Source organism: Hemitrygon akajei, chromosome 5 (genome assembly GCF_048418815.1).
Source record: "Hemitrygon akajei chromosome 5, sHemAka1.3, whole genome shotgun sequence".
In the NCBI taxonomy this organism is placed as follows: domain Eukaryota; kingdom Metazoa; phylum Chordata; class Chondrichthyes; order Myliobatiformes; family Dasyatidae; genus Hemitrygon; species Hemitrygon akajei.
In genome coordinates, this window is record NC_133128.1 from 113392646 (window position 1) to 113453835 (window position 61190).

A 61190-nucleotide genomic window follows, 5' to 3' on the forward strand; every position below is an offset into this window, starting at 1 on the left:
GGAGAGTGGACCATGAGAGAAAAGGAAGGTGCCAGAAAGAAGTTGTTTTTTAAATTTTATTTAGTTTATTTAGAGATAACAGTGCAGAACAGACCCTCCAGCTCTTCAAACCGAGCCAACAGCATCCACCAATTTAATCCTAGTCTAATCACGGGACAATTTGCAATGACCAATTAACTCACTAACTGCAGACTGTGGGAGGAAACCCACGAGTTCATGGGTAGGATGGACAAACTCCTTACAGATGGCGCCGGAACTGAACGCTGATCTCTGACACCCCGAGCTGTAACAGCGTTGCGCTATCCGCTACGCTACTGTAATGGACAGGTGAGGAGAAGAGGAGTAAGGACCCTCATTAGTCAGGGGATTGAGTTCAAGAGCTGCGAGGTAGCTCTACACAACTCTAGTTAGACCACACGTGGAGTACACAAAATGGCGGAGGATCTCAACACGTCTGGCAGCGTCTTTGGGGGGAAATAAGCAGTCAATGTTTTGGGCTGAAACCCTTCATCAGGAGTATTGTGTTCAGTTCTGGTTGTCTCACTATAGGAAGGGTGTGGAATCTTTACAGATACTGCAGGGGAGATTTACCAAGATGCTGCCTGGACTGGAGGACGTGTCTTAAGAGGACAGGTTGAGTGAGCTAGGGGTTTCTAGCTCACTCTAGGAGCTAGGAATGGAGAAGGATGAGAACTGGCTTGCTAGAGGTGCATAAGATTATAAGATTGTAAGAAGCACAGAGTAGACAGCCAGCACCTTTTTCTTTAGGGTGAAAAAAGGTAATATGAAGGAACACATTTTTAAGTTGATTGAAGTAAACTATAGGGAGATATCAGAATATTTTTTTAATATATACAGAGAGTGCTAGGTGTATGGAATGCCCTGCTAGGGATGGTGGCAAATGCAGAGAGACTGGGGGCAGTTAAGAGACTCTTAGACAGGCATATGGATAAAAGAAAAATGGAGGACAATATGGGTAGGAAGGGTTCGATTGATCTTAAGAGAAGGTTAAATATTCAGCACATCTTTGGCCGAAGGGTCTGTACTGTGCTGTGCTATTCTAATGGTCTACTGTATGTAACTCCATCTGCCACTTCTCATTAGACATGGGCTAGAAAGTTCAAAGTAAATTTATTATTAAAGTGCATATGTCACCATATACCACCCCGAGATTCAGTTTTTTTTGCGAGCATTCACAGTAAATACAGAAACACAATAGTGTCAATGAAAGACCACCCCAACAAGATGGACAAACAACCAATATGCAAAACAAAATTCAACAACCTGTGCAAATACAAAATAATAATAATTCTGAACACAACATACAGAAGACCAGAAATGTGCTGAATTAAAAGATTATAGAACATGAACAGGGTATAGATTGTCCTAATAGTAACATCTACAATTGGTATCAGCCCAAAGTCACTACACAATCGCATTAAGCAATTAGGCCTACACAGTAATATTTATGCAAATCTTCAGAAAGCCATGTAAAGGGGGTTTCTTCTTTTTCTTTGTTACTGCGTATGTTAATCAAAATGGCTTCTTTGTTTTGTTAAAAGTAGGAATGCTTCTTTGTTGCGAGAGAGTGAAGGAAGCTTGTTTGGGTTAAAATTTACTGATAACGAGAATTGTATTCCTTTGTAAACCAATTGGGATTAATGTTGTTCTTTCTTCTGAGTCTGTAAGCTATTGTTGGCGGGCTTTTGGGGAGATCGGCGCAAGGGGGTGAGAGAGAGAGGACGCGATGCTGTAAACTGGGCAAGGAACGGACCCCAAGCAGGGGTCCAAGGCCAGGAGGTACCTCGAGGAGAGGAGACGAAGATAGATGTGCTTGGTTGACCACTTCGGATGGTCCCGAGCTGCGAGTCGAGGAGTTCGGAGGGGATCAAATGGTGGCCAGAAGACTTCAGTAATTGAGCTCCAACGGTTGTGCACGAAGTGGTTTGGACTTTGATAAGCTTGGCGCCTTTTCGTTATTTTCTTTTCCTTCATGTATACTGTATCGTTATTAATTACTTAGTTATAGTAATCTTTATAAACTGTTATCACTTAATCGCATATGGTGTCCTGTTTGTTCTTTGGCGAGGCGGGGACATCACACAGCATCCACACCAGCTGATTACCCAGTTTGGCGGGGCCGAAGGCTGCTCCCCCTAGACGGAATGAGCTAAGCGAGCCTAAGGCGACCCGGGGGGTTACAGCCACAATACTAAACACCACTAGAATAGCACTGCAGCTGATTCATATCACTTCATACCGCCAAATCATATCGTTTTCTCGTGGACTGCTATAAATAAAAGCCTGATCCAGTTTTAGAGCCAGAGTCCCACAAGTTATATCACGACCGATCCATAATAACCGTCCAGATACAATAACAGAGGATAAACAAGCAAGAACAGCTTACTTAATAGATGCAGCCATTCCAAACACACAAATACAAAAACCAACAAGTGAAAAACACCAGAAAGATGCTGAATTAAAAGAGGAAAATGGAAGACTATGGAACATGAACAAGGTATGCATTGTCCCGATAGTAATACTGTATCTACAACTGGTATCAGCCCAAAGTCACTACACAACAGCGTTAAACTATTAGGGATACACAGTAATATTTATGCAAATCTTCAGAAAGCCACAATACTAAACACCACTAGAATAGTCCGAAAGTTCCTAGCAACTGAGAAATGAATGTGCTTGACTATGCTCGTACCTCAGGTTTTACAAGCTTCAGGTGAAAAAAATAAAAATAATAATAATACATAAATAAGCAAAAAAATATCAACAGTATGAGATGAAAAGACTTTGAAAGCGAGTCCATAGGTTGTGTTCAGTTCAGTGTTGGTGTGAATGAAGTTAACCCCTCTGGCTCCATTGCCTGATGGTTCAGGGATAATAACTGCTCCTGAAGCTGGTGGTGTGAGCCAAAAGGTCCTGTACCTCCCTCCTAATGGCGGGAGTGAGAAGAGAGCATGGCCTGGATGATGGGAGTCCTTGATGGTGCTTTCCAATGACAGCACTCCGTGTAGATGTGCTCAATGGTGGAGGGGGCTTTACCCATGATAGACTAGGCTCATCCACTACTTTTTATAGGTTGTTCCATGCAAGGGCATTGGTGTTTCCATACCAGGCTGTGACGTAACTAGAATATATACTCTCCACTGAAAATCTATACACCTCTGTCAACGTTTACAAAATCTTTGCAAACTTCTAAGAAAGTACTTTCTTTGTAATGACATTTCAGGTGAGGTCCTCTGAAATGATAACACTGAGGAATTGAAAGTTGCTGACCGTCTCCACCTCTGATCCCCCCAATGAGGACTGCTCAATCACCTCCAGTATCCTCCTCCTGAGGTCAATAATCAGCTGTTTGACATTGAGTGCTATGTTGCTGTTATGGCACCACTCAGCCAACCCCCCTCCGATATGCTGATTTGTCACCACTTTCGATTCTGCCAATGACAGTGGTGTCATCAGCAAAATTAAGTATGGCATTGGAGCTGTGCTTAACCACACAGTATAACGATACAATGTTCTATTGTAACCCACAAGGGACTTCCGTTGTTGGTACCCCTCCAGTGATTTGAAGTAGGTCATCATAACAGAAGAGGTTCATTCAGTAACTTTGGTGATTAAGGCCAAAATCAAAGTTGAGTTTATTGTCATCTGCACAAGCCCATGTATGCACAGATGCAATGAAAAACTTACTTGCAGCAGCATCATGTAAATAATATTCACAAGAAAAACATAAGAAATAAAGAGCGAAACCCGTTTTAGTGCAAAGTGATCAGAGTTGCAAAACTGTAGAGATTAGGGTTCTGCCGGTTGGTTCAAGAACTGAATGGTTGAAGGGATGTTCTTGAACTGGGTGGTTTTTCTACCTCCTGCCTGATGGTAGCCATGGGAAAAATTGATCTGACCCTGTTGGTGAAGTTTTTTTGATGGTGGATATTGCCTTCTTGAGGCAGTGCCTGTTGTAGATACTACTGATGGTGGGGAGGCATGTGCCCAGACCTATTGGGCTGAGTCGACTCCTCTCAGCAGCTTCTTATGCCCCTGGGCATTTAAATTGTCATTACAGACCACGATGCCACCAGGCAGGACACTTTCAACACTGCAACTGTAGAAGTCTGTCAGAGTGTGGGGACAAGAAGTTGCTGGTAGTGGGAGTTGGGAGTTGGGGAAAAGTAGGTGTGTGAATTAAGAGTATATTTTGGGAACTGAGACAGACGGAGACCGTTGGGAGTGTGGGTGGGGAGAAGGCAGGGAGTTGGTAGGGTTCAGCATGCAGATGGGGATAAGGCAGGCAGCTTTGAGGGTGCAGGCTAAGGGCCAGAGAACTGGGATGCAAGTGAGAAAGTGGAGTGGGGGGCGGGGGGGATGGGGCTATGAGAAGTATCACTAGCGATACATGGTGGCGTTTGTGGGCAGCTCACAAAGCTACTAGATACACATTTTATGAATTGTTATCTCTGCAATCTGCAGCCTGTAATTTTCCTTTAAGAAATGCACTTTTGAACCATCTAAATGTTTGTCCGTCTTTGCTTATGAACGTTCTATTGTATTTCTTCATTTGCTGTAAACACCTGCAAGAAAACAAATCTGAAGTTAGTATTTGGAGACATACACGAACTTTGATAATAAATATACTTTGACTTGACTTTAAATAGCAATATATTAGAATCAGAATGAGGTTTATTATCACTGACACACCGTATGTTGTGAAATTGGTTGTTTCGTGGCAGCTGTACAGTGCAATATATTAAAAGTACTATAAATTACCAAAGAATATATTAAAATAGTGCAAATAGAGAGCAAAAAAGTGAACTAGTGCTCATGGGTTCATGGACTGTTCAGAAATCTGACGGCAAAGGGGCAGAAACTGTTCCTAAAATGCTGAATGTGTGCCTTTGGGCCAGAGAGCAAATCACTGTACAGTGCATTGAACTAGAATGATTCTAGTTTACTGTCATCTAACTGTACAACCAAACAAAACAAAGCTCTTCTGGACCACACAACACTTATCTCACAGAGCACATAAACAAAATAATATACTATAAACAAGTTAATAAAGTAGCCAGCTAGTGGTGTATTGGCGTCCGCATTGGACTTTGAGGGTTCGAATCTGGCCGGCTCCTTGCACGCTTTCCATCCATGCTGGGATGAGCTTCGACAGCAACTCGGCCTCGTAAAAAAAGTCAAGTGCTAAGGAAACGACCAGGTTACCACTCAGTGCACCACAAGGCATGGAGAGGAACAACAAGTTAATAAATCATAATTCGAAATGCATGTAGTAACACGCAGCACAGGAGAACGGTAAACAATACAGTAAACCGCTCGCTATCCTGGTGACGAGACCTTGGTGGAGGCAGGGTATTCATTAGTCTCACAGCCCGAGGGAAGAAGCTGCTACCCAGTCTGGCAGACTTAGTCCTGGTGTTCCTGTACCTCCTTCCTGACGGTAGAGTGTCAGAGAGATTGTGGGATGGGTTGTAGGGATTCTCAGTAATGTTCTTGGCCCTTCATCTGCAACACTTCCAGTAAATGTCACAAATATGGGAAAGGGTGACCCTCTCGGCTGGATTTTACTCTCCTCTGTAGGGTCCTGCTGTCCGATGCCTTGCAGCTTCTGTACCACACAGTGATGCAGCCGGGCAGGACACTCTCGATGGTGCTCCTGTAGAAAGTTGTTAGAATGGGGGAGGAGGACCTTGCACACCTGTCTCCTCAGAAAGTGTCGATGCTGCTGTGCCTTCTTGACTAGTGAGGCTGTGTTGTGGGTCCAGGTTAGATTGTCTGTTACGTGCTCTTCACCCTCTCCACAGCAGGGCCACTGATGAGCAATGGAGAGTGGTTGATCACTCCATCGTTATCCATCACTGAAGCAGCGTCCATCATCAATGATCCTCGCCACCCAGGCCACGCTCTTTTCTCACTGCCACCATCAGGTAGAAGGTACAGGTGCCTCAGGTCTTACACCCCCGTGTTCAAGACAGTTACCACCCCTCAAACATCAGGCTCTTGAACAAAAAGGGGATAACGGGTCTCGGCCCGAAACGTCGACATTGCTTCTCCTTATAGATGCTGCCTGGCCTGCTGTGTTCCACCAGCATTTTGTGCGTGTTGTTTTATAACAACACTCAGTCTGCTTCTGGTGTTCCCACAAACAATGGTCTCACTTTAAAGACTCTTTATCTTGTCATTTTACGTTTTTGTTATTTATTGCTATTTATTTACAGTTGCATTTACAGATTTTTTTGTCCAGTGACCCTGTTTACAGTTACTGGTCTATAGATTTGCTGAGTACGCCAGCAGGAAGAGAATCTCAGGGTTGTATGTTGGTGACATGTACGTACTCTGATAATAAATTTTACTGCGAACTTTGAACTTTGACTTGTGCCTTCCTGAAGTCCACAATCATCTCTTTTGTCATATCCACGTTGAGACTTGGGTTGTTGTTCTCAGACCATTTGACAAACCTCTCTGTATGCCGAACCATCATTGATGCCAACGAGGCCAACCACTGCAGTATCATCAACAAAGCTGATGTTGCTGTTTAGGCTGAATCTGACAGTGCAGCGTGAAAAAGGTAAAACAATAACAATACAGAATAAATTATACTATATACAGTTGCAAGAAAAGGTTTGTGAATCCTTTACAATTAACTGCTTTTCTGCATTACTCATAAAATTTAGTCTGATCTTTATCCAAATCACAATAATAGACAAACACAATCTGCCTAAACTAATAACACACGAACAATTGTAATTTTCATTTCTTAACTGAACAGATCGTTTAATCATTCACAGTCCAGGCTGGAAAAAGTATGTGAAACCCTTGAATTTAATCAGGGTAGAACTTCCTTTAGCAGCAACAACCTCCTCCAAACATTATCTGTAGCTGCTGATGAGCCAGTATTTCTGGCAAACCTTGTATGAACAGCCCTCTTCAGGTCATGTCACAGCATCTCAACTGGGCTTAGGTCTGGACTCTGACTTGGCCATCCTCAAACACAAGTTTTCTTCTTTTTAAACCATTCTGTTGATTTTCTCATGTTTTGGATAATTGTCTTGTCCCATCATCTTCTATTAAGCTTCAGGTGACGGACCGCTACCCTGGCATTCTCCTGTAAAGTGTCTTGGTACAATTTTGAATTCATTCTTCCCTCAACAATTGCAAGCTGTCCAGACTGTGAGGCAGCCCCTAACCATGATGCTCTTTCCACCTTGCTTCACAGCTGGGATGAGGTTTTGCTGTTGGCATGTAATGTCTTTTTTTCCTCCAAACATAGTGGCATGCATTTCTGCCAAAAAGTTCAACTTCTATCTCATCTGTCCACAGAACATTGTCCTAAAAGTGTTATGGAACATCCAGATGGGTTTTTTTTGCAAACTTGAGACATGCAGCAACATTTTTTTTTGGAGGGCAGTGGTTTTCTCTGTGCTGTTCTTCCATTCCACTGAACACCATTCCCGTTCAGTGTTTTTGTTATTGTGGCCACATGGACAGAGACTTTAGCAAGTTCCAAGAGATTTCTACAGGTCTTTTGCTGTTACCCTTGGGTTGTTTTCCACTTCTTACAGTATTGCATGTTGTGCTCTTGGTGTGATCTTTGCAGGACGCCCACTCCTAGGGGGAGTAGCAACAGTACTGACTTTCCTCCATTTGTAGACAATTTCTCTGACTGTGGACTGATGAACAGTCAGGTCTTTAGAGATGCCTTTGGAGCCTTTTCCAGCTTCATGCAGATCCCCAACTCTTCTTCAATGGTACTCTGAAAGTTGTTTTTAATCGAGACATGGTGCACATAAACAGATCTTTCTTGAGAAAAGCAGGCTCTGTCAGTACCTGACTGTGTGTCTTTTTTAAAAATAGGGCAGGGCACCTCTACAACCCACACCTCCAATTTCACCTCACTGATTGGAAGACCTGACTCCAAATACCTTTTGTAGAAAGCATTACCCCAGAGGTTCACATACTTTTTTGAGCCTAGACTGTTTAAATGGTGTACTCAGTATCGACGAGAAGTGCAATTGTTTGCGTGTTATTAGTTTAGGTAGATTCTGTTTGTCAATTATTGGACTTAGATGAAAATTAGACCTCATTTTGTGAGTAATTAATGGAGAAAACTAGGTAATTGCAAAGGGTTCACAAACTTTTTCTTGCAACTGTATCTTTACCAGGTTACTCCTCAGCCTCCTTTGCTCCAGGGAAAACAGGCCCAGCCATAACTGAAGTTCTTCCGGTAACTAAAGACATCCAACCATCCTAGGAAATTTCTCTGCACTGGTTACAAATCAGGACTCTTGCCCCATCTTGTGGTCAGGCTCTGCAGAGCAGTCCCATTGTTGCACCAATACATTTTGACTGGGGAAATGCAGAGAATACAACCGCTTTGCCCACTGAACTCAACACTTTAACATGCTGTACAGATCAAGACAAGCTCGTGAGACCCAACTCAACATCAGAATTCTCAGAAACTGCATGAACACTGACCAGACAACAGTGAGCCCAAGTACAGCTCCAACAACATATTTAGGTTTGCTGATGACACCACTGTTATTGGTCAAATCAAAGGAAGTGACGAATCTGCATGTAGGAGGGGGAGAAAATCTGGTTGAATACCACCACACCAATAACCTCTAAATTAACACCAGTAAAACCAAAAAGCTGCTTATTGACTACCAGGAAGAAACCAAAAGCCCATGAGCCAGTCTGGAGGTGGAAAAGGTCAGATCCTTGTTATCATTTCAGTGGATCTGTCCTGGGACCACCCCTATGCACTCACCTGTAAGGACTCTACAACTCGTGTTGCCTGTATCTATTTATTTGTTTGCTTATTTCTTATTTGACTTTTGTATTTGCACAGTATGTATCATTTAGTACACAGATACAAAATTCCCTAGAAGTGGCATCACAGGTAGATACGAGTCGTAAGAAGAGCTTTTGGTACATTGGCCTTTATAAATCAAAGTATTGAGTATAAGAGTTGGAATGTAATGGTGATGTTGTATAAGGCATTGGTGAGGCTGAATTTGGAGTATTGTGTGCAGTTTTGGTCACCAAATTACAGGAAGGATATTAATAAGGTTGAAAGAGTGCAGAGAAGGTTTACAAGGATGTTGCCGGGACTTGAGAAACTGAGTTACAGAGAAAGGTTGAATAGGTTAGGACTTTATTCCCCGGAGCATGGAAGAATGAGGGGAGATTTGATAGAGGTATATAAAATTATGATGGGTATAGATAGAGTGAATGCAAGCAGGCTTTTTCCACTGAGGCTAGGATAGAGAAAAACCAGAGGACATGGGTTAAGGGTGAAGGGGAAAAGTTTAAAGGGAACATTGGGGGGGGGGGGTTCTTCACACAGAAAGTGGTGGGAGCGTGGAATGAGCTGCCAGATGAAGTGGTAAATGCGGGCTCACTTTTAACATTTAAGAAAAACTTGGACAGGTACATGGATGAGAGGTGTATGGAGGGATATGGTCCAGGTGCAGGTCAGTGGGACTAGGCAGAAAAATGGTTCGGCATGGCCAAGAAGGGCCAAAAGGCCTGTTTCTGTGCTGTACTTTCTGTGGTTCTATAGTTGTTTGTGAGTAGTAGTAACTTTTCATTGATTCTATTTGTATTTTTTGTTCTTGTGTTCGACTGCGAATGCCTGCAATAAACCTCAAAGTAGAATACACTGTTCTGTGACATACAAATGTTTTGATAATAAATTTACTTTGAAGTCACTTCAATTTTTTAACGATAAAAGAAAGATTAGCTTTATTTGTCAAATGTACATGGAACAGTACAATTAATTGCACCGCTTACATCAACAACAAACGAAGTTTGAGGAAGTGCTGGAGGAAGCCCACGAGTGTCGCCACGCCTCCTGCAACAACATAGTACTGTATGCTCACAACTCACAAATCCTAACTCACGCGTCTTTTGGGATGAGGAAGAAACCAGAGTTGGAGAGGGTCAGTCACTTTAAATTCCTTGGTGTTAGCATTCTGTTTCCGTGCTGTAATTGTTATATGATATGCCTTGGGACCAGTGTGTAAGTGGCATCACGAAGGCACAACAGCACCTCTATTTTCTTAGAAGTCTGCGCTGATTCCGCATGACATCTGAAACTTTGATAAACTTCTAGAGATGCACATTTGAGAATATCCTGACTGTTTGCACCACAAGCTGCAATGGAAACACCCCAAGAATGGAAAAACCTACGAGAGCACACAGCCCAGTCCATCACAGGCAAAGACACCCCACCCCACCACCGAGCACCTCTTCAAGGAGCGGCTGTCGCAAGAACCACCACCGGGTTGGGGAGTTGTTCTGACCCTACAACTATCAGGTTCCTGAAGCAATGTGGATAATTCTACTCACCTCAACTCTAAACAGTTTCCACAACTCATGGGACTTTCTGGGACTCAAGTTCTCTGCATTATTTATTTTATTTGCATATACGTACTTGAATATCAAATTTACTTCGAACTCTGAATTTTGGCGCTTCTGTAAGTTTTTTTTATTCTACCCATGCGTAAATGTAAATTTGCATAAGACAATAAACCTGACTTTGACTCTGCTTCCAGAACTCCGAACGATTAAATTGAATGTTTCCTTCTGCAATTCCCACATACCGCACGTTGCAAAGCCGCGAGGTAAGGTCCCGGGGCACGTGCTCCGGAGACCCAGTTCTCGCGAGATCTCGCCTGGCAGCGGAGAGAGTAGAAACGATCCAGCACCCATTCTCGCGAGATCTGACAGTGGGACGACAGACGGTATTACCACCGGCGATGATGGGCTGGCATCAGTGGATCCTTCAGGTACCCGTACTTAAGCTGTTTATTGTCGAACGGATTTTTTTCAGGGGAAGAAGTAATGATTGATGGAAGGCGGATAATAGCTGGGAGAAAGTTTCATTACAAAAGTATTTAAGCTTGTGTTTCTAAGGGGCCCTTAAATACGCCGTCGCCGCATAACGAAAGGATTTTGTACTACAACTCCCAGCAGGCAGTAGGGGGGTGGAATGAGCATGCGCAGATTGTGTCAGGCTGGTCCCAGAGTCGTCTTATTTATTATCACCGACATATGTTGGGAAGTTTGTTGGTTTTCGATAGCAATGTAGAGCCATACATAAAAAAATGTTACAATAAGAAATATAAAATAGAAATAAATAAATAGTGCTAAAAGCAAAATACGGAAGTGGTGTACGTGGCTGATTGTCTATTCAGAAATTTGATGGCGGAGGGGAAGAAGCTGTTCTTAGCATTGAATGTGTGTCTTCAGTCTCCTGTAACTCCACACTAATTGTGGTCATGTGAAGAGGGCATATATGCTCATATGCTATCTTTTTGAGGCACTGCATTTTGAAGATGTCTTTGGTGGGATGTCGGGGCTGACTGAGTACAACCCTCTCCGGTCTCTTACGACCATACCAGGCAGTGATGAACGAGCCAGAACACCATGGTACATCTGTAGAAATCTGTTGCTGTTTGGAGATATAACAAATCTCCTCAAACTCATAATCAAGAGAGTCTTAGATAGTTACATGGAGCTTAGAAAAATAGGGGGCTCTGCGGTAGGGAAATTCTAGGCAGTTTCTAGAGTAGGTTACATGGTCAGCACAACGTTGTGGGCCGAAGGGCCTGTAATGTGCTGTAGATTTTTCTGTGTTCTTTGTATAGTCACTGGTGTGCATTCTTCATGACTGCATCAATGTTGGGAATAGATCCCCTGAGATGTTGACGCCCAGAAACTTGAAGCTGCTCACTCTTTCCGTTGCTGATCCATCAATGAGAACTGCTGTGTATCCCCTTCCCGAAGGCCACAACAAATTCCTCGCCTGCTGACAGAGTGCCAGATTGTTGTTGTGACACCACTCAACCAGCTGATGAGTAACACACGCAACCTCTCTCTCCCCTGTATACCTCCTTGTCACCATCTTGAGGTTCTGCCAACTGCAGTTGTGTCATCAGCGAATTTATAAATGGCATTTGTGCCGTGCCTAGTCACGTAAATTAGCTTTATTTGCCACATGTACATTGAAACATAGCGTGAACTGCGTTGTTTGTGTCAGCGGCCAACAAAGTCCGACAATGTGCTGGGTCAGCCTGCAAGTGAGGCCATGTTTCCGGCCACAACTCACTGACCGTAACTGGCACAACTTCAGAATGTGGTAGGAAACCCACACAGTCACGGGAAGAACATACAAACTCTGGCAGGAATTGAACCCAGTTGTGATCACTGGTGCTGTAGAGCAGTGGGTTAAGCAAGCATTCTTGAGGTGTGCCTGCGCTGATTGTCAGCGAGGAGGAGATGTGTTTCCTGATTTGCACTGACTGGTCTCCAGTGAGGAAGTCAACGATCCAGTTGCACAACAGTATCAAATGCTGTAGGGCTACTATTGATTGGAAAGCTTGGCTGGGTTTTCTTTTTCATATTCCTGCAGGAGCTGCCAGGCCTCCTGGGTACTTTCAGCAATTTGCTGTTTTTGTTTAAGGTTTCTGGGCATTTGTGGGTTGGCTGAACCACACTGAGTGAGGTTCACACAGTGCATGTGTGCAGAGGCCTCAGCTCGCCCATGGGCTCTTCGTTGGTTTTGATTATTATTATTGTCGCACGTACTGAAATACAGCTAAAAGCTTGTCTTGTATGCTGTTCATGCGGATCAAATCATTACACAGTGCATTGGTGAAGGACAAGGTAGAGCAATAACAGAGTGCCAAATAAAATATTGCAACTACAGAGAGTGCAATGTAGGCAAACAATAAGGTGCAAGAGTCATGATGAGGTAGACCGTGAGGTCAAGAGTCCATCTTGTCATATTAGGTGACCATTCAAAATCAGAAACGTTTATTATCACTGACATAGGTCACAACATTTGTTGTTTTAGTGGCAGCAGTACAGTGCAATGCATAAAAATATTTCTATAAGTTATAATATAAATAAATAGTGCAAAAGAAGGACAATAGGGTTTCTGTAACTGTAGGGTAGAGTTAACATTTTGGTGGTAAGTGAGTTGCAGTGATGGGGTAATGATCCTCTCCAAGGCAGGCTCCCTGCCAGCAGAAAGTTGAATTGAAATCCGTATTCTTCAGCCCGTCCACCGTGAGAGCAGCTCAGCAGAGGCCTCAGTCATGGGCCATGGGGCTTCTGTTTTCACTACACAAATTCAAACATTGATATCAGAGTTAGAAATCTGTGTAGTTATAAGAAATGTTTGAATTTGGCCACGTGTCTAGTTAAGTTTGTAAGACCAAGGGATTAATTGTATTAAGGAGTGGGGGGGAGTTGAGGGAACCTAAACTATTCCTCTTTGAGGGATTAGGAGAGGAAGGATGAGCAATTTCAAGTCAAAATTGTTAAAAATTTTTGAAGATCTATCCTGAGCCCAACATATTGATGCAATTATGAAGTCTGAACGGATTGGTATGTCACCAAAGGCTCTTAACAATTTTCTACAAATATACTGTGGAGAGCATTCTAGCTGGTTCTACAACCATCTGGCATGGAGGGGCTACTGCATAGGATCGGACTAAACTGCAGATAGTTGTAAACTCAGCTGGCTCCATCATGGACACTAGCCTCCCCAGCTTTGAGAACACCTTCAAAAACTGATGTCTCAGAAATGCAGCATCCATCATTAGGGACCCTCATCACCCAGGACATGCCCTCTTCTCATTTCTACCATCAGGAGGGAGGTGCAGGAGCCTGAAGATACACACTCAACAATTTAGCAACAACTTCAACCCCTCCATCAGACTTCTGAATGGACAATGAATCCATGTACATTATCTCACTATTTTTGCACTACTTATTTATTTTGTATATATATTTCTTATAGTAATTTAAAGTAGTATATTTTATGTACTGTACTGCCATAAAACAAAAAAATTCACAACGTATGTCAGTGATATTAATTCTGATTCTGATTATAAAATCTTTCCAGCTCTCCAATAATTAGAATCAAGTTTATTATCACTGGCAAATGTGCACTTTGTTTTGTGGCAGCATTAAAATGCAAGGCACAAAAAAAATTACTAAATACTTAAATAGTGAAAAAGACAAATAAGGCAGTAGTGTTCATAGGCAGTTCAGAAGTCTTGATGGCAAAGGGGAAGAAGCTTCTTTAAACATTGAGTGTGAATATTCAGGCTCCTGTACCTCGCCCCAATGGTAGAAATGAGAAAAGGACCTCTTCAAGTTTAAGTCCTGACGAAGGGTCTCGGCCCGAAACGTCGACAGCGCTTCTCCCTATAGATGCTGCCTGGCCTGCTGTGTTCTACCAGCATTTTGAGTGTGTTGTTCTTCAAGTTTAAGTTACAGTTTCGCTATTTACCCATATTTATGTGAACAGCTAAATGAAACTACATTCCTCTGAAACCTAGCTGTAAAACTCTGTGGATATATCACAAACAGCACATAACATAACAATAATATTAACAGTTAATAATTAATATTCTATGTACAAGTTGACATAGTTAAATATACAACAGCATTACTGCTACTGGTGCTGTCATTGATAATGTATCCTCAGTGTGTTCAGAAATCTCACAACCTGGGAGAAGAGCTGTTACCCAGCCTGACGGCCCTTGTTCTTCTACTGCAGTAATGTCTGCCTGATGGTGGGAGGTCAAAGAGATTGGAATGGTTCTTGACAATGCTGAGGGCTCTGCAAATGCAGTGCTTTTGGTAGATGTCCTGAATAATGGAAGCATTAGCAAGTCAGGCAGAACCTTTGCTGCATTTCAGTCTGAGATCCTTGACCAGGACTCTTCATAGATGCTGCCTCTCGTCCTGAGTTCCTCAAACATTTTGCGTGTGTTGCTCGAGATTTTCAGCATCTGCAGAATCTCTTGTTTATGGTGGATGTTGAGGGCGTTTAATAATGTCTGCCAGCTTCTTGAGGCACCATTGTCCTCAATTGTGGGAAGGATCGTGCCTGTGATACTGCTGCCTCAGTCTACACCACTCTGCGACCTCCTGTGTATCGGAGTATCCTCGACAAGCTGTGATGCAACCAGTCAGAATACTCAGCGCCAAGCATCCTGATCATAAGGCTGCTTCACTTCCTCAGAAGGCTGAAGAAATGTGGCATGTCCCTGATGAACTTTACCAATCTTAATCAATGTACCAGAGAAGGCATCCTATCAGGATGCATTGTGGTTTGCTGTGGCAACTGCTCTGCACATGACTTCAGAGAGTTGTGGACTCTGTCTGTACTTCTCACCGCCACAGTAAAGCAGCCAGCATAATTAAAGACCTCACTCACCCTGGACATCCTCTCTAATCCCCTCTCCCATTGGCAAGAAGGTGCAAAAGCCTGAAGGCATGTTCTACCCAATTGCTGTAAGATTATTAAATGGTTCCCTAGTATATAAGATGGATCTTCTTTGTTATAACCTTGCACCTTATTGTTTACCTGCACTGCTCTTTCTCTGTAATTTTGACACTTTATTCTGTATTGTTATTGGTTTACCTTGTTCTGCTTCAATGCACTGTGCAATGATTTGATCTGCATGTGTAGTTCTCATGAAAAATGTTTTACTTTATCTCAGTATACGTGACAATAATAAACCAGTTCCAACTCCAACTTAAATTGACAGTTCTTTTCCCCTACATATGTCGCTTACCTTGCTCATCCTGGTGAATTACCCCGGCTGATTGATAGTTTTTTTCAGATTAAAGCATTTACAGTGTCTTGTGTCTCTGGTCATTTTTTCCTGCTAACAGTGACTCCATAGGCACATCATCCTCATTGTTTGGCTTGTCTCTGATTTCCATAAAACATACAAACATTACAGCAGAGGTAGGTCCCCCACCTCCCTGCAGACTCAACTTTTGTTATTCATGAGCTTTACCCCTCTTTCACCTAGTACTGCTACTACCTGTGTCATTCAGTCTCCACCCTATCAAAATATATATTAAATATTGGTAGGGTAAATGTAGATAGTCTTTCCCCCCTGAGCCCAAGTGAGATTAGAACTACAGGTTAATGGTGAAAGGTGAAAAGTTGAAGGGGAACATGAGGGTGAACTTCTTCACTCAGTGTGGTGTGAGTGTGGAACGAACTGCCAGCAGAAGCAGTGGATGTGGATTCAATTTCAGTATTTAAAATGAGTTTAGATAGGTACATAGATGGGAGGGGTATGGAGTGCTGCAGGTCAATGGGACAAGGCAGAGTAATAGTTCAGCATGGATTAGATGGGCTGAAGGGCCTGGTTCTGTGCTGTAGTGCCCTTTGACTTAATGACCTTCCCATTTGTTCTCTCTGCCCACCCTGTTCTCAATAATTTAAAAGTTGCTTTAACATAGATCATAGAACACTACTGCTCTTTGATCCATGATGTTGTGCTGTCTTTTTAAACCTCCTCTAAGTTCAATCTAACCCTTCCCTCCCACTTAGCTCTACATTTTTTTTCAACGTGTCTATCAAACAGTCTCTCAACTGTCCCTCGTGTATCTCCCTCTACCGCCACCCCTGGCTGTGCGTTCTAAGCAGCTACCACTCACTCGCTGTACAAAAAAATACTTAACTCTGCCATCCTGCCTTTACTTTGCTCCACCAACCTTAAAATTATTCCCTCGATTACTGCCCTTGGAAAAAGGCACTGGCTGTCCACTCGATCTATGCCTCTTATAATCATGTAGACCTCCATCAAGTCACCTCTCATCCTTCTTTGGTCCAAAGAGAAAAGCCCTAGCATGCTCAACCTATCCCCATAAGACTAACTTTCTAGTTTTGGTAAAGTTGAAGCATATTTTTTCCTCAATAAAAGTTGCATGGCCCTCTGGGGTTTTCAGGATGCACTATTTCCATTCCTTGCACCTGCACTTATTTTGGTTCTGAATCGCAGTCAGATGGGATTGCAGACAGACAGACGTGACACAAAATTACCTTCTCTCTTGTTCTTATGTTATACATCACTAATCCAGAAGATCCACATCATATTTACACAATGGCCACTTTGCTAGGTACTAGGCAAGTATCTAATCTACTGATCAAGTGGCAGCAACTCAATACATAAAAGCATGCAGGCATGCAGTCCAATTGTTGTTCAGACCAAACATCAGAATGGGGAAGAATTGTGACTTTGATTATTGCATGATTGTTGGTGGCAGACTGAGCAGTTTGAGTGTCTCATAAACTGCTGATCTCCTGGGATTTTAACAGACAACAGTCTCTAGAGTTTATAGAGAACAATACGAAAAACAAAAAAAAATCCAGTGAGTGCCAGTTCTGTGGGTGAAAATAACTTTTTAATGAGAGAGGTCGGAGGAGAAATCTGGATTGCTTCAACAGTAAGGCGACTAACTCAGATAACCTGGCTTTGCAGCTGTAGTGCGTGGGCTGCCCAAGCAGAAGACCACACTGGCTTCCTTCCACTCCTGTATCTAATAAAGCAGCCAAAGATTGTATTTCACTTGCGTCTGGAATCACAGCAAAATTAACAGGAGCTACCACATGGTTTTGTGATCTTGTGTTACAATTCAGTCATGTCTAATCTTTTACCTCAACTCCATCCCACACACTATCTCTCTGTTACTTTATTACCATTGCCAGTCCAAATTTTGATCATATGCAAGAACTAACTTTCTGTGTAGAAAATTACAGAACTGCTCAGGATAATGAACCAGCCCATGAACCTCAGTTTTTGCTCTCTTGCTCTACTGATTTAATTAAAAATGTTAATATACATTTATTGTAATTTACTGTTTATAAATAAGGCATGCATTTGAGGTAAGAGGGGGTGAATTCAAAGGAGATGTAAGGGCCAAGCGTTTTACACAGAGAGTGGTGAGTGCCTGGGGTGGTAGTAAAGGCAGAAACATTAGAGTTAGCAGCCATTTAGACAGGCACGTGAATGTGAGTGAAATGGAAAGATATGAACGTTGTGTAGGCAGCAGGGAATAGTTTAGTTGGCGGTTGAAGACTGACTTATTTGGTTTGACACGACAATGTGGGCCACAGATCCTGTTCCTGTGCTGTACTGTCTGTATTCTATATTGTGTGTATTGCACCATACTGCTGTTGCGAACCAGCAAATTTCACAATGTCAGTTAATTGATCCTGATTCTCTGGGAAGTGAATTTGAACTTGTTACAGTCATGGTGGATTGTATTTCTGCGAGTGGACACTTGTTTATAGAACTGTGATTTACAGACTTTTCACTTGGAAAATGATTCTTACTTTCCTTTTGATTAGTGACCTAAAGGATGTCCCTTCAACCATGGGCCAAGCTGTCTGCATCTGCTCTCGTGGGATAATCACCATTGACAATAAGCGTTATTTATTTATCCAAAATCTGGATGAAGGGTATGTTATTGCTACTTTGTCTGGCCTCTTTGTTTCAACGTAGTTATGCTTCAATGCAATTTTGGAATGTTGTAAAATTAATTTAGCACATTAATGCTGAGTGGTATGGAGGGCTATGATCTAGGTGCAGGGCAATGGGACTAGCCTGAATAAAAGTTCACATGGACTAGATGGGCAGAATGGCCTGTTTCTGGCTCTGTCATGCTTATGACTCTATGACTATAATTTGGAAAGCAGAAATTCTAGGTTGCAGTGAAAGTGGAGGAGGAATGGGTTGTGCAAAGGAAGTGTCTCTGATACAGTAAGTCCAAATGAGCACACATCACAACAGAGGTAGATTATGCATCATTTTCTGTGGTTACTAAAGCCACATTTGAATACTTATTCGATGGCTCTGCCAGCTGTTAATTCAACGTGTCACTATCCCATGAATCCCACAGTTTTATTAATGTATTTATCTGCCAATGTGGGGCTTGTGGATCACATTTATCACATCAAACACACAGCCCTCATATTTGAGAATTCGTAAGGAAAGCAAACTACAAAATGAAGGTTTGGAAAGATAAAGAAGCCATTTTTTCTCTTTTCTCTTCACTACTCCTGCTGCGTCAGATGCTGAGTTATCTGAAGAAAAGAGGGCAGAAGGTCAGACACTTAAACTCAGAAGGTATGGAAGCTGTATGAACGTCATCTCAAAGAGGGTCTCTCAGGGTTCTTGTTTACTTATGGGACATGGGCATCTCTACCAAGCCTTGCTATACCCTCTATGGTCACACAAGATAGAGTCAGAAACAGGCCCTTTGCCCCATCGAGTCCACACCAAACTATTGTTCTGCCTACACAAAATGCTGGAGAAACTCAGCAGGTCAGGCAGCTTCTATAGAGAGGAATAAACAGTTGATATTTTGGGCTGAGAAATCAGTCCTGATGAAGGGTCTCAGCCCAAAACATTGACTGTCTATTCCTCTCTGTAGATGCTGACCCGTGAGTTCCACTAGCATTTTATGTGTGATTCTCTGGATTTCCAGCATTTGCAGAATCTTTTGTGCTTATGTTATTCTGCTTAATCCATTGACCCACACCTAGACCATAACCCTCCTCACCCCACTCTTCTAAACTTCTCTTAAATCGAGCCCACTGGATGAGCTCAGTGGGTCAGGCAGCATCTTTGGAGGGAAATGGACAGATGACATTTTGGATAAAGGGTCAAAACTCAAACTGTCAGCTGTCCACACTCCTCAGCACATCCTGCCTGTCCTGCTGACTTTCAGCATCTTATGTGTTGCTACAGTTTCTAGAATCTTCAGTCTCTTGTGCCTCCATGTATAACCTTGTCTGTTCTGTTGAGGAGGATTTCAAAGCATAGCTATAAATGTTACTTTGAAATCTTGAAGTTTTGATGTCCCTTTCTGCCCAGGGGTTTCAGTTATGTAGATCTTGTGGAGAGCGTACAGGACGGCAAGTTCTATGCCCTTAAGCGTATCATCTGCCATGACAAAGAAGACCGGAAGAATGCACTCACCGAGGTGGAAATGCACCGGATGTTCAACCACCCAAACGTCCTGCCTCTAGAAGCATACAGCATCATAGACAAAAGTCCAAAATGTGAAACTTGGCTTCTACTGCCTTACATTAAGGTAAGTAAGCCTTCTGTTTATTTAGCAAAGAATTGTAAATTACACAACTCTGTGCCTGCAGCAATTGGGGGATTACTATGTTAATATAAATTTATTGTTATCTGATTTATCACTGACTTGTATGACTTGAAATTTGTTGTTTTGTGGTAGCAATAGAAATTTTCTTCACAGTGAGAATCATCTCACTGCCATTTTTCTACAACAGGTTAATGGCACTGGGTCACATGATCTTTTTCATTGGATGTTGTTTTCTTGGATTTTCAGAAGTCCTTTGGCAAGGTGCGGCACATGAGGCTGCTAACAAGATACGAGCCTGTGGTATTACAGGGAAAGTACTAGCATGAGTAAAGGATTGACAGACTGGCACAGACAAAGAATGGGAATAAAAGGAGCGTTTTCTGGTTGGCTGTTGGTGGCAAGTGGGGTTCTGAGGGAATTGGTGTTGGACCAAATGTTTTTATGTCAACAATTTTGATGTTGGAATTGATGGCTTCATGACCAAGTTTGAAAACAGTGCAACGACAGGTGGTGAGTCAAGTAGCGTTGAAGAAGTAGGGAGTGTGCAGAAGTACTTAGACATGCTGAGAGAATGGGAAAGAAGTGTTAGGTGGAATATAGTGTAGGGAAATATATAGTGTAAGGGGTTTCTTATGTTACTGCGTATGTTAATCAAAATGGCTTCTTTGTTAAGTAAAAGTAGGAATGCTTCTTTATTATGGTAACTGGTGAGAGAGTGCTTTCTCTCGCAGCTTGTTTAGGCTAGAATTACTGATAATGAGAATTGTATTCATTTGTTAACCAATTGGGATAGATGTTATTCTTTCTTGTGGGTCTGTGAGCTGTTGTTGCGCGGGCTTTTGGGGGGGGAGAGTGGGAGAGGAGATCGCGAGGAAGGCGGACAGTGCTGGATGCGCTCTGGTCGACCACCGAGGTTGGTCCCAGGCGCTCGGGTTGTGGAGGTCGGAGAGGATGGAATAGTGGACCGAAGACTTCGATGGTTGAGCAGCGATTGTGCACTAATTAACTGAACCCTGATAAGTTCTGGTGCCTTTTCTTTCCTTTCATATATATTGTATCGCTATTAATCACTTAGTTCTAGTAAGATTTATAAAGTGTATTCTGTAAGCATACATGGTGTGCGGTTTGATGTTGTGTGTGCGAGTTTGTACCGGTGTGCATTTCACAGCATCCACGTATACGGGAGGCGCAGTTTGGCGGGTGGACAAATTTTCCCCTAGACGTACACCAGCCAATTGCATGAGCGTTACAATAGTCATTAATTTTAGTAGAAAGAATAAAGGCGTAGTCTATTTTCTAAATGGGAAATAATTCAAAAATCAGGGCTGCAAAGGGACTTGGGAGTCCTCATGCAGGTTTTCCTAAAAGTCAACTTGCAAGTTGAGTCAGTGGTAAGGAAGACAAATGCAATGTTGACAGTCATTTTGAAAGGACTAGAATATAAAAGTAAGGATATAATGCTGAGGCTATATAAGACATTAGTCAGACCACACTTAGAGTATTGTAAACAGATTTAGGTCCTGTGTCGTAAGAAAAAGATGTGCAGGCATCGATCGGATAGGGTCCTGAGGAGGTTCACGAGAATGATTGCAGGAATTAAAGGGTTTAGGTATAACGAACGATGATGACTCTGGGCCTGTAGTCACTGGAGTTTAGAAGAATGAGGGAGTATCTCATTGAAACCTATTGAATATTGAAAGGCCAAGACAGAGTTGATGTGGAGTGGATGTTTCCTATAGTGTCTGAGTCTAGGACAAGAGGACACAACCTCAAAATAGAGGGATGTCCATTTAGGACAGAAATTAGGAATCTGTGAGAAATCGGTGGAATTCGTTGCTGTAGATGGCTGTAGAGTCTTAGTCTGCGTATATTTAAAGTAGAGGCTGATGGGTTTTGGATTAGTAAGGGTGTCAAATGTTACAGGATGAAGGCAGGATAATCGGGTTGAGAGGGATAATAAATTAACCATAATGGAATGATGGAGTAGATCTGATGAGTCGAATGGGCCAATTCTACTGTCCTGGCTTTTGGTCTTGCCACGTGTACTTTCAAATTACCTTAACTGATAGCACCATCACTTCTGAATCTGAAGGTTGTGAGTTGAAGTCAGGCTCCAGGAATCTAACCATTCCTCTGGGAAAACTGTTTAATGTTTATTGCATGTTGTATCAGTAGAGGTGCCCTCTTTTAGATAAAGCATGAAGTCATATCTCTGTCTGGCAGCATCTTTGGAGATGAGTAGTTTTGGACAGTCAACATTTTGAGCTGAGACCTTTCATCAGGTTCTTCATTAGTCCTGATGAAGAATTGCAACCCCCCCCCCAAAATATCAACTGTTTATTTTTCTCCACTAGATGCTGGCTGCCCTGCTGAGTTTCTGCAGCATTTTGTGTGTTCATAGCTCTGTTTTCTCCTTTGAGTGGCTGTGAGAGATCTTGCTGTACAATTTGAAGAAAAGCAGGAGTTATTCCTAGCTTCCTGCATATTGTCAGAAAGGGATCTGATGATAGGCAAACACTCGCCAGAGTGTTTGCTTAAAACTATCAAGACACTGGCAGACCTGCTTTGCATTACCAGGCTGTAGATTCATTTCAGATTTGCCAGATTTGAGTATTTTCCTCGTGATTTTTTCCATTGCGTTTGTGCAGTGTCTGATTTCAAACACTAGGTGGAGCTGTGCTGCTCCTTGTGCAGATTGATCTCAACCGTCTAGTCCTGATGAAGGGTCTCGGCCCGAAACGTCGACAGCGCTTCTCCCTATAGATGCTGCCTGGCCTGCTGTGTTCCACCAGCATTTTGTGTGTGTTGTTGATCTCAACCAGAATTGCCGCAGAATATGTAAATACAGCAAGAATTACGAATAAGTTGAACTACAAATAAAATAGAAAATGTCTCCAAACTGATTTGAGAAGATGGCAGCTATTGTCTAGAGTTGTGTCACAGAATCTCTTCTCTGGCTGTCACTCGCTCTCTCTCTGTGGTATTTGGGACATAGCAGGTTGTCATTTTTGATCCTGAGATGTACATCAGACACCATAACTGTCATTTGTTTATCTCTCACTCTGTGGCACCAAAGCTCATTCCCTGTAGCCTCTCTGGCTAACCTTCCTCAGTACCAAAAGATCATCACAAACTTGTCTTCTTAGTGGACTCAGTTACTCCTGTACTCACTGTTGTACATTGATTGTGGTGAAGCAGATCTTTAGCTATAAAATGTTGATTCTCGTTTCTTCTTCGCATTGGGGGAAGTGGCCTTTTTTTTCCTCCCCCGTTGGCCTTGTGATGTTTAAACTGCCACTTGTATAAGAAAGGATGTGCGGGCATTGTTGAGAGTTAAGAGGCAATTCACAAGAATGATCCCAGGAGTGAAAGGGTTAACGAATGAGAAGCATTTGATGGCTCTAGGACTGTACGTGCTGGAGTTTAGAAGAATGAGAGTAATCTCATAGAAAGCTACCAAATTGAAAAGCTAGATAGAGTGGATGTAGAGAGGATGTTTCCTGTAGTAGGGGAGTCTAGGACCTGAGGACACAGTCTCAGAATACAAGGATGTCCCTTTAGAACAGAGATGAGGAGAAATTTCTTCAGCAAGAGGGCAGTGAATCTGTGGAATTCATTGCCGTAGGTGGCCGTGGAGGCCATGTCTTTGAAGCAGAGATTGATAGGTTCTTAATTAGTGAGGGTGTCAAAGATTATGTGGAGAAAGCAGGAGAATGGAGTTGAGAGGGAAAATAAATCAACCGTCATGGAATGGCGGAGCAGACTCGATGTGCCAAATGGTCTGATTCTGTCCTCTGCCGTATGGGAACGTCATACTCGACTTGAATTATCGCACTACTACCAGTAATTGTAGTGAAGAAGCTACAGTGCAAATTTAGGCATGTTTCTACAACAGCACCATGGTGTAGAGGGTGCACTTACTGTTTCCCCTTGGCAAGCTACAGTTCTTTGCTGTCCTGGTACTATTCCAGCAGGGATATGCAAGGTTGTTGACACAAGTTGATAGGAGCCAGTGATCCTATCATTTGCCAAGTACCTAGGGATGGAATTCAAACGTTAAAACTCTTGGCTTCTCAACCTTTCTTCTAACTTTAAGATGCACGTTGATATATGCATGTTTTGACCAGCTCCCTTTTCAATCATCTGCCAAATATCCATTTTCATGACATGAGAGATTTCTGCTGTAAGCACAGATCAACACAAAAAATGCTGGTGTGACTCAACAGGTCAGGCAGCATCTGTGGAGGGGAATAAACAGTCGATATTTCAGGCTGAGACCCTTCCTCGGGACTGGAAAAGGAAGGAAGTAAAAGCCTGAATAAAAAAGGTGGGGTAGGAGGGGGAAGGTGTGCAAGCTGGCAGAGGTGATAGGTGGAAGAGATAAAGGGCTGAAGAACATAAAATCTGATAGGAGAGGAGAGTGGACCATGGGAGGAGGAGGAGGGGAACTCCACGGAGGCTGGTGGTGAGGGGAAGAGAAGGGGTAAAAGGAGAGCCAGAATGGGGAACAGTAAAAGACAGAAGGGGGAGATTGCTGGAAATTAGAGAAATCAATCTTAATGCCATCAGCTTGGTTGCTGTCCAGATGGAATAGAAGGTGTTGCTCCTCCAACCTGAGAATAGCCATATCCCTTTTCAAAATTCAAGGTTATTTATTGTTATTCTTCAGTACATGAGTGTAAAGGAGAACAAGATGATTGTTGCTCCAAATCCAATGCAACAGGAAAAAAACAGAAATATAACTATAAAAGCAATGCTATAAAACACAATGCACAGGTAACATATACATAGACTGATCTTATGTACAGAAATTGAACTGACTTTATTATTTGCACACTTCAAGTACATGAGGAGTAAGTCTCTGTTCAAATGTGTAATGTGCAATTATAGTAACTCATAATAAATATTATGTATAACAGGATAATCAATATAACATAGAAATAAAGTGACACTAGGTGATGTGTACATAGTGGTAGAGGGGTAGGTTAGTGGATGGAGGTTGATTTTGCAAGTAACCTTTAAAGTAACTTGGAATCTGCTATCTTAAACATGTATATAAATGTGTGTTGTAACTAGGTGAATAAATAAAGTCGCAACTAGAATTTATGCCATTTCTCATATTATCAGTTTGCTACAAAGCACTTCCTGTCCAATGAATTCAATGACTACAGGCAGCAACTTGTGGGATGAGTGTAGAGGTCTCTCAGTTCTTATTGGAAACTTCAGCTCTATCTGAACTGTGCCCAGTGAGTACTTAGGTCTAATATTTCTGCTGAACTGGTTAATGACAGAAAGAGGCTCATGGACTTTCACAGCTTCAAGCGTTCAGAATTGCTTCACAGCTATGAAGTACACTTGAAGGCGCAGCCACTGTTGTTACTGTAGGGAAATATGGTAGCTAGGTTTGCACCCTAGAAAATTCTTGCAAACAGCAATTAAGACAGCACAGCAGTGTAGCAGTTAGCACAATCACTTTACAGAGCTAGCAATTACCAATTAGGGTTCACTTCCCACCGCTGTTTATAGGAGTCTGTACCTTCTATCTATGACTGCTTGAGTTTCCTGCAGTTGGGGTTTCTCTCACATTCCAAAGACCGAGAGGTTAGAGTTAGTGTGTTGTGGGCATGCTGTGTTGGCACCTGAACCATGGCGACTTTTGCAGACTGTCCCCAACACATTGTCAGATACAAAACGACACATTTCACTGTGTATTTTGATGTACATGTGACAAATAAAGCTAAGTTTACTTTATCTTACTTTAAATGATCAGCTTTTTGTTTTGAATTGTTCATTGAAATAGTTTCTAAGGATCTTTTGCATCTACTGAAAGGGTAGAAGGGGCTGTTTCTGTGCTGTGTAGAGCATAGTGCTGTATGAATCTAAAACTCTGTCAGACATCTGACCTGGATAGAAAACGATGGCTATGCTTTAATCACAGGAAGTAAGACCATTTCCAACTCTTCCCTTACAGAATGGCTCACTTTGGACAGAGCTTGAGAAGCTGAGAAATGCTAATAACTTCATGGCTGAAGAACAGATACTAAGCATCTTCCTGGGACTCTGTAAGGGACTGAAGGCTATCCATGACAAGGGCTATGCACACAGGTAAATCTTGTCCTTTAACTGCATTTAAGAAGAGACTTAAAGGGGACCGGAGGCAACTTTTTCACATGTATGAGAGGAACTGTCAGAGGAAGTGGTAGAGGCAGGTATAATTACAGCATCTAAAGGACATTAGATTGGTACATGGATAGGAATGCTTTGGAGGAATATGGGCCAAATGCAGGCAAATGGGATTAGCTGAACTAAGCAAGTTCGTCAAGGCATGGATGAGTTGGGCTGAAATGAATGTTTCTGTGCTTTATAAATGTATAGCTCTGTAACTTGTAGGCATTGAACATCAGTGAGGTGTGTGTGAGATCCACAATCTATAGGTACCACTATTGCTTCAGGCTTGCAAGGTGATGCAATGAAATTATAAACCACCTATATATACAGCGCCTTGACGTAATATTCAGTCCCCATAACTATTTTCATATTTTATTGTCTCATTTTCTAAATTTAATATACAAACCCCATTTCCAGAAAAGTTGGGATACTTTCCAAAATGCAATAAAAACAAAAATCTGTGATATGTTAATTTTCGTGAACCTTTATTTAACTGACAAAAGTACAAAGAAAAGATTTTCAATAGTATTACTGACCAACTTAATTGTATTTTGTAAATATACACAAATTTAGAATTTGATGGCTACAACACACTCAACAAAAGTTGGGACAGAGTTAAAATAAGATTGAAAAGTGCACAGAATATTCAAGTAACACCGGTTTGGAAGACTCCACATTAAGCAGGCTAATTGGTAGCAGATGAGGTATCATGACTGGGTATAAAAGTAGCGTCTATCAAAGGCTCAGTCTTTGCAAGCAAGGATGGGTCGTGGCTCACCCCTTTGTGCCAAAATTTGTGAGAGAATTGTTAGTCAGTTCAAAAGGAACATTTCCCAATGCAAGATTGCAGAGATGTCTTTCAACATCTACAGTACATAATATTGTGAAAAGATTCAGAGAATTCAGAGACATCTCAGTGCGTAAAGGGCAAGGTCGGAAACCACTGTTGACTGCGCGTGATCTTCGAGCCCTCAGGCGGCACTGCCTAAGAAACCGTCATGCTACTGTGACAATTATAGCCACCTGGGCTCGGGAGTACTTCGGAAAACCATTGTCACTTAACACAGTCCGTCGCTGCATCCAGAAATGCAACTTGCAACTGTATTACGCAAGGAGGAAGCCATAAATCAACTCTATGCAGAAACGCCGGCGAGTTCTCTGGGCCTGAGCTCATTTCAGATGGACCGAAAGACTGTGGAACCATGTGCTGTGGTCAGATGAGTCCACATTTCAGCTAGTTTTCGGAAAAAACAGGCATCAAGTTCTCCGTGCCAAAGATTAAAACTACCATCCTGATTGTTATCAGCGAAAGGTGCAAAAGCCAGCATCTGTGATGGTATGGGGGTGCATCAGTGCCCACGGCATGGGTGAGTTGCATGTATGTGAAGGTACCATTGACTCTGAGACGTATATTAGGATTTTAGAGAGACGTATGTTGCCATCAAGGCTACATCTCTTCCTGGGACATCAATGCTTATTTCAGCAGGACAATGCCAGAACACATTCTGCACGAGCTACAACAGCATGGCTTTGTAGACACAGAGTGCGTGAGCTTGAGATCTATCTGCTATTGAAAATGTATGGCGCATCATGAAGAGGAGAATCAGACAACGGAGACCACGGACTGTTGAGCAGCTGAAGTCTTATATCAAGCAAGAATGGACAAAATTTCCAATTGCAAATCTACTACAATTAGTATCCTTAGTTCCAAAACGATTAAAAAGTGTTATTAAAAGGAAAGGTGATGTAACACAATGGTAAACATGCCTCTGTCCCAACTTTTGTTGAGTGTGTTGTAGCCATCAAATTCTAAATTTGTGTATATTTACAAAATACAATTAAGGTGGTCAGTAAAACTATTGAAAATCTTTTCTTTGTACTTTTTTCAGTTAAATAAAGGTTCACGTGAATTAACATATAACAGATTTTTGTTTTTATTGCATTTTGGAAAATATCCCAACTTTTCTGGAAATGGGGTTTGTATATTAAAGTAGGATTTTTGAGCTGATCTACAAAACTTTGTGCATCATGCTAAATCAAAAGAAAAATTTCAAAACCTGTCAACAATTTGCTAAAAATTAAAAACCAAACTAACTAACTTCCCAACTAACCTGGCACAATTTGAGCAATTTTGCAAAGAGGAATGGGCAAATCTTGCTCCATTACATTCTGCAAAACTAATAGAGACTTATCCAAAAAGACTACTGCCTGCAATAGCTGCAAGAGATGAATCAACTAAGTACTGAGCAAAGGAGGATGAATGCCTTTAAACTGATGAATGCCTTTATTCAGTTTTTGAATTTTTAGTTTTTCATGCTTTAGGAGCATGTGATTCACAAATAAAAATTCTCAGTTAAATTGATAAAAATCCCTGGTTGTAATACTCATTTATGTGAGCATAGGGTTGGGGGCTGAATAATTTTACAAGACACTGTATGTAAAAAACCAAAGGCGTTATATTGAAAAGGAGGAGGAAGAGAGTTCTCCTTAGTTCCCTGGATGATCTTAATCACTCAATCAACCTTGTCTTTTTTTAAGAAAGTAATTCTATTTCTGTTTATGGGAGACAGCCACATGCAAATTAATTACAGCAGTGGTGAGTGCCTGGAATGTGCTGGGGGGTGGTGCATGCAAATATGATGGAGGCATTAAGGAGGCTCTTAGATAGGCACATGAATGTGCAGAGAATGGAAGAATAGGGACATTGTGTAGACAGAAGGGATTAGTGTAGTTAGGCATTTAATTATTTTGGCACAACATTGTGGTCCAAAGTGCCTTTTGCTGTACTGTTCCATGTCCTAACAGTAAAGACATTACAGGAAAAAACAACATATACAAAATGCTGGAAAAACTCAACAGGCAATGCAGCATCCATGGAAAAGAGTATGGTTGACGTTTCGATCTGGAGAAAAAAAAGAGGAGTCAGAGTAAGAAGATGAAGGGTAAGAGGAAGAAGATACACAAGGTGAAACAAGGTGAAGTAAAGAGCTGGGAAGTTGATAGGTGAAGGGGATACAGAGCTGGAGAAAGGGGAATCTGATAGGAGAGGACAGAAGGCCATGGAAGAAAGAAAAGGGAGAGGAGATGTAGAGGCAGGTGTAGCACTTGCTTGTAAGGATAAGTGCCAGGAGGGAGATCAGTGGGGAGGGACAAATGGACAAGGGAGTTGTATAGGGAGCAATCTCTATGGAAAGCAGAAAGTTGAGGGGGAGGGAAAGATGTGCTTGGTGGTGGGATCCTGTTGGAGGTGGCGGAAATTACGGAGAATTATGTGCTGGATGCGGAGGCTGGTAGGGGAGGACAAGAGGAACCCTATCCCAGGTGGGATGGTGGGAGGATGGGATGAAGGCAGATGAGCATGAAATGGGAGAGATGCAGTTCAGGGCAACATTGATGGGGGAGGAAAGGTAGCATCTTTCTTTGAAGAAGGAGGACATCTCATTCGTTCTAGAACGAAAAGCATCATCCTGAGAGCAGATGCGGTGGAGACGGAGGAACTGAGAGAAGGTGATGTCATTTTTACAAGTAACAGGGTGAGAATACGTATATTCCGGGTAGCTGTGAGTCAGTGTGTTTATAATAGACATCAGTGGATAAGCTATCTGCAGAGATAGAGACAGAGAGATCGAGAAAGGGGAGGGAGGTGTCAGAGATGGACCAGGTAAATTTGAGCAACACACACCAAATGTTGGAGAAGCTCAGCAGGCCAGACAACATATAGTAGGAAAAGAATACTGTTGACATTTCGAGCCGAAATGTCAACTGTACTCTTTTCCTAGATGCTGCCTGGCCTGCTGAGTTCCTCCAGCATTTTGTGTGTGTTGCTTGGATTTCCAGCACCTACAGATTTTCTCTTGTTTGTGACATGTACAATTGACGGCAGGGTGGAAGTTGGATGCAAAGTTGATGAAGTCAATGAGCTCCGCAGAGGTGCAGGAAGCAGCATCGATGCAGTCGTTGATGTAGCTTAGGAAGAGTTGGGGAGTGACAGCAGTGTAGGCTTGGAACATCGACTGTTCCACGTAGCTGACAAAAAGGCAGGCATAGCTGCACCTTTTGTTTGAAGGAAGTAGGATGAGCCAAAGGAGAAATTATTGAGAGAGAGGACAAGTTCCGCCAGATGGGGGAGAGTGGTGGTGGAGGGGAACTGGTTGGGTCTGGTGTCCAGAAAGAAGCAGAGAGCTTTGAGGCCATCCTGATGGAGGATAGAGGTGTATAGGGACTGGACATCCATGATGAAAATAAGATGCACAGGCCAGGAAATTTTGAAATCATTGAGGCCACACTCAGGTTGGAGGAATAACACCATATATTCCATCTGGGTAGCCTTCAACCAGATGGCATAAACATCGATTTCTTAAACTTATTGTAATGCCTCCCCCTCCATTCACCATTCCCTTTTCCCTCTCTCACCTTATCTCTTTACCTGCCCATCACTTCCCTCTTCTCCAGCCCTGTATCTCTTTCACCAATCAACTTCCCTTTTTTTTTTACTTTTCCCCTGCCCCCTTCCCAGTTTCACCTATCACCTTGTGTTTCTTTCTCCCTCCACCCACCTTCTTATTCTGACTCCTCATCTTTTTTTCTCCAGTCCTGATGAAGGGTCTTGGCCTGAAACATCAACTATACTTTTTCCATAGATGCTGCCTGGCCTGCTGAATTCTTCCACCGTTTTGTGTGTGTTGCTTGGATTTCCAGCATTTGCAGATTTTCTCTTGTTTGTGACAGGAAATTTCAGAAGTACTGTACTTAACAGATTGTAATGTGAGAGATCCTGACATTGCAAATGAACTTATAAATGATTTTCATGATTTATGCCATCTCAGGGACTTGAAGCCCACAAATGTTCTTCTAGATGACTATCAGCAGCCCGTACTTATGGACCTGGGCTCGATGACAAAGGCTAGGATTGAGGTCAAAGGGTCACGAGAAGCTATGACAATCCAGGTAAAAAGAAAGTCTGTTGAAAACTGATTTTTTTATATATATAAAACTTTAGTTCCCATCACAGGATAATTGTTAATTTTCAATTTATTGTATAATCTAATCTTAATTAGTTAGCAGTTATAATCATAATCAGAGGAGACCAGCTGTCCCATTATGTCTGTTCTGATTCTCTGAAAGAGCTTATTAATTAGTTCCAACTCTCAGTCCTTTCCCATATCCTTTTTGAAATATTTACACTCAGTGGCCACTTTACCAGGTACCACTTGTACCTAATATTTTTTTTTAGAGATACAATGCGGAACAGGCCATTCTAGCCCAACGAGCCGCGCTGCCCAGCAAACCACTTATTTAACACTAATCGTAGGACAATTTACAATGACCGATTAACCTTCTAACCGGTACATCTTTGGACTGTGGGAGGAAGCCAGACACCCAGAAGAAACCCACAGTCACAGGGTGGAAGTGCAAATTTCTTACAGATGATGCCAGAGTTGAACTCCAAACTCTGTAAAAGCGATGCGATAACCACTACAATATTGTGCGCCTATGGTAATAAAGCGGCCGCTGAGTTTATCTTTGTGGTTTTCTGCTGTGTAGCCCATCCACTTCAAGGTCTGACGTGTTGTGCGTTCACTGATGCTCTTCGGCACACCACTGTTGGTTAACAAGTGGTTGTTTGAGTTACTGTCACATACCCGTCAGCTTGAACTGGCCATTTTCCTCTGACCTCTTTCATAAACAAGGCGTTTTCGCCCACAGAACTGGCATTCACTGGCTGTTTTTTTGTTTTGTTTTTCTCACCATTCTCTGTAAACTCTAGAGACTGTTGCATGTGAAAATCCCAGGAGATTGGCAGTTTCTGAGGTACTCAGACAACCCTGTCTAGCACCAACAATCATTCAAAGTTCAAAGTCTATTTATTATTGCCAGATACAACCCTGTAATTAATTTTCTCATGGACATACTCATAATAACCATAACAGAATCAGTGAAAGACCACCCAACTTGGATGCTCAACCAGAGTGCAGAACACAACAAACCATACAAATACAAAACAAAATAAATAATAATAATAAATAAGCAATGAATATTGAGAATATGAGATGAAGAGTTCTTGAAAGTCAGTCCATTGGTTTCAGTGATGGGACAAGTGAAGGTGAGTGAAGTCCACAGTTAGAAGCACTTGGATCACACTCCTTCCTCATTCTGAGTTTGGTCTGATAACAACTGAGTGTTTTGACTATGTCTGCATACTTTTATGCAGAACAATTTTTTTAAAAAAGCTGTAGAACTAGTATTGGCAGAGCATGTTATAAGGAATGACTTGTGTCACCATCAAACAGTGGCTGAAGCTGCTGCGGGTCTCCTCTTCCAATGCCAGGAGTCTGGAGAATACAAAGATTACACTGTGGTGAGTCACTTCACGTATTAACATAAAAAGCATTTCCATCACCTACAGTGGATGAATAATTGAATCAAAACTTGTTGGATATAGAACATAGGACAGTACAGGTCCTACACCCAACAGCGTTGTGCCAACCTGTTAACCTATTCCAAGATCAATCTAACCCGTACCTCCCACATAGCCCTCCATTTTCCTTTCATCCATGTGCCTATCTAAGAGTCTGTTAAATGTCCCTAATATATCTGCCTTGACTAGTATCCCTGGCAGCATGCTTCACATGCCCACCACTGTCTGTGTAAAGAACTTATCTTTGTCATCCCCCCCATACTTCCCTTCACTCACTTTATAATTAATACCCCCTTGTATTAGCCATTTCCACCCTGGGAAAAAGTATCTATCTATATCTGTTCGCAAACACAAGAAAATCTGCAGATGCTGGATATTCAAGCAACACACACAAAAAACACAAGATGCTGGTGGAACACAGTAGGCCAGGCGACATCTATAGGAAGAAGCACTGTCGACGTTTCAGGCCGAGACCCTTCGTCAGGACCCTTCATCGACACTGCTTCTTCCTATAGATGCTGCCTGGCCTGCTGCATTCCACCAGCATTTTGTGTGTGTTCCTGTCTATGTCTTTTATCATCTTGTACATCTCTATCAAGTCACCTGTCACCTTCCTTCGTGCAAAGAGAAAAGCCCTGGCTCACTCAATCTTTCCTCAGAATATATACTCTCCCATAAATTCCCCATATTCTCATAAATCTCCTTGGTACCCTCTCTAAAGTTTCCACATCTTTCTATAATGAAGTGACCAGAATTGAATGCAATATTCCAAATGTGGTCTACGCAGCATTTTATAGAGCTGTAACATTACCTCGTGGCTCTTGAAATCAATTCTCCAACTTCTGAATGCCAGCATACCATATACCTTCTCAACTTTCACATCGACTTTGAAGGATCTGTGGACATGGACCCTAAAATTCTGCACACTGCCATTAACCCTGTATTCAGTCTTCAAATTAGATCTTCCAAAATGAATCACCCCGTGGAGTCTGCTCCACTGCTCATTCATGACTGATATCTTTTTCAACCTCATTCTCTTGTTTTCCTCCTGTAACCCTTAACCCCTTTGCCAATCAAAAACCTATCAATCTCTGCCTCACAGTGCACCCAATGACTCGGCCTCCAGAGCTGTTTGTGACAACAGATTCCACAGATTCACCAACCTCTGGCTAAAGAAATTCCTCTTATTCTAAACAAATGTCCTTTTATTCTGTTGCAGTGCCCTTAGATCCCAGACTTCCCTTATATAAGAAACATCCCCTCTAAACCTACTCTAACAATGCCTTTTAGTGTCTGGTAGGCTTAATGAGATCCACCCTCTCCCTCCCAACCATCCTTCTGAACTCTACATAGAGCACAGGGCCCAGAGACATCAAATGCTCAGTCTATTACAAATGGATTTGACTGAACAGATTCAGGGACTGGGACTTCACTGTGTTTCTGAGACCAAAATTAGGGCCATTAACATCAATTTGTGCCTTTGACACAAATGCAAAGGGAAATCAAGGTAAAATATTTGTTTATTCAAGTGTTATGAACGCAGACCGCTCTCCAACATTGTGGTGGGCAGCAGAGATGTATAAAGGGAGAAAGATTGAATATAGAATATGTGATAGGGCAAGATAGAGGATTGGGGCTTAAGCACCACATGACATTGATTTTTTTTTTCTTCTATGTATGCTATCTGATACATCACCGTGTTGACATTTAGTTGTCCTGTTGCAGGACTGGGCAGCACAGCGATGTACCATATCATACCGAGCCCCTGAGCTCTTCACTGTGGAAAGTCACTGCATCATAGATGAACGCACGGACATATGGGTATGTATAAAAATTGCCATTTTACATTGAACACTTTTGGTTGTAAATGTAGTTAGAACCATTCGCAGCAACCTATCGTGTTTGGGCTATCTCTGTACCAGAGTGATCTGAAACAGTCTTACAGCAATTTAATGGCATGGGGTCCTAGCCCTAAGTAAAATGGTTCTAGTTATGTCAGCGATGCTCACCAATGCCTCTACTTTCTCAAGAGGCTAAAAAAATAAATGTCACGTCCCTATCAACTCTCAACAGTTTTATCAATGCACCATTCTAACTGGATGAATAAGAGCTTGGTATGGCAACTGCTCTGCACATAGAAACATAGAAAACGTACAGCACAATACAGGCCCTTCAGCCCACAAAGCTGTGCTGAACATGTCCTTACCTTAAAAATTACCTAGGGTTACCCATAGCCCTCTATTTTTCTAAGCTCCATGTACCTATCCAGGAGTCTGTTAAAAAACCCTATTATATCCGCCTCCACTACCATTGCCGGCAGCCCATTCCATGCACTCACCACTCTCTGCATTAAAAAAAAACAACAATAATGACTTACCCCGACATCTGCTCTGTACCTACTTCCAAGCACCTTAAGACTGTGCCCTCTTGTGCTAGCCATTTCAGCCCTGGGAAAAAGCCTCTGACTACCCGCATGATCAATGTCTCTCATCATCTTGTACACCTCTATCAGGTCACCTCTCACCTCTCTCCGTCGCTCCAAGGAGAAAAGGCCGAGTTCACACAATCTATTCTCATAAGGCATGCTCGCCAATCCAGGCAACATCCTTGTAAATCTCCTCTGCACCCTTTCTATGGCTTCCACATCCTTCCTGTAGTGAGGCGACTAGAACTGAGCACAGTCCTCCAAGTGAGGTCTGACTAGGGTCCTATATAGCTGCAACATTACCTCTCAGCTCCTAACTCAACCCCACAATTGATGAAGGCCAATGCACCGTATGCTTTCTTAACCATACAGTCAACCTGCACAGCAGCTTTGAATGTCCTATGGACTCGGACCCCAAGATCCCTCCGATCCTCCACACTGCCAAGAGTCCTACCATTAATACTATATTTTGCCATCATATTTGACCTACCAAACTGAACCACCTCACACTTATCTGGGTTGAACTCCATCTGCCACTTCTCAGCCCAGTTTTGCATCCTATCAGTGTCCCACTGTAACCTCTGACAGCCCTCCACACTATCCACAACACCCACAACCTTTGTGTCATGAGTAATTTACTAACCCATCCCTCCACTTCCTCATCCAAGTCATTTATAAAAATCACGAAGAGTAGTGGTCCTAGAACAGATCCCTGAAGCACACCACTCACTGGTCACTGACTTCCATGCAGAATATGACCCGTCTACAACCACTCTTTGCCTTCTGTGGGCAAGCCAGTTCTGGATCCACAAAGCAATGTGCCCTTGGATCCCATGACTCCTTGCTTTCTCAATAAACCTTGCATGGGGTACTTCGTCAAATGCCTTGCTAAAATCCATATACACTGCATCTACTGCTCTACCTTCAACAATGTGTTTAGTCACAACCTCAAAAAAATCAGTCAGGCTCGTAAGGCACAACCTGCCTTTGACAAAGCCATGCTGACTATTCCTAATCATATTATGCCTCTCCAAATGTTCATAAATCCTGCCTCTCAGGATCTTCTCCATCAACTTACCAACCACTGAAGTAAGACTCACTGGTCTATAATTTCCTGAGCTATCTCTACTCCCTTTCTTGAATAAGGGAAAATACATCCACAACCCTCCAATCCTCAGGAACCTTTACTGTCCCCATTGATGATGCAGAGATCATTGCCAGAGGCTCAGCAATCTCCTCCCTCGCTTCCCACAGCAGCCTGGGGTACATCCCATCCAGTCCCAGCGACTTATCCAACGATGCTTTCCAAAAGCTCCTGCACATCCTCTTCCTTAATATCTACATGCTCAAGCCTTTCTGTCCATTGTAAGTCATCCTTACAATCGCCAAGATTGTTTTCTGTAGTGAATAATGAAGCAATTCATTAAGTACCTGTGCTATCTCCTCCGGTTCCATACACACTTTTTCACTGTCACACTTGATTGGTCCTATTCTCTCACATCTTATCTTCTTGCTCTTCACACACTTGTAGAATGCCTTGGGGTTTTCCTTAATCCTGTCTGCCAGGGCCTTCTCATGGCCCCTTCTGGTTCTCCTAATTTCATTCTTAAGCTCCTTCCTACTAGCCTTATAAATCTTCTAGATCTCTATCATTACCTAGTTTTTTGAACCTTTCATAAGCTGTTCTTCTTGACTAGATTTACAACAGCCTTTGTACACCACGGTTCCTGTACCCTACCATTTTTTCCCTGTCTCATTGGAACGTACCTATGCAGAACTCCGCACAAATATCCCCTGAACATTTGCCACATTTCTTCCGTACATTTCCATGAGAACATCTGTTCCCAATTTATGCTTCCAAGTTCCTGCCTGATAACCTCATATTTCCCCTTACTCCAATTAAACACTTTCCAAATGTGTCTGTTCCCATCCCTCTCTAATGGTATGGTAAAGGAGATAGAACTGTGATCATTATCTCCAAAATGCTCTCCCATTGAGAGACCTGACACCTGACCAGGTTCACTTCCCAATACCAGATCAAGTACAGCCTCTCCTGTAAGCTTATTTACATATTGTGTCTAGAAACCTTCCTGAACACACCTAACAAACTCCACCCCATCTAAACCCTTTGCTCTAGGGACATGCCAATCGATATTTGGGAAATTAAGATCTCCTGCCACGACAACCCTGTTATTATTACACTTTTCCAGTATCTGTCTTCCTATCTGCTCCTCAATGTCCCTGTTGCTATTGGGAGGTCTGTAAAAAAACACCCAGTAGAGTTATTGACCCCCTCTTGTTCCTACCTTCCACCCACAGAGACTCCACAGACAATCCCTCCAAGACTTACTCCTTTTTTGCAGCCGTGACACTATATCTGATCAACAGTGCCACACCCCCACCTCTTTTGCCTCCCTCCCTGTCCTTTCTGGAGCATCTAAAGCCTGGCACTCGAAGTAACCATTTGTGCCCCCAAGCCATCCAAGTCTCAGTAAGGGCCACAACATCATAACTGCAAGAAACTGCAGAATTGTGGGCACAGCTCAGTACATCACTAAAACCAGCCTCCGCTTCATGAACTCTTGTCTATATTTCTCGTTGCATCTGTAAAGCAGCCAACATAATCAAAGATCCCAGCCAGCCTGAACATACTCTCTTCTGCCCTCTCCTATCAGACAGAAGATACAAAAGCACATACCATCAGGCTCAAGGACTGCTTCTATCCCACTGTCAAAAGACTTAAATGATAATATAGATTATTGACTCACAATCTACCTTGTTATGATGCTGCACTTTATTGTCCACCTGCAGGCACTTTCGCTGTAACTGCTACACTTTATTCTTTATTCTTGTTCTATCTCAGTGTACTGTGTAATGATTTGATCATGTATGAACAAATATGCAATATGTTATGTACCCCGTAACTGGGTCACTTACCAGCAAAGATAGAGAGGTCCGTTGAAGTCTGATGGTACTATTTTTAACAGTATTTATTGATAGAAATACACAAAAATAATATCAATGCAAACACACAGATAATATACGTCGTCAATACTAAATCTAAAAGCGCGGGTATAATAATAATCAATAAGAAATAAGCTGTATCGTTGTCTAGGGGATAATGAATTGTCCGATGGAAATATATAGTTCGTTCAGTTCATACAGGCTGCCGCTGTTGGGGACCCTGTGTGGCAATTGTTGGAGAGAGAGAGACGGGTTAAAACTTGCCCATTCTGTTTATGATGTCAATCCTTCAAGAGTCGTTGAGAGTTGAGTTCCCCGTTGTTAGCTAAAAACCATTTTTTCGTGGCAAAGGTCACCGATTCCAGGCAAATGGAAGCGGACGCACGTGGCCTTCCACCGGCTTTCGCTATTACGGGATCGCTAGCGTTTCTTCTGGTGCATCTGAGGGGCTGTTCCCACAGACCCTCTTTTTATCCTGACTCACAGGGTCTCAGGTGTCAATCAGGTTGGGGATGATGCAATCCCTCCACCAACCTCCTCCTTGGTTCATTGCCTGGGGCTTTGATTGCATCGTCCAGGATGCAATACACAAGTCCGTCTCCAAGAGACAATAGCCGGTATCAATGGGTCCGCCTTTCGGAGGCCAGGACACATTCTAACCCTTTTGTGGATTCTGCATGTCTTTCTCTCATTTCCTGTGTCTCCTGAATTGACTCAATAGTGATCTTGCGATTCTCACAAAGGAGGGGGCTACCCCCACACCCTTCGGCCCCTCAGAGCTGTGGTACATTCATAACAAATACTAACTTTTCATTGTGTCTTGGTGACATGACAATAATAAACCAATCCCAATTCCAAATGGTTAGAAGAATGGGCTGAACATTGGCAGATGGAGTTTAATGCTGAGAAGTGTGAGGTTCTACATTTTGGCAGGAATAATCCAAATAGAACATACAGGGTAAATGGTAGGGCATTGAGGAATGCAGTGGAACAGAGAGATCTAGGAATAACAGTGCATAGTTCCGTGAAGGTGGAGTCTCATGTAGATAGGGTGGTGAAGAAGGCTTTTGGAATGCTGGCCTTTATAAATCAGAGCATTGAGTACAGAAGTTGGGATGTAATGTTAAAATTGTACAAGGCATTGGTAAGGCCAAATTTGGAATATTGTGTACAGTTCTGGTCACCGAATTATAAGAAAGATATCAATAAATTAGAGAGAGTGCAGAGACGATTTACTAGGATGTTACCTGGGTTTCAGCACTTAAGTTACAGAGAAAGGTTGAACAAGTTAGGTCTCTATTCATTGGAGCGTAGAAGGTTGGGGGGGATTAGATCGAGGTATTTAAAATTTTGAGAGGGATAGATAGAGTTGACATGAATAGGCTGTTTCCATTGAGATTGGGGAGATTCAAACGAGAGGATATGATTTGAGAGTTAGGGGGCAAAAGTTTAAGGGAAACACGAGGGGGTATTTCTTTACTCAGAGAGTGATAGCTGTGTGGAATGAGCTTCCTGTAGAAGTAGTAGAGGCCAGTTCAGTTGTGTCATTTAAGGTAAAATTGGATAGGTATATGGACAGGAAAGGAGTGGAGGGTTATGGGCTGAGTGCGGATAGGTGGGACTAGGTGAGATTAAGAGTTCGGCACGGACTAGGAGGGCCGAGATGGCCTGTTTCCGTGCTGTGATTGTTATATGGTTATATGGTTATTCACAGTGAACAAAGGGAAATATGCCACTCAGACCATCACATTGGAGCCCTTTGAAAGCTCTAATTAACTCTATATTGTTCCCCTTTATACAGAAGGCATTTCAGATCTTAGCACCATTGCACCTTATCTGTCTCCCTGCAGTGCACTTTCTCTGTAACTGTAACAAAATATTCTGCATTCTACTAATGCCTTTCCCTTTGTACTACCTTGATAGCCTCATGGTTGGAATGATCTGTCTGGATAGCATGGAGAACAAAGTTTTCACTAGATCACGGTACATGTGATAATAGTAAACCAAGTACCATATAAGTGTTTTTACTCACCAGTTTGAATTTGTAACTCTTACTAATCAGAACCTCTTCCTTCTAGTTATGCTGTCTAATCCTTATCAAATTTCCTTTCAACCTTCTGATAGAGGAATAGCCCCAAATTCTCTCATTTGAATTTGCAACTAAATTCTGTGGAGTAAAATCAGAAAAGGCTAGAAATACTCATTAGTTTTAAATAGTATTTGTGGAAACCTGGAGCCATGTTTTTAAACTCACTCCATTATTTTCACATCTTTAATTATGTGTTGACTAGAATTGGGCACTATTGTTCCAGTTGTGGCCTAAACATTCAAGATAATTTCCCTGTTTTTCTACACAAGGGTTTCTAATTACAGAGCCCATAATCCCTGCCAGATGTTGATACACGTGCCTCCCTGCCTGATGTAAATTGCATCAACCCATTGATAATCAATCTCTCAACATGCTGTGCAATTTTTGAAAACGTGTACTTCAATGAATTTGGTTCACTCTGTTCCTGCATGTCCTCTAGAACTGGACTGTTTGAATTATATCATTCTTTCTGTGAAGGTTCTTGATCCACAGCTTTGTAAATTACAGTTTTTCAAATGAATACCCAAATGATTTTTAAATGATGCTTCACAATAGTGCTTCGGTGGTGAATTCCTTAACCCATCACCTTCTGATTAGAGATTAGCATTATTTGTCACATGTACACCAAAACACCATAAAATGCATCGTATGCATTAAATCAAATCAGCGAGGATTATGCTGGGCAGCTGATGAGTGTCGTCATACTTCGGCAGCAACAAAGCATGCCCACAACTTACTAACCCTAGCCCATACATCTTTAGAATGTGTAAGGAACTAGAGCAGCCAAAGGGAACTCATGTGGTTACAGGGAGAGTATACAAACTCCTTTCAGGTAGTGATGGGAGTCGAACCCTGATCATACAACTAGAGCTCTAAAGTTTTGTGCAAATTAATAAAATATTTTTCTTTTTAACTCTTCCCAATTCTATTGAATTTATTATTAATTAGAGGGTTTTTAATTAGAGGGTGTTGATTCCGTGAAATTCATTGCCTCAGACGGCTGTGGAAGCCAGGCCATTAGGTACAGTTGTAAGAAAAAGTTTGTGAAACCTTTGCGTTACCTGGTTTTCTGCATTAATTACTCATAAAATGTGATTTGATCTTCATCTAAGTCACAATAATAGACAAACACAATCTGCCTAAACTAATAACACACAATATTTCACACAAAGAATTGAACTTCCTCAGTACTTACTATTGAGTACACCATTTAAACAATCAGTCTAGGTTCAGAAAAGTATGTGCACCTCTGGGGTGATGCCTTCTACAAAGCTATTTGGAGTCAGATGTTCCAATCAATGAGATGATATTGGAGGTGTGGGTTGTAGAGGTTACTGACAGAGCTTACTCTTCTCAAGAAAGATTTGTTTATGTACACATGCCTCAATCAAAACAACTTTCAGAGGACCTTAGAAGAAGAATTATAGAGATGCATCAAGCTGGAAAAGGCTATAAAATCATTTCTAAAGACCTAAGTCTTCATCAGTTCACAAGAAGAGAAATTGTCTACAAATAGAGGAAATTCAGTCTGTTGCTACTCTCCCTAGGAGTGGGTGTCCTTCAAAGATCACATCAAGCGCACAACGTGCATTACTGAAAGAAGTGAAAAAGAACCCAAGGGTAACAGCAAAAGACCTGCAGAAATCTCTAGAACTTGTGTTCATGTGTCCACAATAAGAAAAGCACTGAACAAAAATGGTGTTCATGGAAGGACACCATGGAGGAAATCACTGCTCTCCAAAGAAAAAAGTTGCTGCATGTCTCGAGTTTGCAAAGGACCACCTGGATGTTCCACAATGCTTCAGGGACAATGTTCTGTGGAAAGATGAGACAAAAGTCGAACTTTTTGGCAGAAATGCACACTGCTATGTTTGGAGGAAAAGGGCATTACACACCAACAGCAAAACTTCCTCCCAATTGTGAAGCATGGTGGAAGGAACATCATGGTCTGGGATTGCTTTGCTGCACCAGGGCCTGGACAACTTGCAATTGTTAAGGGAACAATGAATTCAAAATTGTATCAAGACATTTTACCAGAGAATGTCAGGGTAGCTGTCCATAACCTAAAGCTTCATTGAAGTTGGATGACGTAACAAAACAATGATCAGAAACACAAGAGTAAATCAACAACAGAATGGTTTAAAAAGAAGAAAAATCATATTTGGGAATGGCCAATTCAGAGTCCAGACCTTAACCCAATTGAGATACTGTGACATGACCTGAAGAGGGCTCTTCAGGCAAGGTATCCCAGAGATATTGATGAACTGAGACAGTTTAGTATGGAGGAACGGTGTAAAATTCCTCCTTGTCATTGTGCAAGTCTGATCAGCTGCTACAGGAAATGTTCAGTAGAAGTTATTGCTGCTAAAGGAGGTTCTATCAGTTAATAAATACATACTTTTTCCAGCCTGGACTGAATGATTAAACAATGTGTTCAATAAAGACATGAAAAGTACAATTGTTTGTGTTTTATTTAGGCAGATTACGTTTGTCTATAATTGTGATGACTTAGATGAGATCAGACCACATTTTATGAGCAATTAATGCAGAAAACCAGGTAATTGCAAAGGGTTCACAAATTTTTTCTTACAACTGTATAGTTAAAGCTGAGACTAATGGGCTCTTGATTAGTAAAGACGTCAAAGATTATAAGGAGAAAGCAAGAGAATGGGGTTGAGAGGGAAAATAAATTTATTTTTGGTAAAGTAATCCTTTTTATTGTGAATGTTTGCCATAGTTTCAGCTACAAGTTTCGTCTGTTGTTGTTCCTGGGAACTAATGTTTGAATAGCCACTACTGAGTGCATAGTATCTGATTGCTGATGTAGAGTGGTAACTGCACATTCTGTTAAGAGCTGTTTCACCTCTAACTTCTCGGATTGGCCAGTAATTTTTGAGCTGAAGAAATGTCAAACTCAGATTGCAAGGTTTCAAATTATGTACCCTGATACATACCATCCACAAGCAAGTGCAGGTAGCCAAATATTCCAAGCCAGAATTTATTTTGGTAAAGTTTGCAGAAGTCTCTGGGCTAATATTGGCTCTGTCCTCTCCATTGTAGCAAATGTAGGGTGGTAGTGGATGGGATCTAAATAAAGTCTCTCTCCTTATGAATGTGTCTGTCGCTCTCACTCCCTCTCTCACACACTCTCTCACACACTCTCTCACACACTCTCTCACACACTCTCTCACACACTCTCTCACACACTCTCTCACACACTCTCTCACACACTCTCTCACACACTCTCTCACACTCTCTCACACTCACTCTCACACTCTCTCTCACACTCTCTCTCACTCTCTCTCTCTCATTCTCACACTCACTCTCTCACACTCTCTCACTCTCTCACTCACTCTCACTCACTCTCTCTCACCCTCTCACTCTCTCTTTCTCCTTGAAAATAAGCAGAGTCATCAAAGTAAGTGTTTGCAAGATGCAGAGAAGAGTGAGATGTTGCACTTTGGGAGGATAAACCAGGTTTAGTCTTACCCAGTGCAAGGTAGGACACTGAGCAGTGCAGTAGAACAGGGGGAATATAGATCTGTAATTCTTTGGAAGTGTCATCACAGGTAGATCATAAAGAAAGCTTTTGTCACATTGGCATTCATTATCCCAAGTACTGAGTACCGAGTTGGGATGTTACGATGAAGTTGTAAAAGACGTTGGTGAGATCAAAATTGGAGTTTTGTGTGCAGTTCTGGTCACCTACCTACAGGAAAGCTTAAAGATTGAAAGAGTCCACGGGTAAGTACATGAATGGGATGAGTAGGGAGGGATATGGACAAGATACAGGTCAATGAGACTAGACAGAATAGCAGTTGGGAATTGAGTGGATGGGCCAAAAGGCCTGTTTCTGTGCTGTATGACTCTATGATTCTAAAATCGTGTAGTCCACATCTTAAAATCTAACTAGCATTAGTCACCAAGCTTCTTGCTGTTATTGATTGAGCTGTTAATAGTATCCAAGTTTTTTTCAATGTGTCATGGTGATTTATTTCTAGTCCCTAGGATGTGTGCTCTATGCTATGATGTTCCTGGAAGGACCGTATGATGGCATCTTCCAGAAAGGAGATTGTGTGGCATTGGCTGTACAGAATCCGATAACCATTCCAGAAAACTGCAGGTAAAGTCAGGTGGGGAGGTGAGAAAACTGCAATAGCTTCATAAAACTTTCACATGAATGGAGAAGAAATTTAGTTATCTCAAAAGTTTGAAAGAGATAAACCTTTGAAATTGGGCTTTGAGTTACCCTTCTCTCATGTACCATTCATCTCTCCTGAAGTTTCGTGATTTCAAGTAATAGGTATCAGGATTCATGGCAATTAATTTGGAAGTGATTCCCTTGGAAGCTTTGGATATTAAGAATCAGACTCTGGGTAGAACAGAGTGAAATGGCAGAATCAGAGTCCTGAAGTAGGGTCTCAGCTCGAAATATTGACTATTTACTCTTTTCCATAGACATTGCCTGATCTGCTGAATTCCACCAGCATTTTGTGTGTGTTGCTTTGGATTTTCAGCATCTGCCGACATTCTTGTGTTTGAGAATCAAAATCAGGTTTAATATCACTGATACATGTTGTGAAATGTTAGCAACACACACAAAATGTTGATGGAACACAGCAGGCCAGGCAGCATCTATAGGGAGAAGCACTGTCGACATTTCGAGCTGAGACCCCTTGTCAGGACTAACTGAAAGGAAAGATAGTAAGAGATTTGAAAGTAGGAGGGAGAGGGGAAAATGCGAAATGATAGGAGAAGACCAGAGGGGGTGGGGTGAAGCTGAGAGCCAGAAAGGTGATTGGCGAAAGTGATACAGAGCTGGAGAAGGGAAAGAATCATGGGACGGGAGGCCTCGGGAGAAAGAAAGGGGGAGGGGAGCACCAGAGGGAGATGGAGAATAGGCAGAGTGATGGGCAGAGAGAGAAAAAAAGGAGGGAGAAAAATAACTAAGCATATCAGGGATGGGGTAAGAAGGGGAGGGGCATTAACGGAAGTTAGAGAAGTCAGTGTTCATGCCATCGGGTTGGAGGCTACCCAGCCAGTATATAAGGTGGTGTTCCTCCAACCTGAGTGTGGCTTCATCTTGACAGTAGAGGAGGCCATGGATAGACATATCAGAATGGGAGTGGGACGTGGAATTAAAATGTGTGGCCACTGGGAGATCCTGCTTTCTCTGGCGGACAGAGCGTAGGTGTTCAGCGAAACACTCTCCCTGTCTGCATCGGGTCTCACCAATATAAAGGCCACACCGGGAGCACTGGACACAGTATACCACACCAGCCGACTCACAGGTGAAGTGTCGCCTCACCTGGAAGGACTGTCTGGGGCCCTGAATAGTGGTGAGGGAGGAGGTGTAAGGGCAGGTGTAGCACTTGTTCCGCTTGCATGGGTAAGTGCCAGGAGGGAGATTGGTGGGAAGGGATGGGGGGGATGAATGGACAAGGGAGTTGGGAGCGTAGGGAGCGATCCCTGCGGAAAGCAGAAGTGGGGGGGAGGGAAAGATGTGCTTGGTAGTGGGATCCCGTTGGAGGTGGTGGAAGTTACGTTGAATTATATGTTGGATCCGGAGGCTGGTGGGGTGGTAGGTGAGGACAAGGGGGACCCTATCCCGAATGGGGTGGTGGGCGGATGGGGTGAGGACAGATGTGTGGGAAATGGGAGAGATGTGTTTGAGAGCAGAGTTGATGGTGGAAGAAGGGAAGCCCCTTTGTTTAAAAAAAGATGTCTCCTTTGTCCTGGAATGAAAGCCTCATCCTGAGAGCAGATGCGGTGGAGATGGAGGAATTGTGAGAAGGGGATAGCATTTTTGCAAGAGACAGGGTGGGAAGAGGAATAGTCCAGGTAGCTGTGAGAGTCTGTAGGCTTATAGTAGATATCAGTAGATAGGCTGTCTCCAGAGATGGAGACAGAAAGATCACGAAAGGGGAGGGAGGTGTATAAGTAGACCAGGTAAATTTGAGGGCAGGGTGAAAGTTGGAGGCAAAGTTAATGGTCAACAAGCTCAGCATGCATGCAGGAGGCAGCACCAATGCAGTCGTCGATGTAGCGAAGGAAAAGAGGGGGACGGATACCCGTATTGGCTTGGAACATGGACTGTTCCACAAAGCCAACAAAAAGGCAGGCGTAACTGGGACCCTGCGGATGCCCATGGCTACACCTTTGGTTTGGAGGAAGTGGGAGGAGCCAAAGGAGAAATTATTGAGAGTAAGAACTAATTCTGCTAGACAGAGGAGAGTGGTGGTAGAGGGGAATTGGTTAGGTCTGGAATCCAAAATTTCCAGCATCTGCAGATTTCCTCGTGTTGTGAAATGTTGTTGTTTTGCAGCAGCAATATTGTGAAAGACATAAAATGTACTATAAATTGTATGAAGAAATATATATTAAAAGATAGTGTAAAAAGAGTTCAAAAATAGTGAGGTAGTGTTCATAGGTTCATTATCCATTCAGAAATCTGATGGTGTAGGGGAAGGATCTATACCTAAAACATTGAGTGTGTATATTCAGGCTCCTGTGAGTCCTCTCTGATGGTAGTAATGAGAAGAGAGTCTGTCCTGTGTGGTGGGGATCCTTGATGATGGGTGCCACCCTTTTGAGGCATCGCCTTTTGAAGATGTCTTGAATGGTGGCGAGGCTAGTGCCTGTGATGGAGCTGGGCAAGTGTACAACCCTTTGTAGCTTTTTCTGATCCTGTGCAGTTGTGGCTCCATGCAAGACAGTGATGCAACCAGTTAGAATGCCCTCCACAGTGCATGTCTTTGGTGACTCCATGTCCTTGGAATGCTGTTTTAGTCTCATCCTCTGCTATTCCCTGCGTCATGATAAATTGGGAAGAGTAACTGAATACATTCGGCCCTCCTTATCCGTGAGTTCCACTTGCGCGAATTCAACCAACTGCGAATCGAGAAAACCCGGAAGTGCTCTTCCGGCACTTGTTGTTCGAGCATTGTTCACCTCGCGTCTCGCTCGTTCGCTACTTTGTTCCTGTGAAAAAATGGCTTCCAAAAAACAATTAGATGGTCAAAGCAATTCCTCAAAGGCTAAAAGGAAGCATAAGGTGCTATCTCTCGCCAAGAAAGTAGAAATATTAGATCTTTTGAAAAGTGGCATGACGCTTTCTGAAGTGGGCCGTAAGGTTGGTAAGAATGAATCAAACATTCGCACAATAAAGCAGACGGGGTTGATGAGAGCGAGAGAAAAGAGTTTAAGGCTAGTAAGGGATGGCTGGCTGGCTATGTAAAGCACTACAGCCTCAAGAATGTAAAGATCATGGGAGAATCAGCATCGGCTAATGCTGAGGCTGCAGCACCATTACCAGAGGGGCTGCAATTCTGAAGTCTCGATGTTCAACGCTTGAAGATCCTCAGCCCTCAACCTCCACAGTTCCTGACTTTAGTATTATTGAACCTCCTCCAAAATGACCTTATTCCCTAAACAAGACAGTGTAACAACTACTGTACAGGTATTACAAGTTTTACTCATTGTTTGATTATTGTTCACCTCACGTCTCATTCATTTGCTGCTTGTGTTGTGAGCAAGAGGAACATGTACAGTTTTTTTTCTTGTCAATATTCCCTAAACATTACAGTATAACAACTATTTACATAGCATTTACATTGTATTAGGTATTATAAGTAATCTAGAGGTGATTTAAAGTATACGGGAGGATGTGCGTAGGTTATATGCAAATACTACACCATTTTACATAAGGGACTTGAGCATCCACGTTTTTTGGCATCTGAGGGAGGTCCCGGAACTAATCCCTCGCAGATAAGAAGGGCCGACTGTAATAGTAATATATTCTTTTCCAAGTGTGAGTTGGTATCTAAGTCCTGCCTTAATGCTCATGTAAAGCAGGAGTGTAAATATTAAAGAAGATGAGAATAGACTTTATAGAGTCATCCTATTCACCTGTGGATCAGTAGTTGGTTCTCCTCTCTGAACTATAAGGTATTAAATTTGATGAACCTCAGACACGTGGGTGTGACACTATGCTTGTTGCTGTAGTGTAGCTACTGGTAATCCCACATTACTAAACTTAACTTCTCTGTTTGGCTGCCCAGGTGGATATGAAAGTTGCTGCAAACACTGCTCCAAAGAAAAGCAGGGGAGACTCAATTATCTTTATCTAACAGCTAATAGCTTTATTAACATACTATTTTTTTAATTTATTCATTAATGGCATGTGGACATTGCTGGCAGGTGTAGTGCCCTTTGTCCATCCCATTGCCCTCTGAACTGAGTGATTTTAAAACGCCAAACGGGATGGGGCTGCTGTTGAAAGTCAACAAAATTGGTGAATCTGAATAAGAGCAAGAAATTGTAAGTGTTCTTGTCTGAAGACACTAGAGAGTTAAACGTGGTAAATGAATTCATCAAAGGTTTAAAAATAGAATAACACATACAAAATGATGGAGGAACTCAGCAGGTCAGACAGCATCTATGGAGGGGAATAAGCAGTTTACGTTTCATGACAATACCTTTCATCAGGGCTGGAGAGGAAGGGGCAGAAGCCAGCATACGAAGGTACTGAGGAGGAGAAGGAGTATAATCTGGCAGATGATAGGTGAGGCCAGGTGAGGGTGAAAGTGGGTGGGTGGGTGAGGGGGGTGAAGTGCAATGCTGGGAGATGATAGGTGGAAAAGTTAAAGGGCTGAAGAAGAAGGAATCTCATAAGAGGGGAGAAAGGAAGGAGGAGGGGCACTAGAGGGAGGTATTAAGGGGAAGGGGGAGCCAGATTGAGGCATGGAAAAAAAAGGAGGGGAAAGGTGAAGAAATTACTGGAAGTTAGAAAAATCGATGTTCATGCCATCAGGTTGGAGGCTACCCAGATGAATATGAGTACCACCTGAGAGTGGCTTAGAGTGCTTCTTGTTTTTATTTGTATAGAACAAGTCAGTGCAAAGGTGTTTGTTCAGTTCTGTATATTCACCGTTGCTTAGAAAAAAATCTTATAGAGATCTTTAATGTTTCTTAAAGCAGTCATAGTGAATTTTGTGTATATCCTGACTGAGGTCTCAAAGGAGAATATCCAGTGAGGGTGGTTAGAATTAAACTTTTTTGTGAGAAGAGGACAACAGAAAAGATGTCCTTCTGTTCCTGGATGTTAGGTGGGCAGATATAGGAGAATAAAAATAGAAGGACATGCTGAGTACATGTTGAGAGAATAGAAGGATGATGCTCTGCAGTATAAACACAAATTGAGCTGTTAATTTTATGTAAATTTTTTTATTGCATATTACTATTCAGTTAGTTGAAGTTACCTCTGATCTTTGTTCCTATCCAGGTACACCCAGTCCCTACAGCATCTGCTAACCTCTATGATGGTTGTTAACCTCCAAGAAAGACCAAATATTAACTGGGTATTGAACCAGACTGAACAACTACAGCCTGCCGGAGCCGTCCAGGACACCAAAATGATCTAATATTGGCAGCATTAACAAGAGTGGCTCCATCTATCCTAGGAGGCACTTTGAATTTGTCATCTGTCAGACTTCCATTATTTCTACACAGGGAGAAAAAAATATCATCAATCATTCTAGCTTCAGTATTTCTGCCAACTGGGTAGGATCCTGTGTGTTCTCTCTCCATTATGTCCTGTATTCCCACTCCAGTTTGTACAGAATTGTTCAGTTTTCAATGGAGAACAAAGTAGAAGAAATTGCACGTTTTTCTTCATCCCGAAGGATTTAGCTATTTGCTTTGCTCCATTGGTACTACCTGTGCTGTAAGTTAATCATAGCCACCAACCTTTTTGGTAACTGCTATGGTTACATGTGTAGAATTTGCATACAACACATTGCTGGAGGAGCAAGTCTCACTGAGTGCGAGAGGTGTGATTCACTTGTCTGTTTTGGTCACTGTTCTTGGATGCTGCCTGTCTGCTGACTTCCATCAGAACTTACCGGGGTTAAGTTTTGGAGTGCTTTAATTCCAACTGTGTGTAAAAAGGCAAGTGAAAAAATGGCCATGCACTACTAACTGTGTATTGAATGCTGTCATGACATGATTTATTAATGTGGACTCCAAAAGTCTGTTGAGCCTGACCTCCAGGTGTGCAACAGAGAACTAAATCTGAAATAGTTAAAATTTTGGGAGCAAGTGTAGAAACCTCCTAAGCTTTGAAGACTCCATCCAGTCACATAATGGGATAGGGATTGGTTTCAATTGGAGTACATGGCTGAGGGTGCTGGCATCTATCTCTATAATATTTTGTAGTACGTTTTTCTAATTAAATAGTTTTTTTTCTATCTTTCACCCCCGTGTACCCTTTCCCTCTTCCAAAAAAAAAAGACAATATAAAGATTTGATATCACTACATTGATTCTGATTGTAGAATGGGCAATGTTTGAATCCATTCAAGCCAAATAAACTTATAGGGAACTCAACACTCATCTCTCCCACACCACCTCCCCCCCCCCCCCCCCCCCCCCCCCCCCCCCGTCCCAGCCAAACAGAAATGAAAGCAGAGCCAAAACCAAGTGAATATTTTCCTGGATGGTGCATTACCCATTAAGGGAACATCACTTCCCACTCTGTCCATTCCTTTTTGTAGGAGCTTATTTTGCCCCATCAGTGCTATTTTTCAAGTGCATATTCCATGCCTATTCAAAATGAGTGGCCTTGTCTTTTGGAACAATCTCAAGATGTCCGATGGTCGGCTTGCCACTTGAGATTGAGTTATTTCCACAAACAGCAATGTGGAAATGTTCAATCAAAATTTTCTGCTGCAGAAGTATTTCAGTTCCTTTTCTGAGTTTGTATCCTCATAAGCATCTGTAGATAACATAATTTCTTTCTTCCCCTGCATTGCACACCACCCCCCTGAATCTTGAGTAAGTCTAAGAATAATATATTGAACTCTAGAAAATAGGGAAAGGGCTGCAGTTAAACATGACCGTGGCTGATCTACCCAAACCTTGTCTTTCTCATTGCTAGTTCCACATAACCTTCAACTTGCCAATCCTTCAAAAACATATCTACCTCCTCTTTAAATACCTCCAATGATCTAGTCTCCACAACTTTAAGGTAAGTTCCAGAGGTTCATCACTTTTTTCAAAATATTGCAATTGATGGACTATTTTCTTGTTTTGTAACTCTGTCCCCTTGTTTGACTGTCTCACGAGTGAAAACCTTTTAAATCTACCCTGTTGTACACCATAGGATTTTATGTGTTTCTATAAAGTCACCTCTTATTCTTCTAATTCCAAAAAATGTAGAAATAACTTATATAGCTACTTCTGATAGGATAGCATTCTGTTACCAGAATTAGCCCAGTGAATTTCTTTCAGACTTCTTCTCCCAGTGTTGGAATATCCATTCTTAGATAAGGGGACCAAAGCTATGCAGGATACTCTTGGTATGCCCTCATCAATGCCCTGTACAGTGATAACAATGCATACTTAATTCTAAACTCAGCTCTTAAATCTGCAAAAAAAATTGTACAAAATAACTTTAAAAGGTTGCGAGAGACGTGGTTGATTCCAGAAGTTGTGTTTTTATTCCCTCCTGATTTGTAACTCTGTATGAAAACTGATTATTATTTTTCCTTTCAATGCTTTCACTTCCATCCCCACCCACCAATTCTTTCCTTTCCCCAACACTACAAACCAAAGTACTCTCAGTGCTTACCAGCTAGGTATGTGGTTGTGTTTGGAACTTGCTTTAGTTTCAAAATAATACAGAAAGCCTGAAACCAAACATAAAGCTTGTGGGAGGAAAAAAAAACTTGGAATTAATGTGGAAACCAGGCTGACATTCCGAACTATGACTTTTTCCATTAGAACTGAAAGTTCTTGAGGGGTCAGTGATCAGGGAAAGAACTAAACAGAAACAGTCTATGATGGGGTAGATATTGTCTGTTACCTACTTTGTAATATAAAGTGCAACACAAGAGCATTCAGTTTGGTCTGGTTGCTGTCTTCTAACAACAGTCTAATGAGTGCCACTGTTTATCTGTAGCCAGCAGTTCTTGCGCTACGCTTGGAAAAATATCTCCCATTCCCTTTTGAGGACTACCATCCTTTCTACTACCTATCAGCAAGTGATTTATCATCCTAACTACGCATTCATTTAAACAAGTCATTTAGCTTGGGTGCCTCTGTTCTTTTGCCAATCACCATTTAAAACTTTGTTAGCCCCCTCATCTATGGGTTACAGTTTCTCAGATGTTACTGAGGAGAAGAGGGATGGACCCCTTGAGCTTCCACCATTCAGTGGCATGGCTGAATCTATGCTTGTTTTAGTTAGAGTATAGGTGCTCAAAGCAGTCCCTCAGTCTACGTTGGGTCTCACCGATGTAGAGGAGGCCACACCGGATACCCCGACAGACTCGCAGGTGAAGTGTTGCCTCATGTGGAAGGACGAATATACTTAGTGCATTTATATAGTTTCAATTGCCTCTGTCAAATCTCACTTAACCACCTCCAGCTTTGAGGAATAGTGAAGAGCTTGATATCAGAAGAAAGGAATGTTTGAAGTGCAAAGGGATGCCTGCAGGAAAAGACAAGCATAAGTTGGTGATCTTCAGAGGCCTGCAAAACTGGTTGTCTTTCTCTATTGGTTCATTTGGAGAGGAGGACAAGTTTCTCTTGTTTTGTTCTCATAGAATGACATCCTTGTCTGAAAGACTAGTGAAGGTGACATAATTATTGTGTTCAGTTATTGGAAGAATAATGAATGCATGGCTTTTAACAGCCTGAGGGATGTACAAAATATCAATGATTCCACATTGGAATGATAGTAACAGAGCATAAGAATGCAGTGTAAAATTTGAAGAAAGAAAAATTTAGGACTTTATATTAATAGAATCTGAAATGGATGTTGTAGTGGGGTTCTAGTAAGAAAGCAAAGAAGTTGAAATTTATCCTTGTCTTCCCATGTTGAAAACAGCTCTCTGGGAATTAGTCCCTGTCCCCAGTAAACCTGTTTCTGGTAACTACATATCACAAGACATTAGAAGCAGAGAGTATTTTGTGCAGTCATCAGCATTTGAGGTCACCAGCACTACTGTACTTTAGCACTCTCCTACCAGAACCCAGCAGCACTTGGCATCTGGAAATCTATCAGTCCCAAATCAGTTTCAATTCTGTAGATTAAAAAGTCCTTGGATTAGAGGGAGAAAGTTATTGTAGCCTTTCTTTTCCACTTTATCCTGTTTAATGTGGCCAGAACCCATTCAGACCAAGTAAAATGCAAACCTTTCCAATATTGTAAATTATCCGTACATATTCTTTCAAGTGAAGTACAATAGTAATCATTTTCCATTTGTATGCTCTTTGAGGGGATTTTGCTATGCACACAGTGAGTGACAGTTGCCTGGGATACTGTAATTCATTTCAGGAAACTTCTGGGATATGGTATGAAGCAATACAGGGTCTGCCGTACCGGGAACCCGCTCATTGGTAGGACCTCTCATTATAAGTTGCTTAGATCAATTTGATTTAATTCCATTGTCATAGCATAGATAGTATTTAAAGTGACTAATTTTGGGGATATTGATTCTTTGAGACATCATCATAGGATTATGATCGTATTCTGGACCTGTATAATCCATTCAGATGCCTTGTCCTGATTTTCTATTATATCCTTGTGTGTGCAATCGATATGTTATGTCTGCAGTTCCAATTATTTGCATGCCTTTAAGATAAAATGGTCTGTAATTGTTTGTTAAATTCTTTGGTGTTTTGACCCTCTCGTGTGTTGTGGTCGCCAAAGGCGGTTACAATTTGTGTAGACGCCTACTGCATTTGCTGGGCGGTTACTTTCTCCCCGGCTATTGTGTCATTTATGTCAAAATTACTCAGTTGCAATTAGGCATTTGTATACCAGCATTACCATGGTATGATGTGCTTAAAGTTTACCTCAATTTAAAAAGAGGGTGGACGGAGCCCTGCTGATGCTTGGAGGTCGGTTTGAGTTTGTCGATATCTCTTCTGTTGAAAATACTGTGTTACTTTTATGTAACATACTTTATCTGGGACAGTAGCGTAGTGATTAGTGTGACTGTATTAGAGCTCAGGGTGTTGAGTTTGGACTTCAATTCCAGCACTGTCTGTACCCTTCCTGTGAGCGCATGGGTTTCCCCCGAGTGCTTCGGTTTTCCTTCCACAGTCCACAGGCGTACAGGCTTGTAGGTAATTTGTTCATTATAAATTGTCCAGTGATTAAGATAGGGTTAAATAGGTTGGGCTGCTGGGGAGTGCGACTCTGGGCTGGAAGAGCCTGTTCCACACTGTATCTCTAAATATAGAAAAAATTTAGAAGTTATAAAGTCAATACAGCTCAGAAATAGCCCTTCATCCCTCAATTTCTGCACTAATTATCAAGTACCCAGCTACATACATACCTTATTTTGGTGCTTTTCTATTAACATAATCCCCCCCCCCCCCCCACAAGCACTCACAAATCTTTGGCCACCCACCTTACACTTGGGGCGATTCACAACCAGATCCCAACCCTGGATTTGGAAGGAAACTGGACCATCCCAGAGGAAACTCACTCAGTCACAGAGAGAACTGTGCCCAGATAGCAACGGAGGTCAGGATTGAATCCTGGTCCCTGGAACATAGAACACTACAGCACAGTACAGGCCTTTTGGCCGATGGTGTTGTGCCAATCTTTAACCTACACTAACCCTTCCTTCTCACATAGCCCTCCACTTTTTATCATCCATGTGGCTATCTAGAAGTCTTTTAAATGTCCCTAATGTATGTGCTTATATCTCCACCCCTAGTAACACATTTTACATACCCACACTCTGTGTTTAAAAAAAAAAACTACCTCTAACATACTTTCCTCCAGTCGCCTTAAAGTTATAGCTCCCCGGGTATTAGTTTTGAGGCAGTGGCTTTAATCCATCTGTCACATACACTTTTGAGTTGTGCTGCATTTAAGGTTATAAATATCTTGTTCAGATCAATGCCACAGTGGGTCTTTATCAAGAATCACTAATCCCTCCCTATAATTTTAATAATAATTCAGTGATTTTTGCTTTCTTGCTCCATAACCCCTTTGTATCAACCTCACTCGTTTCTCCTATGGTACCAACACAACCACCTACAGGGCAAGAGCAGTTAGTCTACCAGGCAGGTTTTCCTCTGGTTGTGATGTTAGTTAACATAATCAGTACAGATACTTCAGCCCACAATGTTGTGCCAATGTTTTAAACTTACCTAAGATCAGTCTAACCGTACCCTGCCACAGAGCCTTCCACTTTTCTATAGAAACATAGGAACATAGAAAATAGGTGCAGGAGTAGGCCCTTTGGCCCTTCGAGCCTGCACCAGCCATTCAATATTATCATGGCTGATCATCCAACTCAGAACCCTGTACCTGCTTTCTCTCCATACCCCCGATCCCTTTAGCCACAAGGGCCATATCTAACTCCCTCTTAAATATAGCCAATGAACTGCCTCAACTGCTTCCTGTGGCAGAGAATTCCATAGATTCACCACTCTCTGTGTGAAGAAGTTTTTCCTCATCTCGGTCCTAAAAGGCTTCCCCTTTGTCTTTAAACTGTGACCCCTCGTTCTGGACTTCCCCAACATCGGGAACAACCTTCCTGCATCTAGCCTGTCCAATCCCTTTAGAATTTTATACGTTTCAATAAGATCCCCCCTCAATCTTCTAAATTCCAGAGAGTATAAGCCTAGTCGATCCAGTCTTTCTTCATATGAAAGTCCTACCATCCCAGGAATCAATCTGGTGAACCTTCTTTGTACTCCCTCTATGGCAAGAATGTCTTTCCTCAGATTAGGGGACCAAAACTGCACACAATACTCCAGATGTGGTCTCACCAAGGCCTTGTACAACTGCAGTAGAACCTCCCTACTCCTGTACTCGAATCACCGCCTGCTGTACCTGCATGCCCACTTTCAGTGACTAGTGTACAATGACACCCAGGCCTCGTTGCACCTCCCTTTTTCCTAATCGGCCACCATTCAGATAATAATCTGAATTTCATCTATGTGAAATAGATAGATAGATAGATACTTTATTCATCCCCATGGGGAAATTCAACTTTTTTTCCAATGTCCCATACACTTGTTGTAGCAAAACTAATTACATACAATACTTAACTCAGTAAAAAAATATGATATGCATCTAAATCACCATCTCAAAAAGCATTAATAATAGCTTTTAAAAAGTTCTTAAGTCCTGGCGGTAGAATTGTAAAGCCTAATGGCTTTGGGGAGTATTGACCTCTTCATCCTGTCTGAGGAGCATTGCATCGATAGTAACCTGTCACTGAAACTGCTTCTCTGTCTCTGGATGGTGCTATGTAGAGGATGTTCAGAGTTATCCATAATTGACCGTAGCCTACTCAGCGCCCTTCGCTCAGCTACCGATGTTAAACTCTCCAGTACTTTGCCCACGACAGAGCCCGCCTTCCTTACCAGCTTATTAAGACGTGAGGCGTCCCTCTTCTTAATGCTTCCTCCCCAACACGCCACCAAAAGAAGAGGGCGCTCTCCACAACTGACCTATAGAACATCTTCAGCATCTCACTACAGACATTGAATGACACCAACCTTCTTAGGAAGTACATTCGACTCTGTGCCTTCCTGCACAAGGCATCTGTGTTGACAGTCCAGTCTAGCTTCTCATCTAACTGTACTCCCAGATACTTGTAGGTCTTAACCTGCTCCACACATTCTCCATTAATGATCACTGGCTCCATATGAGGCCTATGTATGTATGTATGTATGTATGTATTTAATCTATTGGAATTCAATCTGAATTTCATCATATCATCTATGTGCCAATCTAAGCTCTTAAATGTCTAAATGTTTAACTCTAATGCATTGCACACTTATGATCTTATTAGTAATGCTGAACTGCTGATCATTTTTCCAGTCAATGTATTACTTCAAAGATCACAGACCATTGTCCAACCCTTGCTGCTGTTGAAATGGTTTCTGTTACATTGTCCCAGCAAATCAGCATTACAGATTTTAGTTGCCCCACCATTGGTGCTCATGTCTGCACCTCCTTCTGATTTAAATTTTGGAGATCCATGGCTAATTCCCTCTGCCTCTTTACCTTCTTTGGAAATGATTGCTCCACCTTCTTTTAAAAATTCTGGCAGGGTTGTGGCAGTTAACTGGATTACCATCCAGAGGTGTGCAAAAACTTAAGGATCTTAAAAGATTAGCGTTGTTTGTCACACGTACATTGAAACATACCATGAAATACTTCATTTGCATCATGACCAAGGATGTGCTGAGGGCAGCCCCAAGTGTGACCATGTTTCCTGTGCCCATAACTCTCTAACCCGAAACCATTCATCTTTGAAATATGAGAGGAAACCTGAACACCCGTAGGAAACCCATATGGTCAAGAGGAGAACATACAAACCCCGTGCAGACCCCTTACTCTAACTGTTACGTTACTGTGGCCACCGTCACTGAATTATTAATGATGTTTGGTCATTGATTTCAGTGCAGGTGCCACGGCAGCATTCAAATTTAAATTGAGTAATTAAATCTGGAATTTAAAGAAAAACTGAAGTCTAATGGTGGCTATAAACTACCAAGAAGGAAGTCAAACTTAGAACAGCACAGTTCCTTTGGCCCAATATCATGGTGACCTTGAACTTGCTCCAAGATCAATCCAAGCCTTCCCTCCCTCACAGCCTTCCATTTTTCTGTCTTCTATGTGCCTGTCTAAGGGTAAACTGCCATATGTACCCAGTCTGACCTGTTATGATTCCAAAGGTCAAAGGCTCATTTATTATCAAACTATACAACTCTGAAATTCTCCTGCCTTGAATCCAAGAAAGAAAAGAAAGGCAGCACGATCATCAACCCCCCCCCCCCCCATACCACCCCCTGCACAGAAAAACGAATAAAAATGGAACAGGCAGATCAGACCCCAAATCCCTCCTGCAGCACAAAAAAAAAGAACAGGTGCATCAACCTTCACATCCCCTTCCCCACACAAAATATGAAAAAGATCGGGCAAAAAACACAGAACATAAGAAACTATTAGACTGGGGAAAGTCCACAGTCCAAGTGCACATCCAAAATGCAGAAAACCTGGGCAGCATTCTCTGGGCACAGTGGCAGGCTCTCCCCTCTCCAGTAGAGTAGCAGAGTGATCCTAGAATCAAAAGACAGGCAGCTGGCACTCACTTCAATGCTTAAGCTCCCTCATCACTTTAGTCAGTGCACACTGGAAGCTTTAATCAGTGAAATGGAGTCAAATAATGATTCACATCCCGCATCCTGCCCGCCTCGAGGTTCCGGCATGCTATCTCTGCCTCATGAATCCTCTCAGAGACTGCAGAGTGCTGGAACACCCAAATGATCTCCGGACAGCAAATCACAGGCTCCAGCAGTTCCAGAACCACATCCAAGATGAAAAACAAACGTAAGAGACATAAAGAAGTGAAATTATCTATCCAGAAGATGCCAACTGAAGGAGCAGTGTATGCAGGCGCCATCCAGATCCACTAATGTATCTGATCCCTTACTGCTTCTTCAAGTCCAGGTAATAAATGCTGGCATTGGAAACAACACACAGGTACATTTTAAAAATGAATAAAAAGAACTACTGTTAACCAAACAATTGACTGTCTGCTTTGATTGGACTGAGCCATTGAAACTAAATCTTCTGATCAGTTTATGCAGCCAAGAGAAGAGCTTTTGTGATGTTTTGCATTTTCAACACTGCTACATAAATACAGATCTCCGTCCTTGAATCAGTTTGTGCAGTTTGATACTGCTGAGTGCTTTGTACCAGTTGGCCATATTAATGTGGGTTTCAGGTTAATTTATTTATTTATCTTGCATACATCGGAAAAAAAGATTCAAGATAGCTTATATACAGTGCCTATAAAGAGTATTCATCCTCCCCACCCACTCCTTTGGAAGTGTTAATGTTTTATTGTTTTACAACATTGAATCACAGTGGTTTTAATTTGGCTTTGTTGACACTGATCTACAGAAAAAGACTGTCAAATGAAAACATCTCTACAAAGTGATCTAAATTAGTTACAAATATAAAGCACAAAAGAATTGATTGCATAAGTATTCACCCACTTCAAGTCAGTATTTAGTAGATGCACCTTTGGCAGCAATTACAGTCTTGAGTCTGTGTGGATAGGTCTCTATCTGTGTTGCACATCTGGACACTGCAATTTCTCCCCATTCTTTACAAAATGCTCAAGCTCTCTTAAATTGCATGGGGATCATGAGTGAACAGCCCTTTTCAATTCCAGCCACAAATCCTTAATTGGATTGAGGTTTGGACTCTGATTTGGCCAAGCCAGGTCAGTAACTTTGTTGTTTTAAGCTATTCCTGTGTAGCTTTGGCCTTAAGCTTGGAGTCATAGACTTGCTGGAAACAGATCTTTTCCCAAGTCCCAGTTCTCTTGCAGACTGCATCAGATTTTCCTTCAGGATTTCCCTGTACTTAGCTGCATTCATTTTATCCACTACCTTCACAAGCCTTCCAGGGCCTGCTGCAGTGAAGCATCCCCACAGCACGATGCTGCCACCACCATGCTTCACGGTAGGGTGGTGTGTTTTTGATGAGTGCGATGTTTGGCTTATGCCAAACATAGTGCTTAGTCTCATGGCCATAGAACCTTATTCCAACTGACTTCAGGGTCTCCCATATGCTTTCTGGCAAACTCTAGTTGAAATTTCATGTGTATTTTTTTCAACAGTGGCTTTCACTTTGCCCCTTTCTCATAAAGCTATGACTGGTGAAGCACCCGGGCAACAGTTGCTCTATGCGCAGTCTCCCATCTCAGCCACTGAAACGTGTAACTTCTCCACAGTTGTCATATGTCCCCTTCTTGCAAGATCACTCACTTTATGAGGACGGCCTGCTCTAGGCAGATTTACAGCTGTGCAATATTCTTTCCATTTCTTGATTGACATAACTACTCCAAGAGATATTCAGAGACTGGGAAATTTTCTTGTATCCTTCTCCTGACTTGCGCTTTTCATTAATCTTTCTGTGGAGTTGTTTGGAGTGTTCTTTTGACTTCATGGTGTAGTTTTTGCCAGGATACTGACTCACCAGCAGCAGGACCTTCCAGATACAGGTGTATTTTTACTACAATCAGTTAAAACACCTTGACTGCACACAGGTTTATCCAGGACATCTTAACTAATTATGTGACTTCTAAACCTAATTGGCTACAACAGTGATGATTTGGTGAATACTTATGTGATCAATTATTTTGTGTTTTATATCTGTAATTTAGATCACTTTGTTCTAAATAATTAGATTAATTTAGATCTGTTTTCACTTTGGCATGAAAGAGTCTTTTTCTGTTGACCAGTGTCAAAAAAGCCAAATTAAATCCACTGTGATTCACTGTTGTAAAACAATAAAACATGAAAACTTCTAAGGGGGGTGGTGAATTCTTTTTATAGACACTGTACATAGATTGATTGCACATCCATAAAGTGACGCTAGGCACAGAAGTGTCTACACGTAAGGTGACTGACTGGAAATGATAAAGTAGTGGTGATTGGGATGTGGGGGGGTGGTTAGTGGGTGGAGGTGTTGATTAGCTTTACTGCTTGGGAAAAGTAGCTGTTTTTGAGTCTGGTGGTCCTGACATGGGAGTGGATCAGACAGAGTGAATACTGTGGGCTGAAGGGCTGTACTGATGCTGTATTCTGTGTTCTATCATGGATGATAGAGGACAAAACAAAGTGCTGTTAACAACTAACACAACCTACGGATGGGCTGAGGGCAGCCCTCAAGTGTTGCCACACTATCCAGCTAATATGGCAAAAATGAGGGGGGCATAATTGTTAAGGTGATTGGAGGAAATTGTAGGGGGATATCAAGTATAAGTTGTTTTACACATAGAGCAGTGAATATGTGGAACACCCTGTCAATGGTGATAGTGGAGGCAGATACATTAGGGGGCATTTAACAGGTTCTTAGATGGGCACATAGATGATAGAAAATAAAATTAATTTAATAGAATAAGGTTAATCTTTATAAAGCTGGTCATTTGTATCTGATCTCAAATGTCAAGTGACCATGTGGAACCCCTCCTCCCATGTGATTGCACTGCGACTGCGACTAAATTGTGTGCTGGGGGCGAAGGGGGTTGCTGGTACACCACCTTAAAGTGGTAACATGAGCTACATTCCCTCATTGCCAAGGCAGGGAGAGCAGTAGTAGCAGGATATAAATGA

At 42.1% G+C, this 61190-nt stretch overlaps 1 protein-coding gene across 2 annotated transcripts; it reads left to right on the plus strand.

The window, feature by feature from the left end:
• Window positions 1-10697: 10697 nt before the first annotated feature.
• Window positions 10698-58590, plus strand: stk16 (serine/threonine kinase 16). 2 transcript variants are annotated; one of them, XM_073046193.1, is made up of 8 exons: window positions 10698-10811; window positions 18194-18304; window positions 19722-19941; window positions 25931-26064; window positions 30954-31074; window positions 34271-34366; window positions 44025-44146; window positions 49307-58590. In XM_073046193.1, exons 2-8 carry the CDS (start codon window positions 18219-18221, stop codon window positions 49443-49445), a joined length of 918 nt encoding a protein of 305 aa, XP_072902294.1. In that variant the 5' UTR covers window positions 10698-10811; window positions 18194-18218; the 3' UTR covers window positions 49446-58590. The 2 variants fall into 2 exon arrangements, with proteins under 2 accessions (XP_072902294.1, XP_072902295.1); XM_073046194.1 differs by lacking the exon at window positions 34271-34366.
• The last annotated feature ends 2600 nt before the right edge of the window (window positions 58591-61190 follow it).

Bases quoted from the DNA above. Each gene is read 5' to 3' on its own strand.
- stk16 (XM_073046193.1), top strand. From the start codon at position 18,219: ATGGGCCAAGCTGTCTGCATCTGCTCTCGTGGGATAATCACCATTGAC. The intron at 19,942-25,930 runs GTAAGTAAGCCT...CTTCCCTTACAG, and splicing joins TTCTACTGCCTTACATTAAG to AATGGCTCACTTTGGACAGA. The intron at 34,367-44,024 runs GTATGTATAAAA...ATTTATTTCTAG, and splicing joins ATGAACGCACGGACATATGG to TCCCTAGGATGTGTGCTCTA.